The sequence below is a fragment of the Diadema setosum genome, chromosome 10, assembly GCF_964275005.1.
Source record: "Diadema setosum chromosome 10, eeDiaSeto1, whole genome shotgun sequence".
Lineage (NCBI taxonomy): Eukaryota > Metazoa > Echinodermata > Echinoidea > Diadematoida > Diadematidae > Diadema > Diadema setosum.
The window spans coordinates 9170747-9229789 of NC_092694.1; the positions used below are offsets into that span (position 1 = coordinate 9170747).

At 38.2% G+C, this 59043-nt stretch overlaps 2 protein-coding genes across 2 annotated transcripts; one reads left to right on the plus strand and one right to left on the minus strand.

Moving 5' to 3' along the window:
* Positions 1-475: 475 nt before the first annotated feature.
* Positions 476-12131, plus strand: LOC140233604 (p21-activated protein kinase-interacting protein 1-like). Its single transcript, XM_072313703.1, has 9 exons — positions 476-562; positions 2736-2907; positions 3387-3507; positions 4278-4405; positions 4942-5087; positions 7869-7978; positions 9306-9423; positions 10047-10191; positions 11098-12131. Exons 1-9 carry the CDS (start codon positions 476-478, stop codon positions 11139-11141), a joined length of 1071 nt encoding a protein of 356 aa, XP_072169804.1. The 3' UTR covers positions 11142-12131.
* Positions 12132-15182: 3051 nt separating this feature from the next.
* LOC140233724 (ATP-dependent RNA helicase DDX24-like) lies at positions 15183-56301 on the minus strand. The gene is made up of 15 exons (XM_072313825.1): positions 56017-56301; positions 46262-46625; positions 41770-41948; positions 33556-34053; positions 32656-32766; positions 31245-31363; positions 30170-30288; positions 27121-27239; positions 26385-26554; positions 25543-25654; positions 23843-23960; positions 23051-23225; positions 16852-16916; positions 16210-16308; positions 15183-15325 (listed from the first exon to the last, which is right to left on the minus strand). Exons 1-15 carry the CDS (start codon positions 56290-56292, stop codon positions 15183-15185), a joined length of 2667 nt encoding a protein of 888 aa, XP_072169926.1. The 5' UTR covers positions 56293-56301.
* Between the last annotated feature and the right edge of the window lie 2742 nt (positions 56302-59043).

Consider the following 59043-nt stretch of genomic DNA (forward strand, 5'->3'; position numbering starts at 1 on the left):
AATAACGCGCGCTTCCTACTTCCGGTGAATGGGAGATAGTTTCTATTCAGTCGTGTAGATCTATTTGCGAAACCAATAATATCATTAAAGATCTAGATGCTCAGTATAGTCGTATCCATGTTGGAATTTGCATACGTAGTGATGTATAAATTATAATTTGACAAATTTAAGACTCATATTAATCAAAATAGAACTCGACAGCAAAGGTTAAAAGTTAAAATCGTTTTATTTTGTATAGAAGTTATCTGGTTATAGACTATAAACATCGTCATTCTTGACAGACTAAAAAAATCAAATAATATCATTTTCCCACGTATTTGTAAAAAGTAAGCCTAATGATCCTAGCGTTTCTTTCAAACAATAATTTGATTCAATTCATATAATCTTTTGAACAAAAGTTTAACTGATTTTTATAATATTCTTTTATCCACCAATATGATTTTTCATACTACTGGACGAGACAATTTATTTCAACATGGCGGCGCACATGTGTTGTCAAGTTTTCTCGGGCTGCTACGAGCGTACAGTCTTTGGCTATGATTTGCTGGAAAAAGAAGGAGAAGTGAGTAAGAATTTGTGAACGAAAGCATGTATGTAGATGCAATTTACGTATTGTTTTCTTGAATTTTTATTTTTCATTCGCATTTTCGGAATAATACAACTGCAGTGCAGTCCAACATGCAACATGGAACATACACGTAAAGATCTACACCATTCATGAACACTGACGTTCTGACTGGCAGACACGTAGCCCGACCAGACCCCGTGCCGTGCTCAGCAAATGCTCAGCATGCACGGCATATTGTACGTAGACGGGCAGCGACAGCTCGACAGGGCACTGCCACTGCACTGGAAGGTGCAAGGTGCTAGGCCTAGGCTGTGCTGCACCACCGACCACTGCCATCATCAGCCTCTTGCTAGTCGCGCGCTGCACAGTGGATTTTTTTTTTTTTTTTTTTTCCGTTCTGGAAATTAATTTTTTGAGTGTGAATCCTGGCCGTGTATTTTTGGTGTTAAATTTATAAAATTAAAGTTGACTCCGGACTGTAGCCACGGTAGCTGTGTAAAGTCAAGATAAAGCACCAGGAACACTGATAAAGGTGTAAACTGAACACATGACATGGTAAATTTAAAGACTAAAGGCAACACTGAAGCGCCTATCACTGTGTCAGCAGTCTAACTTTGTTACTGTAATATTAAAAAATAAAATAAGCATCAACCATCATCATCAACAACAACGAATGTCAACAGCAAGTTGCCACACCCAGCCTACGCTGTCTGGTTTGGTGATCGAGGCCAGCAAGGTGTCCATGTGGATGTGTGTGTGACTGTCGGTGACCCAGTGAGTTTATTCCTACCAAGTCAGATAGACACTACTAGTATGGTAGGGGTCCAACCCACCGACCGGGTCCATAACGACCGACCGCGCATTATAATGGCATTGCGCGTACAGAAAGAAAATGTACGCATGGGACTACGCGCAACGGTGTTTGATTCTTCACTGGGCTACGCTACCGAGTAAAATGTGGCGAAAACAACTAAGTATTCCCTCTAAATTACCGAAATTTAGCAAAATCGAATAAGGTCTATCGTGTAACTACATATAACTAGGCCTACCTTTGCTGACTCGTTGTTAGATGTAGAGTATCCTTCCGTAATAAATTTGACGATTTTGACCGCAAAATTGTCACCGCCGCTTGTACGATCGTGCACACACGTTACACATACACATGACATAAACATTTTGTCACCCGCTAGCGCACTACGACCGTACGAGTTGATGCAGAAACGAGAAATGAATGTGAAAAAACAAACCGACTCATCTAATTTATTTCAATTACGATGAAAAGTTTCCTAATGAAAATCAAGTCAAATTCATCAAACAGTCCTTCAAAAGTAATATCGAAGGATTCAAAATATATTCAAATATTATTGGGGAAAAAAATTACGACTAGAAAAAAACAGCAGCTTGTCGAAAAAAACGCGTTTAAGTACGCTTTATATGTATTGTCAATAGAGGGCGGGGTGGTCGGTCGATATGAGCCCGGCAACTGAGTGCGGAAAAAATGACACCCCACGCGTTCGAAGCCGCCATCTAGAGCGCGTACCTCAGATCGCATTTTCAGTGCGCGCTTGTGAATCCGGAGTATTTTCTCCACACGTGAGTAAAATTTCAGGCAAATTGTGAGATTTTTCACGTTTCTATTGATAGAAAACCGTCAGGTGTCTGATATTATGGACACCCAACCATACTAGGATCTATACTATTCTAGCTGTCCAGGCCAAATGCTAAAGCAGGCAATAAATTACATTCATAATGATAGCACAAGCACAAAGGGTTGTTGTGGGGGGGGGGGGGGTGTAAGCTAGTAATAGCAGGAGAAAACAAAAAGGAACACATCCATGCTTAGTCTCCACTCTAATTGAAAGATTTTTAGTTCTAACTTTACACCAAGTTCAAGTTTACTTTAATTAATGTGAAATGGGGACAATTGAAGGTGGGTTTCAATTCAAGTTTATGGAGTGATCTATCTTTTTTTTTAAACAATACCAATTGAAATCTGTCAACAGAAGAGAAGAAAATGAAACAGTTTCTCTTCACAGGGTAAAGTCCTATTTTATCTCTCTGATAACAGATTAGGTGTTGACCAAAAAATACTTTCAGTTCACCTCGCTAGTAATAATGTTCTCTCATCTTTTTGACAATTTTTTGTCCTTGAACAATATTGTTATAGAATGGTGGTGAATTAGTCTTCCGGGGACAGTTCACAAACAATGCTCACATCGGATGTGTCGAATCCATTGCAGCTAGCAGCAAATTTCTGGCCTCGGGCAGCACAGATGAGCTTATCTACCTCTTTGATGTTGAAGAGAAAGTGGAACTTGGCTCTTTAATGCAACACGATGGTGAGAAATGTGTCATTTCAAATGTACTGTTGATTTCAAAAATTTAGGAAAGATTAATTTTTTTTTTCTTTGTACATGTCAGGCATAGTGCATATATTGTACATTGTATTGCACATAACATTATTTTTTACCATTGTAATAATTGCACTTTTTGGCCAGAGGAAGATCCTTGATATTGGGGTGCGATCAATTTGTATGTATAGCAACAGATCCCCCTATTTATACACATTATAGTAGTAGTGGTAAAAGGTAGATTCTTTTAAGAGCATATTAGCTTTACAGAACAATTGTATGTCTCTGAGAATAACCCAAAGAATTATGACTGTTTTAGAATAAAAAGATATGCATTTATTCACATTTGCAGACCATATTACTGACCTGTCCAAACACACTGGGCCTGCTGAAGTCAATATTATTTTATACTTGTCTAGCTGCCTCATATTGCGGTATAATTTGTTATATTTGGTTTCCATGTGTAGGCTCTATATCATCCCTAGCTTTTCACGAGGACAGTCACATGATCAGCGGCAGTGAGGATGGGAAGATTTGTGTGTGGAGCACACAATCCTGGGAATGCATGAAGGTCATGAAAGGTCACAAGTGAGTGGTGTGTTTTGTTTATAAGATCTTGTATAGGTGCCATTTACACACAGTTTTAGGCCATCCCCATCATACTGGTGCCCATAGCTAGCAATATGAAAAGATTTCCACAAAATTTCTGTATTTTTTTTTTCTCGGACTGCTTGCTGCATCTTCCAGTGAGGTATGGTTTCTATGTTCTTCAAATGGGACTGACATAATCCCTTCATGAAAAGCGGTTCCTCATTATAAGCGAATTGGATTTCATTGTATTTTGTTTCATTATCAACAATTCAACAATACATCACAAAAAAATAACAGGAAATCTGTTCTTATCTGTGTCCTCTTGGTTGGTCAAATCTGTAAACTGTATTTCACTGTGTTACAACTGTTTTAAAGACTTTTTCTTTAGATAGGTGTGCATGTGTGTGTGTGTGTGTGTGTGTGTCTGTGTGTGTGGTTGTGTGTGTGGGTGGGGGGGGGGGGGCAAATATTTAGACTAGTGTTAAATGACAAGAGTTTGCAGGACATTGTGACACCTCTGTCAAATTCTCCAAAGACCGCAAGTGCCATTTCAGTTGACTGGTCCAACAGTGAGTTTTGCATTAGCAAGTGACAATGATACATTATCTGTCTAGCTGAACAGTAAGTCTTGTTTTGCCCAAGGCAAGCAGGCATGGTGGTTTCTAATTCAATCTGTTTAGGCGTTGCACCTCTCCTTCTATATCTCATGCTTGAAGACCATTTCTCTTGAACTTTCTAACTTTCATTTTTTTTCTTTTTGATTGCAGAGATGCTGTAAATTCTGTCGCCGTTCATCCATCCGGCAAGCTAGCTCTCTCTGTTGGCAAGGATAAGACGCTACGAACATGGAACCTGCTCAAGGGAAGGGCTGCATACACCACTAACATCAAAGCAGGTATGTGGGACACCAGAATGATTTGTTCTGTTATACCTTGTTCTCTCAAAACTTGTAAAAGCACAAACTGACATCCAGTTTACATACTTCAGGAGTTTGATGTCTAGGACAATACTTGTCACAGTCTTACCATGGAAAAAGACACAAAGTTACATATTATGTAACCAAATTCTTTTGCCTTCCACATGCTATCTGTAATGTTAAACTGTAACTGATCTGTTTTATCTCCCGTACTGAATAAAGGTTGATGGAAAAAGAAATATATAGCCTACAAGTGCATCATTTCAAGATTACATTTGATTACTCATCAAATCCTTGATAATTTTACTTAAGAAATTTTGTTTTCTTGTCATCAAATTGCAGACCATAGAGAATCCTTACCTAGATGCAATTTCTATCATATGCATCACTGACTTGGTAACAGCTTCCATAGATTTCATATTTTCATATTGATTGTGGTAATATGTGATTTACAAGACGGCTGTATCAGCAAAATGTATCCAAAAGGAGTGTACTTCTCGTGATATTTCTCCCAGTGTCTGAAATAGTCCTTTGGTCACCCGACGGTCAGCTGTACGTGGTGGTCATCGATGACAGAATAGATGTCTATGACATCACCACAGCGACAATCGTTTGCTCATGCAAGTGCAGCTCAAGAATTCTTACGGCTTGTTTCATCACAGTGAGTATCATCAACCTTGAGCTCAGGGGCCCGTTTCATAAAACGTGTTATCAGTGACAACTGCCACATTTCTACAACAAATTTGCTCTTTGCCAATCATGTGCAAGGATTTCAGTGGCTTATAGCAACTATGACAACTTGTCACTGATCATGAGTTTTATGAAATGGGCCCCAGGCTGGTCCTAAAAACGTGTCCAACTGTTTAACTCTCCACAACAGGAATATCTGTAGGGAATATTAATAGAAACAAGATGGGTTTCACTTGAAGGGCATGCTACTAATGCAGACAGTTCTTAGATGAACTCTTCAGAGGGTCTTTTCAAAACAAGTTATGTACAGTATTAAGAAAAACATTGACTGCTCAGAATCAAGGTCATAGTTTATAGAGTCAGTGTTTCTGTCATTAATACCACAGGAGGTTCCCATTTCACTTATGACAAAATATATGTTGTAGTGAAGTATCAAAACTGTAATTGTTTTTTTTTTTAGGTAAAAGTTTTGAATGGATATTAGTTCTTCAGAGGGCAAAGTTTGTCCTTTGTATTATATATCAGAGAACATACCTCACTGCTCATGCTTTTATGAGCATTGGAAATGTGATGGAAGATCTTGTTTGTCAAGGGCTACATGATCAGAGAAGGGGAGAGTTGGATGATGTCACATTACATTGAGTTGCCAATTTGGCGCTGTTTTGATTGCTACTGGTCTTTGTCAAACTAGACTGAGGACAGCATGGCACCAAGTGGTGGTAATTCATACCCGTCTGTCACAGCCGTTGAGTCCCTCAAGAATAGCTCAAGTATCCTTGATTGGTGTGTCGAACCACTGTACCCTGTTGATGTGCATAGGCACGTACCAGGTAAAGCCATATCTGGCCAGGATTTTTCATTGGCATTCAGTTAATTCCTTCTAACTTGACCTAATTGGCCGTTAGTTTCCTGACACCTGTGCCAGTCATGGTGAAGAAAGCACTCTGGCAGCAGTGTCATTTGGTAAATATAGATCAGTAAGGCTTAAAGGGACTGTACAGTACTAGTTGAGGTGAGGGATTCATGTTTTGAAAATTCCAAAGTGAGATAATGAGAAACCTCTTATAAAATATGAAAGAGCATGTGATTTTAAGAATGAATGAACATTCATTTAATGACAATTGGTTTTCAAATGGCTGAGATATCCAAAAAGATGATAATAATAAAAGGCGACAGGCCACAACTTTATTAGGATCTCTTTGTTTCACCTTGTTTTTGGATATCTCTGCCATTTCAGAACTGATTTTCATCAAATAAACTTTTGATACCCCTTAGAATTGCATGCTCTTTGACATCACATAGAGTGGTTTCTGAATATCTCGCAAAAACGTTAAAAGCTAAATCCTCACCTCGACCAGAACTGTACACACCCTTTAACCCATTGAGGATGAGCTGATTTCGCTATGATCTTTATCATGTAAAGGTAGAGCCATGTTCTTGTTTTTGTTCATGTTGTTGTTGTTGTTGTTTTTTTTTTGAGAGTGATAATTTGTGGACATTGATCAGCAGCATTGTGAAGAGGCTGCTGTCGAGACTTGGCCAAGTTCAGGCTTTGCATACTGTAGGTTCCACCTGACAGGCATGCAGTTGTCTTGAATATCAATGCTATCATCTCTGTTCAGGTGGCTGTTGTGTACAATGTAGCTGGCTTTGTACATATGACAAGTGTACCAATGCTGCTTCTCCCGGAAGAGGAGGAACAAAAGTTTATTGTACCTCTCAGCAATTCATTATGATGTGGAACACATGTCACCTTCCTTGAGCAATCCAAGACATGATGATTTACATAAAAATGCAGGTAGATTGAAAAAGGGGACTTGAAAATCTTCTGTTAGGCTGCTTTCACATAGAAGTATTCGGTATTCGCTATTCGCTATTCGCTATTCGAGCACCGAATACACCATCACCCGCACCGTCAACTCACCATCCCATGTAGTGAGGATTTCTTCCTCCTACATCGCAGCAAATCTTATTAACAATTTCTAAACTGCATCAGAATGTCGGTCTACATGCTTATATTTGCTAACGGGCAAATCCAGACCAAAAGTGTCATTATTTCATAAACGAGAGACGGTATACGCTGCAAGAAAATCGAACAAGCTCGATTCCCACTTTGCTATACTTTTCGCAGGTATTCAGTACTTTCGAATAGTGCCCTCTTATGTGAACCGGTGTGAGGAAATCCTATCGTTCGATTCAAGCTATTCGTGTGCCCTCGAAAAACGAGCCCGAATACCCGAATAGTATACTTCTATGTGAAAGCAGCCTTAGACAAGAAGCTCGTTTGTACATCGTAATGAAAAAGGGCCTGCAGTTTGATACTACCAGAGCCTGAATTCAGGCTTTTATCTGAAATCTGGTACACCTGTTTACATGATGGTTGCATGTTTAAAAAAGAATGATAATCATGTAAGAAATACGATTAACACTTTTTTAAATAATAGAACTTATTGTTGTGCATTCAGAACTTGGAATGATTGTTTGGAAATATAGTTTATATAACAAAGTCCTTGGGACAAGCAGTTTTCTTTTGTTATTTCGAAATTTGTCATAGTTGAACAAATACATTTGTACAGTATGTAAAATTTAATGTAATGTAGATAGTAACAAATGGTAACAAAGTGCTGTCATATAATCCGTGCTTTTTATGATGGGAATGCACTTGTTATAATCATGGGAATACACTGTGTAGCATTGTCTGTTCCTTATCGTTTGAAGATGCTCTGCATGTTTTGCGTTTATTTTTCCTCAGGACCGGATCATTACTGTGGCAGGGGAGGGAGAAACAATCCAGATATTGAGAGTGGATGCGAAGGAGAGGAGAATAAAGACATTGGTAGAATTCAAAGCACATGAAAACAGGTATGTACAAGACATAGAACTTACTATTTCCTTAATGAATACCATTACCAACCATATGAATCTTATGCTGTTTGATGTAATCCTTGCATTTTTTTGTTGTTGTTTCACTTTGTTGTTGCTGTTGTTGTATGTTGATCTTACTGTATAAATTCATAATGTTTGTGTTGCTTATATTAGTGTTGTTAATACAATATTAGTGTTGCTTTGATGGACATGTCAATTATCTGATCAATAAACAGTTTCAAGAGAGAGAGAAAAAAAACCAAACAAAACAGGTATGTACGGAATCAAACAGGTCCTAAAAGAAGATAACATTTAGTGACACTATCACCATAATGCCTATGTGGTATTGATGAGCTGTTGCCTTGGCAACGCACTTTATTTTATCCTCATTTCCTAGCCCTTCTAAATGGGTACTTAAGTGTACCAGTGCCTGGAAAATCAAATTTGTGTACAGCTAGAATACACAAAAACACGTTACCATAATTTACCTGTGATAACCCCCAAAGTATACATAAATTATTTCAAACAATCAGATGATATCTGTATACACGCTTCACTTTATCGTCATTTCCTATCCCTTCTATTAAAAGGGATACTAAAAGTGTACCAATACCCAGAAAACCAAATTTGTGTACAGCTAGAATACACAAAAACAGCCATAATTCACCTGTGATAGCCCCTGAAAGTAGATCATAATATCTCTATAACGATTTGGCATGGCGTTGTGGTTGCACACGTTGTCCAAAAGCCATGGCACAGAAAGGGTTAAAGTCACTCAGTAAAGTTGGTACTTCCAAACAGTAAAGAGAATAACAACAAAAAACTACTGTATATATATTTGGCGAGTCTAAATTTCCGCGAATCTGGAATTCCCGACGATTTCACGAGTGGTTAAATTCGCGATCGTGGAGTCCTGCAATGAACGGAGAAGTGTACACGTGTATGTCACATTCACATCGGGATCAGAGTCAATATTTTCGCGTGTCTTTAATTTCGCGAATAGCACCCGACTCGCGAAATTCACGAAAATAAAAACCTCGCGAAATATTCGGCGTATACAGTATTGCTGCTGCTTAATGGAACATGAGAATGTGGAGCTTAATATTTCTGATTCAAGGACAGGAAGTTTCCCTACAAGAAGCTCACTCAAGTGGCTGGTTACTGTTGTAAGGTTTCTCTAATACATCTTACCCCCACCACCAATTCTTTGCTGGTTTCTCTAATACATCTTACCCCACCACTAATTCTTGCTGCAGCAAATTCAAAGGATCTGCAGCGTCTTTTAAACAAGAATATGCTCTATTTTTGTACATTTGCCTTGCAGGATAAAGGCTTTGAAGTGTACAAGGGCATACGGCAGCCAGTCCAGATCCTGTGAACGATGGCTGTTTTCTGCATCAAGTGATGGCTACATCAAACTCTGGTGTGTCGACACAGAGAAGGTGTGTGCATAGTTTAGCTCCTCCATTCTTCCCCTCCCTTTCTCTGTCAATGCCTCTTTCCCTATTCTAACCTTCATGGATACTGTATGTAGTCTAAGAGTCTTGGAGAGAGTCTGAGAAATGGATCCACTTTTTTTTTCTTTTTTTTTTTAATCAGCGAGAAACATTAGAAACATTATATTCCTCCTCCCAGCGCTCTGGAGGGGAGTTCACGCAATTGCAGGGCTGGACATTACCAGTGGCCCAGCGGCATGGGGCCACTAAAAATTGATATTGGGAAACCAGTTGTCCAAAAAGGAAATATATATATATATATATATATATATATTTTTTTTTTTTTGTTTTGTTTTGTTTTTTGTTTGGTAGCTTAATCAGGCAACTATTAAAGATCAGACATCTATTGCATGACAATCCACTAAGTGGATTGTTATGTATCCTTTTATTTAGGGGCCAATACATTTCATTTTTGAGCCACCAAAATTTCAAATTTAAAGTTTTTAGTGGCCCAAATGGGCCACCAGAGAAAAGTAATACATTGTAGTTAGTGTTGAGCCCTGCACTAGTCATGCATTTAAGAAACTATCAGTGAACAGACTTGCAACTGCATCACTCTTTTTCTGCAGGTCAGTGATGCTCCGGCACTCTTATCCAAAGTCAACACGAAGGCCAGATTAACCTGTCTGGCAGTAAGAGAAGTGTCAAAACCGCAGGAAAGCCAGAAGGGCTCCTCACAGCAAGCAGCGAAGAGGCCCCAGGATCAGGATGGTGGTGAGATACCCGATCTCTAATTTCCTTCTGTAGCAACCATGAAAGTTTGCATCTCAGTACAATGAAGAAAAAATAAAAACAAACAAATGAACAAACAAAAAACTTCCTAAAGACCTGTAATATCCACTCATCCTAATACCCCCTTCCACAGAGTGTTTTGCTTTGTATTGGTTACTAGTCAGAAGCAAAGTTTTCTTTTTATCTTCTTCTTCAGATAAACCATTGAAGTGTGCGGTCAAAATTCAGATCAGTGTCAGACATGTTGGGCGTGATCTAATGAGGCAATATCTATTATCTGACATCATGCAGTTCTGTCTGTTCTCAATTCATCATGCCCGCCTGTGTTTTCGTCATTTTTTTCCTCTTCTCTTTTATGGAAAAAAAAAAAAATCATGGACATCATATTGACACACCCTTCGTTCTATGAAGTGTACACATTACTAGCAGAGTATGTGGGCTATAATTAGATGATTGATTGCTCTGTCCATGTTGTGTAATCTTTGATTCTCCCTCTATTCTTTTCTGCCTCTCTTTCTAAATCTGTGTCTCTGTCTATCTCAATCTATCTGTCCTTGTCTCTCTTTCTCTGTATCTCAATCTCTTCTCTCTCTATCTCAATTTCTATTGCTTTCTATCTCCATTTCTGTTTCTGTGTATCTCAATTTCTATCTCTTTCTACATATATCTCAATTTCTATCTCTCTCTCTCCCTCTCTCCCTCTCTATCTCAATCTCTATCTCCATTTCTCTTTCGTAATTTCTATCTCTTTCTATCTTAATCCCTCTCTCTCTATCTCAATGTGTATTTCAATTTCTATCTCTATCTCAATCTCTATCTCTATCTCTCTCTATCTCAATCTCAATCTCTCTCAATCTCTATCTATCTGTCTGTCTGTCTTTCTTTCAGGAGACTCTGTGGCAAAGAAGAAGAAAAAGAAAGGGAAACCATGAAGTGATGTGAATTGCTGCGGAAGAGGATGACATCAACGGGTCAAGTGAACAGAACATCCTGTTTCATGCAGCGTAAAACATTTTGAATAGTTGCAAGAGAGTATTTACTGAAGGAACTGGAGAGAGCCTGAGGAATGGAAACATCATGCGTGTGTGTCAGACAGACTTCCCCCCACTGTGGCTGACATGGACAGGTGCTGGCACAGCTCCAAGGAACAGATTTGACCAGGGAAAATTGATTATCCATCAAAATATTTTGGACTTGACAGGATGTGTGGTACCTTGTCTAAAGTAATAGTAGAACAGAGAGTTGTAACATGCTGCAACTGAGCATTCTATAGCTTTCATTCTTACAACATTCTTTGTTCCCGATTATGAAATTCTGCCCTGTTCTATTGTCAAATTTTGTCTTATTTCTGAGTTTCAAACTTTTGTGTTCAGACTTCCCCCCACTGTGGCTGACATGGACAGGTGCTGGCACAGCTCCAAGGAACAGATTTGACCAGGGAAAATTGATTATCCATCAAAATATTTTGGACTTGACAGGATGTGTGGTACCTTGTCTAAAGTAATAGTAGAACAGAGAGTTGTAACATGCTGCAACTGAGCATTCTATAGCTTTCATTCTTACAACATTCTTTGTTCCCGATTATGAAATTCTGCCCTGTTCTATTGTCAAATTTTGTCTTATTTCTGAGTTTCAAACTTTTGTGTTCTGTTCACCCTGTAATTTCTCTTATTCTTATTTTACTGAACACAGACACACACTCACACACACACACACAAACCAAGACAAACCCTGCATATCTAAAGAAGTACACTTTGTAGGCAGATCAAAGAGTTTTGGAATAAAAGCTTGATAAGCACTTTCTACATGTTTATTCTCGCAGATATGCCAATACATCTGTATGCACAACTGGAGAATTTTTTCAAGTACATGTCATTTTATAAGATTTCATTAAAAATGTGCAGATGCACAGAGATAAGAAACAGTACCTGAAGTTGAGTGTTGATTTCTCTTGGTAACTTGTGCCTTTTAGCAACACATGTGCTAGTTTCCACATCAAGCACAGTTCATGTACACATTGGTCACCACAAGAGTAACTGCTCAATTTTGCAATCACATTGATTTCTGATGTGTCTAATCACATCGGAGATTAACCTTGTTACCAAGAGACTTGGACCCAAGAATGCACGAGGGGTGTAAAAAAGGTATCACCTATCTTTTAATGCAAATAGAGTGGACTCTCACCCAACATTAATATAACAAATTCCCATCATAACAAAGTATTTTTTCTCACCCCGTAATTCAGAGTTTCTTAGCATTGTTTTGTTTTTAAAACCCTGATATACATACTTTAAAAAGCAGAAACTCTTGCACTCGGCCAGTAAAATGAATTTTGCCTGTTTTCAATTCTGTGGAATCAAAGATACAGTGCTGTATAATCATTTCAATTATATGGAATCAAAGATAAAAACTGTTAGCACATACGACAAGCAAAAATATCTTGTGCTAGCTTCATTGTCGCCCGAAATGCACAATTTCCACATTGAAAAAACTTTCCACTTTCACAGTAACACAATCTAAAAATACTGTTAAAGTGGATATTTTCGTGCTTGACCCGGTAAAAGAGTTTTGTGCGTTTTTAATTCCGCGAAATCAAGACAATGGTTACGGGAACATATGGCAAGCAAAAATATTTGCATGCTTTTATGTGCACTAGTTTCTGGTTGCCTGAAATGCGCTTAAATTGCAATCTCGCAAAAATTTCCACTTTTACAGTACACAGCAATGATAAAGGTGATGTCAGTGGTCCCAAGGAGTCTCATTATGGTGAGATTCAACTGAACCTGTGCTAGAGTGCATGCATGTGGTATGAAGAACACTGAAAATGTACTGTATATGCTGAAATTTTCGTGGCGGTTTTATTTTCATGAATTTCGTAAAATAGGCTCTCGCTTGCAAGAATCTCCTGCAGAAGCATTGGCAAAAATGAAAACAAAAATTTGTCGTGCCTGCAATGTCCCAGGCCAGGACACGGACTAGCTTTGCAGTATTTAAATCACTACTACGTTGTAGTATAGAGTCCTGATGCCATGCAATCAGGGGCCATTGCTCAAATCCTTGGAACACAAGACAATACTACAATAATTACAGTATTTGTTAATGAGAGTGGATCTCATTTCAAGCAACATTCTAATTAAAAATAAACGTACCGTTTGAGAAGTCACACCTATTTAATGAATACTTTCCCTTTATTTTTAGTTTAACAATTATGATGATAATGAGAAGACCAGAAAGCACAAAATTAATCAATCAACTGCCATTCGAGAAATATTGGTGCAGGAAAACTTTGGCACATACAGCACATTATCGTTATTACTATCACTTGCAGCCCTTTTTAGAGAATGAATGTTTTATGACTGTGGTGATATATTCTTGTATCTTCCCATGTGTTTAACCCTAAAAGGGCACTATAATTCTGTAACGCAAGAAGGCCTTGTCGCTAGGCTTCTTGACTTTCTGTGTTCAAGTCTCACGAAACTTTTGAGACAAAATTTGCAACGTCTGTGCATATTTTTCGAAGCAACGCTCATTTTTGTAACAGCATGTCACCCCAAAACAGGCACAATTTTGTGATTTTGTGTACATTTCCTATGGAAAACAGTGCTCTGTCATGAAAGTCATCAAAACCTGATTATTTTTACAATTAACCACTTTCGTTGATTAATTTCATGATAATTATGGTAAAAAAGTGGTCAGTGACAATTTCCAATAAAAAAAAGAAAAAAACAAAAGTTGAAAAACAGAGAAATACATCAGAAATTCTGAAAACAGTAAAATAGATAAGAATTGAAATGACTTTTGGAAGTTTTTATGATGTACAATTGTTGAATATGCTAAAACAGATACACAAACTAAAAAGTAAACTCATAATTAGGCTTAACCCTAAAAAGACTGGGGGGGGGGGGGGCCTAAAAGCCCCCCCTCGACATTTCGTGCGATTACTCTGCAACACGCAATGCTCTCGCCGCGATGCTCTATGACTTTTTTCTTTCGAGTTTCCCGCACATTTTGACACCAGATTTGTGACGCCCGGGGGTACGGTTCTGAAGTTACATAACTTTTTGTACATGCACGTGAGGCCGAAAATGGCTCAAAATTGTGATTTTGTGTACAAAGTCAATGCAAATTGAGTTTTTTCAAATGGTTCATATAAATATGCTTATTTTTACTCTCAAAGGCTAAAATTAATTTGTTTTAGGAGTATTATGCTTCAGACACTTAAAAAAACAAAAAAATCAAAATGTCGAAAAAACAAAGAAATACACAAGAAATTCATAAAACAATAAAATAAATAAGAAATTAATTTTGATACCGAATTTTTTTTCAAGTACATTTGCTAAGAATGCCACAAAGAATAATTAGACCAAAAATGAGCACTTTTGGAGCTTTATTTACTGATTTAGATCAAAGAGTCTGATTTCTCGTATAAATTAGCATAATTAATCAAAATTAAAAAAAAGAAGACTATCTTGTAAAATTTAAATATACGATCTTGTAGATTACATCGCACACTACCATTGTGCAAATTTCCGCGGCGATCGCGCGATCCACGGCCGAGATCTTAAGGGGGGGGGGGGGCCTAAAGGGCCCCCCCCCCCCTTAAGATCTCGGCCTTTCTTTCGAGCTACCAAAATAGCCCAGTCTTTTTAGGGTTAAAAGTAAACTCTCATAATTAGGCTGAAATATGATCTTGGGCTTAATTAGAAACTGACTTTTCAAAAAAATCTTCTGACAGAATCTTGTAGATTATGACGTGGGTGTCACGCATGCCAAATTTCGTCACGATCGCACCACTGATGGCCGAGATCTCATGGGGCAGCGGAATCCGCCCCCTCCGGTCTAAATAGCACAGCCCAAAGATCAGCCTGATTAGGGTTAAACCTCTTCCTCGGGGGAAAATATCAGCGTACAGCGTATCGATGTACAGCACATTTCCGTTATTACTACTGCAGCCCTTTTGGGGAATGGATGTATCATGACTGTGGTGCTTTATTCTTGTATCTTCCCATCCGTTTGAACTTCTTCCTCTTCTTTTCCTTCTGTCTGCTGTCATCCTGTTTGTCTGTACTAATCCGTGCCTTCAGCTTGGAGGCGGCCTCGTGAGCACCAATAGTGGCTGGAAAGATTAAAATACCGAAGGTATTTTTTTTGTAAAAGTGTCATAAATTTAGTTAAATGTACAGCAGGAAGAATACTGCTGTGAAAATATAATTCGGCTTAACTTCAGAATACCCCGTCATGGGTTAAAATCTGTGTATGTATGTGCAAATCCGTGTGTGCAAATCTGTGCATTAGCAAGCAAGGGTAGGGTAGTGTAAAGTGATTTGGTATTACACACACCCTCAACGTTATGATGGGGTATTCTGCAGTTGTTCCCCTGATTTTAACAAAATCATTACCATTATGGTCAGCGGAATTATTCTGCAGCTAACACAGTTTGAGCAGAATTTTGAGACTTAAGGATACTCAGACATACAAAATATGTTCCAAAACAAACAAAAAAATGAAGATTACAAACTGAATAATACTGTGGAATTTTGTGAGTGTTTGGGACTTGTGCAGTTGTTTTGAAAGTGAATACAGACGAAGCCCCCTATAGTGAGATAATCTGGAATTTTCCAGTTAAATAATGAAATCTTGTTGCAATCGACAGAGTAAGAATTTAAAAGAGAAATATTGCCAGTTTTACCAGGAAAAAACCCCCTCTCATTCTATTAAAAAAAAAAGTATGTATTCATGTTTGTCATTATGGGTTCACCTGTATTCCTGATATTAAAAGTACATTATGTGATGTGACCCATGCTTCCATTAAACGCATATCCAGACAAAAAGACACTACTACACGTAACATTTGATTTGCATAAATTGTGGGTTTCCTGTGAATTTAATAAAAACTGACTCCACTCCCCTGTCTATTCCCGAGTACATTTTGTGCAATATCATAATTTAGCATACACTCCAATCAATATTTAGCCACATTTATTATTTATGTAAACGTACCTTGTGTGAAAGGTGACAGTAGCTTGCCATTTGACGTCAGATACAGCTGGGAGGCACCAGAGGGAAAGATCTTCTTCTTCAGCAAACTGTTCAAGTGACCTGTATGTGTCAGAACCACAAACACTGTGAGAATCAAATTCAATAAGACAAACGAGGACACATACAAACAAACAGACAGACATACATATGAAGTGGAGATGTGCTATTGAACACATTAATATACACATCAACTTTATGAGAGCTTACAATGCCTGAACCTGAATTCGAAAAAAGCCTGCCTTCTCAAACTTACATTGTACCAAGACTCTATACCCAAAAGTCACAAAAATATATGGTTTGTGTCAAACTAGGTACAGTATTTGCCATATCTTATAGTTTGTGGTAGTTTTATTTTTGTGAATATATCAAGTAATACTACGCAAATAAACGCACCAGAATAATATTAATAAAAAAACAAACAAATGACTCTGCATCAAGCATTTTAAACATAACTGATAACAGTTTATTCTCTTCTGATACAAAGTCAACAAATATGGCAAAAGGTGACTAGATTTGGTCATTGACAATGCAGACACTCCATAAAACCTCAACTGAAGCGTGTATGTAAATCCAAGCTTGCTAAAAAAATGAGGAATTCCTTGCCTTTCATCATGCGCATTTTCTTGTTGAACTGCTTCTGCTCCGAAGAGTCGCCCAGATCATGCAAACTGTTACAAAGTAGTAGTATTAAGGAATACTTCCAGTAGATCAAGAGTGAGCAAACCAACAGATAAAATGTATGCTGCGCAAGTGTGCAAAGTAACAAGAAATTAACAAAACAGCAGCAAAATACCAAAAGCAACCCAACACCCTAGAGCTTTCATGCTACTACGTAGTTATACAGCAAAGTCATGGTGCCTATATTTTTGCGTCATTACTTCACAAACATGAACTGGGTCAGTAAGATATCAACTCCTGGTACCAAAGTGATTGCCAAGACCCCTTTCAAATATGAAAATCGCAAAAATGATGGTTATAAAAACCCTAACAAAAAAGTCCTGTGGTACTCCCTGTGGTACTTGTCGGTACCACACAATGTACCACACACTTGTAATGTTACCACAGGAACTGTGTGGTACTGTACCACAGGCTTGTAGGGTACTCCCTGTAGTACTTGTCAGTACCACACAATGTACCACATAAATAAATGTTACCATAGGAACTGTGTGGTACTGTTTTACAGGCTCATGTGGTACTCCTTGTGGTACTGGTTGGTACCACACAATGTACCACACAAATATATGTTAACACAGGAACTGTGTGGTACTGTGTCACAGGCTCGTGTGGTACTCTGGGATGTACCACAGGGCAGTACCACAGGACATTACCACAGGAAAGTTCCACTAGGACAGTACCACAAGACAGTATACACACAAATTGTCCTGTGGTATTTTGGGACGTATACCACACAACAGTACCACAGGACAGTAGCACATGAATTGTCCTGTGGTATTTTGGGACGTACCACAGGAGAGTAGAACAGGAAAGTACCACAGGATAGTACCACAGGACAGTACCACACGACTTGTTCTGTGGTATTTTAGGACGTACCACAGGACAGTACCACAGGGCAGTTCCACAGGATAGTACCACAGGACAGTACCACAGGAATTGTCCTGTGGTATTTTGGGACGTACCACAGGATAGTACCACAGGACACGACTTGTCCTGTGGTATTTTGGGACGTACCACAGGACAGTACCACAGGGCAGTACCACAGGACAGTACCACAGGATAGTACCACAGGACAGTACCACACGACTTGTCCTGTGGTATTTTGGGACGTACCACAGGACAGTACCACAGGACATTACCACAGGATAATACCACAGGACAGTACCACACGACATGTCCTGTGGTATTTTGGGACGTACCACAGGGCAGTACCACAGGAAAGTACCACAGGGTAGTACCACAGGAAAGTACCACAGGACAGTACCACACGACTTGTCCTGTGGTATTTTGGGACGTACCACAGGACAGTACCACAGGATATTACCACAGGACAGTACCTCACGACTTGTCCTGTGGTATTTTGGGACGTACCACAGGACGGTACCACAGGGCAGTACCACAGGACAATACCACAGGGTAGTACCACAGGACAGTACCACAGGAAAGTACCACAGGATAGTACCACAGGACAGTACCACACGACTTGTCCTGTGGTATTTTGGGACGTACCACAGGGCAGTACCACAGGACAGTACCACAGGATAGTACCACAGGACAGTACCACACGACTTGTCCTGTGGTATTTTGGGACATACCATAGGACAGTACCACAGGAATTGTCCTGTGGTATTTTGGGACGTACCACAGGACAGTACCACACGACTTGTCCTGTGGTATTCTGGGACGTACCACAGGACAGTACCACAGGGCAGTACCACAGGGCAGTACCACAGGACAGTACCACAGGAAAGTACCACAGGATAGTACCACAGGACAGTACCACATGACTTGTCCTGTGGTATTTTGGGACGTACCACAGGACAGTACCACCCGAATTGTCCTGTGGAATTTTGGGACTTACCATAGGACAGTACGACAGGAATTCCTGTGGTAATTTTCGATGTATACCACAGGAGAGTACCACAGGAACTGTCCAAAATCCCACAGGAAAATCATAATATGGTGCTATTCCTCACAGAAGTACCACACAGCAAATTAAATTCGTAAGTACCACAGAAAAATGCTACAGGATATTCTTTTTTTTTTTCTAACATTTTATACCAGAGGACTATCACATCAGGAGAATATCAAACAGCAGTACCACACAGGAGTACCACACAGGAAAATTGTAAAGCAGAATCAACTGAAACTTATAACAAAAATACAAACAAACAAGGAAAAGTAGAAATTACGCGGTGCGTAATATATGTCCCCGCCGGAAGTAGCATTTTGTAGCAAAATGTGCAATATAGGTAAAAAATCAAGGTCAAAGGTCAAAGAAGTCAAAGGTCAAAATTCTGTGTAAAAGTTTTGAAGCCCTCACCTAGTGCCATCACATAAAGTAAACGGAATCGAAATCGGGTTAGAAATGGCAAAGGAGTAGCATTTTATAGCCAATGTACAATACAGGTCAAAAATCAAGGTCAAAGGTCAAAGAAGGCAAAGGTCAAAATTCTGTGTAACGTTTTGAAGCCCTCACCTAGTGCCATCACATAAAGCAAACGGAATCGAAATCAGGTTAGAAATGGCGAAGGAGTAGCATTTTGTAGCCAATGTACAATACAGGTCAAAAATCAAGGTCAAAGGTCAAAGAAGGCAAAGGTCAAAATTCTGTGTAGAAGTTTTGAAGCCCTCACCTAGTGCCATCACATAAAGCAAACGGAATCGAAATCGGGTTAGAAATGGCGAAGGAGTAGCATTTTGTAGCAAAATGTAGGTCAAAAATCAAGGTCAAAGGTCAAAGAAGGCAAAGGTCAAAATTCTGTGTAACGTTTTGAAGCCCTCACCTAGTGCCATCACATAAAGCAAACGGAATCGAAATCGGGTTAGAAATGGCGAAGGAGTAGCATTTTGCAGCAAAATGTACAATATAGGTCAAAAATCAAGGTCAAAGGTCAAAGAAGTCAAAGGTCAAAATTCTATGTAGAAGGTTTGAAGCCCTCACCTAGTGCCACCACGTAAAGCAAACGGAATCGAAATCGGGTTAGAAATGGCAAAGGAGTAGCATATTGTAGCAAAATGTACAATATAGGTCAAAAATCAAGGTCAAAGGTCAAAGAAGGCAAAGGTCAAAATTCTGTGTAGAAGTTTTGAAGCCCTCACCTAGTGCCATCACATAAAGCAAACGGAATCGAAATCGGGTTAGAAATGGCGAAGGAGTAGCATTTTGTAGCAAAATGTACAATATAGGTCAAAAATCAAGGTCAAAGGTCAAAGAAGTCAAAGGTCAAAATTCTGTGTAGAAGTTTTGAAGCCCTCACCTAGTGCCATCATATAAAGCAAACGGAATCGAAATCGGGTTAGAAATGGCGAAGGAGTAGCATTTTGTAGCAAAATGTACAATATAGGTCAAAGGTCAAGGTCAAAGGTCACGACTGAAATTCTGTGTAGAAGTTTCAAAGCTCCCATGTAGTGCTATCATATAAAGCAAACAGAATCAAAATTGGCTCATAAATGACAGAGAAGTAGCAAATTGAAGATTTTGATCACACACGGACGCACACACGGACACACGGACGCACGGACGGACGCACGGACGGACGCACGGACGGACGGACGGACACACACACGCACGGAGCCCGTTTCATAGTCCCCTGCTCGAACTCGTTCGGCGGGGACAAAAAGCACATATTGATATTCTTCAATTAATTGATAGATGAGTTATGCTGTGAATTATAACAATTGATTTGCCATTACTTATCCTGTCCTATACTCCTACAGTATTACCTATTTAGTGAAAGTGCTGATTGAAAAATTTCATAAGGATTTCTGTGGTACTCCTGTGGTACTCCTGTGATACTCCTGTGGTAAAAATTTTTACATAGCTCATGAATATTCATAAAAAGCACTCTAGATTTTAGAAAATACATAAATGATTTAAAAAGTCAAAGTATTAATGATGGAACTTACTTTGAACTTTATGAAAGATTGTCTAATTATGTTATGCTATTCCCAATATCATAGATATTGTTATGAAAGTGTAATTTCATATCTTTATAATAAAGTATAATCGAGTTAGTAACCATGCCTTAACCCTAACTAGGCCGGGCTATTTAAGAAGATCATAGAGCCGGAGGGGGGCCTCCTAGGCCCCCCCCCCCTCCAGATCTCGGCCGTCGACCGCGCGATCGCGACGAAAATTGGCACACACATTGCCTATGATGTAATCTAAAGTACCATGAAGTTAAATTTAGAAAAAAATCATCATTTATGCTAAATTATGCTAATTTATGCGTGATGATGCATGAAATCAGACGATTTGGTATAAATCACTAAATAAAGCTCAAAATGGGCACTTTTTTTGTGTAAATATTTTTTTTAGTGTCCTGAGCAAATGTAAGAGAAAAAAATTGTGCCATCAGAAAAAATTTCTTAAGTATTTTATTGTTTTTTGAATTTCTTATGTATTTCTTTGTTTTTTCGACTTTATGTTTTTCATTGTTTTTTCGATGAAACTTGTTTGCGACATTGTTCCGAACAAGAAAATGTATTAATAATTGATTTTAATCAATAAAACCCCCAAATAATCATGCTTTTGTGAAATTTGCCTGTAAGCACAGTTTGCATTGAAATTGTACACAAATTCACGTTTTTGAGCAATTTTTGGTCTGACATGCACATACATATTTATGCGCAACTTCGAAATCACGCGCCAGGGCATCGCAAATTTGGTGTCAAAAGATGCGGGAGACTTGAAAGAAAAAAGTCATGAAACGTTGCGGCGATAGCTTTTCGCGTTAGCGATACATCGCGCGGAACGTCGAGGGGGGGCCTCGGAGGCCCCCCCCCCCGGCCTAGTTAGGGTTAATGCTTTACGGATAGACGGCCATATATATATGTACTGATAGGGTCGATGGCTACCTAGGAATAGAATATGACTATATAGATCTATTATAGGACTAGATTGGCACTTGGCCATTAGACTCTCGTTTGAGGTTATATGTTAGGAGTAGGACAGGTTATTAAGTAGGGCCATGTTTGTCCTGAAATCCATCACTCACCTATCAGGAATATTCCTTGATATGTGGCTAAAATTCTCCCAGATTTTTTTTTTCGATCTATCCTGTGTGGTACTCTCCTGTGGTACCATGGAAATGCTGTGTGGTACTGCCCTGTGGTAATGCTGTGTGGTACTGCCCTGTGGTACCATGGAAATGCTGTGTGGTACTGCCCTGTGGTAATGCTGTGTGGTACTGCCCTGTGGTACCATGGAAATGCTGTGTGGTACTGCCCTGTGGTAATGCTGTGTGGTACTGCCCTGTGGTAATGCTGTGTGGTAATGATCGACCTGTGGTACTGTCCTGTGGTACTGTCCCAAAATACCACAGGACAGTTCCTGTGGTACTGTTCTGTGGTACTAGTCCTGTGGTACTGCCCTGTGGTACGTCCCAAAATACCACAGGAATTCCTGTGGTACTGCCCTGTGGTACGTCCCAAAATACCACAGGAATTCCTGTGGTACTGTCCTGTGGTACTGTTCTGTACCGGTCCTGTGGTACTTTCCTGTGGTACTGCCCTGTGGTAAGTCCCAAAATACCACAGGAATTCCTGTGGTACTGTCCTGTGGTATGTCCCAAAATACCACAGGACAATTCCTGTGGTACTGTCCTGTGGTACTTTCCTGTGGTACTGTCCTGTGGTACTGTCCTGTGGTACCGTCCTGTGGTAATTACCACAGGAGTACCACAGGACTTTTTCGTAAGGGAATCACTCTGGTTTAAATAAAGGATCAATACAGAACAACTACATGTATGTCCTGCAACTACACCCGAGGGCTATCTTTAAGATGTACTGCACCACCAGACTGTGTGTGGCTTAGAACAAAAACCTCGCTGAAATTCACCTCACACAGGTAAAAAAACTGGCTAAATCAAAGGAAAATTTTACCACAGATGGATATAAACATGAAAATTCATATAAATCAAAGGATTTCTCTGCTCTTTTTTTTTTTTTTAAGGCGTGGTTGACAGTATATAATTAAATGCACCTTGGTGTGCTGTACCAATAGTTTTTTTCCCCACACATTAAGAGTGCCCATTTGATATCAGATGTAATCCCACATTATAAATGGCTATCCTTATCCCATCATTGGTGTGAATGGGACAAAGCTTGACGCATCCCAGGATACTTCATGTCCGCATCTACATCCACATCCAGCTCCTTTGCAGCCCTCAAGAACCAGTCGTTCTGGTGCTTCTTCTTACTGATCAGGTGCTCCAGCTTGTCGATGTCCCGGGCAAGGTCCACCCTCTCCCGGACGGCTTGGTAGTACCTGTGCTCCACGGGGAACGATGGGATCTCCTCTGTGTGTGTGCAAGTGTGGATGTGAACGTGTGTGTGTGTGTGTGCGAGTGTGAACGTTCCACAGAGATTGATACAAAAACATAGTACCATGAGACCACTCAATTTGGCATACTTGTGATAACTGCTTGGAACTCTGAAGAGTAAACTGGCACAAAGAATTAATTCAAATTACTTGCCATGTCATACACGTACATGAGTGCATACAATAAGGTTTGATGTTTGGGCACTTCCCTGCGCCTTCCCCCTTTTCATCTCATCTCTCTGGTGTGCTTAATACATTATGGACGAAAAGTAACTTCCAAAGTCGATTATAAATACTAATAGGCACATGATTTAGTAGAGATCATTATAAACTTGAAGGTTTCAGTGTATGTATGTCAGCAAGACATAATACACAACCTACGAAATGAGCCTCCTATTCAAGTCATTTGTATATCAATTGAAAAAAAAAAGAAAAAAGATATATGGCTAGAAAGAAACATATGAGTAGATATTCCATGTATTTTATGGCATGTTCAAAAAATTATACCCAAATTTTTTTTGATGCATTCCTCAAAAATCCAACATGCATTGTGCAGCTTACCCAAATTGATGCAAATACCAGACAAGTACTAACCTCTGTTCAGAGTCTTGCAGAGCCGTCGGTAGAAGTTGAGCTCGCTGGGAGACACGAATGTTACGCTCAGTCCTACCTTGGCCTGTCTAGCTGTCCGCCCACTGCGGTGAACATAGGACTGTACCCAAAACACAATAAAATTTATAATATTATAAAGTTCTATAAACCTTATTCCATTAAAGATAAATGAGAAAGTTGAGTTCCTTTCCCTCCATGGTTATGAACATATATCAAGACTCACAAGACAGAAGTAATAGTTAAAGGGATGGTACAGTATTTGTGGAGATGAAATTTGGGATTTTAACTTTTTGCGAGATACCAAGAAAACACTTATGATGTAGTACAGAACATACCATTTTAAGAGGAATTCAAAGTTTATTTGATGAAAATCGGGTTTGGAATGACTGAAACATCCAAAAACAAAGTAAAACAAAGCGATCGTAATAAAGTGTGGGTCCCACACTTTATTAGAATCGCTTTTTTTTGGATATCTCAGTCATTTCAAAACCAATTTTCATCAAATAAACGTTGAATTCCTCATAAAATTGCATGCTCTTTCATATTTCATAAGAGGTTTCTCATTATCTCACCAAAAAATGTTTGAAACCTGAAATTAGGTCTCAACCATAACTATACGATCCCTCTAAAGTTCTTCTTTTAATTCGGGAAAGGGGAGGAGTAAGGGGAGGGTCAATCTGCTCTGTAAGTTGACATAGTGCCTGACTGCAAAAGACAATTAAGAAATACAAATTGACTACTTCGGGAAGGAAACAAAAAATGTTCTTTAAGATTTTTTTTTTTTCTTTTTCCACAAAGTGTCCTGAACACTCACCTACAATGTACAGTACTTTCAATATGTCATACATTTTTGACGTGATTTTATTTTATTCTTGCATTTCACGAGTCAACTGCTACTAAAAAATGACGACATGATTAGAGTGTCATCTGCCATGACACAAATGCAATGCACAAGTCTTTCCACTGTTATGGGAAATCACCAGCTCTGCTTCCTGAAAAAGGTTATTATTTACTTATCATTTTGTTGCTGTGGTTTATAATCACAAAATCCACCAATCATGAAATCATTTAACATAAGACCTGACTTGTGAAATATCATGCTCACAATAGAAATGGCATGTACAGTATTATCTCATTACGGCACAACCAATCGTACACAACAATAATCGATATCAGCTTGTAGAAACCAGACAGCCTTGCAAAAGGCAATGACTTTGAAAAATATCTAACCCCCTCCCCCAAAAAAAATTGACCGCCATTAACACTACCACCACCATCATTACTACCATCCTTACCACCACATCCACCACCACCATATTTACCACCACCACTGCCATATCCACCAAAAACACCACCACTACCATCATATCCACCACCACCACTACCACCATATCGACCACCACCACCGCCGTATCCACCATCACCACCACTACCCCCATCATATCCACCACCACCACTGCCATATCCACCATCACCACCACTACCACCATCATATCCACCACCACCACCACCATATCCATCACCACCATTGCCATATTCACCACCACCACCGCCATATCCACCATCACCACCACCACCATCACCACCACCACCACCACCATCACCACCACTACTACCACTACTACCGCATCAACCACCTGCTTCCACACCTCCACTCCGATGTCTCCCTCCAAAGCCCATACCTCTGAGGTCCTTGGTACTTGGTAGTGAATCACATGCTCAATGTCCGGTATATCCAGGCCTCTGGCGGCAACGTCGGTGGCCAGGAGTAGCCCCCGAGGATTGGCTGTGAATCTGGAGAGAGAGAAAGATACAGCCAGACTCAAAATAATCTGTCAAAGAGGGTCTTTCTATGCAATCTTGGGTCTGCAATTGTTGCAAGTTGCAATTGCTCCAGTTACCTATTAAGTAACACCTGAAAAAAACAAATGTAGCTGACTGGATGTTGATTAGCTGGACCCCTGATGTAATGGAGTGGACGCATGCAAATCTATTTTTATGTCAACCATAGAGAAAATTAAAGGTGATTATTACATTATGTGCTTTTTAAATGTGAAATATCATTATCATTACTATGATAATAATAATCATACCAATAATTACAATTTATATTGCGCCATTTCCATTAACCTGTTGAGGACAAGTCCTGAGTATACTCGGGGAGGTGTCCATTGGAAATGCGTGTTGTAGCAAAATCAAACCATTCTCAAATGGGTTAATGAAATGCTCAAGGTGCACTCATAGATAAAAACATATAAAGATAAGATAAAGAAATTGTAAAAGTTCAAATTTCATGAAAAAAATAAGTCTTCAACTTATTCTTAAATAACTCCTCAGATGATGATGATCATTATCATCATTATCATCATCATCATCATCATCATCATCATCATCATCATCATCATCATCATCATCATTATCTACATCTACATCTACATCACGCAGAAATAGAAATAGTCTCGGGTAGTCACTAACATGATAGAAAGAGAGAAAAAATGGTGGAGACTGGTAGGCTGATCCTCACCTCTCTAGATTCTTGAGCCGCTGTTTCTGGTGCATGGATGAGTGCAATGGGAGGGGCCTGCACTGGAGCAGAGAGAGGATCGACGCCAGTCTCCGGATGCAATCGATGCTGTTGGTGAAGACCAGGGTGCGGCCGGGGTACTGGCGCAGGAAGTAAAACAGGTAGACATCCTGCAGAAACAGAGGGGTGTGAGATGAGAGAGTGGATGTTGATTAGAGGGGGAGGGGGAGGAGGGGGGAGGAGGAGGGAGGAGGGGGGAGGAGGGGGGAGGAGGGGAGGTTTATAAAGAGATTAGTGCAACTGGCTCCTCACTGCTTTATCACACATTACAGCTGAGTTACATCTTTTGGTTTAAGAGCAGGGACTTAATCAGTGCAAGTGGTAAAAATGTGATGTAAATTCCCCTATAACTGTTTGTTAACCAAACCATCAGCCTATCTACAAAAAGAAAAAAAAAATGATGACCCCCCACCAAAAAAAAAAAAAAGAAATACAAATCTAACATCCATAAATGAACCGATTAGAATTCATATTGCCCACCCTTTAAAATCTGTTGAGGGAAACCTGGCAGCTCTTTGGTAACTTCAGATGAAATAAAAAAAAAAAAAAAAAATGGGAACAAAAAAACAGACAAAACAAAAACAAAAACAAAAACAAAAACTAACACACATCAGGAAATGCACCAAAAATTGTTGTAGAAACATTTTATCCTGAGAACAAGTTTGGTGCTGATTACCTTTTCCTCCACTTCACATACTATCTTGCTCTCCAAGAGGGTGGAGGCCGTTCCCTCCTTCTTGGTCAGGTCAACAACGAGGGCGTTCTCCTTGATCCCAACCTTGGCCATTACAGACTCTGACGTCGCAGGAATCAAAGAAAAAAAGAAATGTGAATTGTCAGGACAGAATTCCTTCATTACACAGTTTCAAGTGATAATAAGTCACATCACACAGTTAAAATAATTCAACGGGATGGTATAGTATTGGTGGAGATGAGAATAGGACTTTTAACTTTTTGTGAAATACCAAGAAACCACTTAACTCTTCATGTGCCATGGTGGAAACCCCCCTGTGTGCCACGTTATTCTGAGACACGGAGGTAGTCATGCTTTGAGAAAGAATTCTGTTTTTCCGATTTGTATAACTTCTACAAAATTCTGTTAAGCTGGACATGATAGTGAGCAAAGTCAAGGAGGAATGACAAACTTTGCTTCGATATAAATTGTATGACAAATCTATTTTCAATTTTTCTTTTGAATGGCCAGCTGCTACATTACTGTAAGGGTATGACTTTTGCACATAAAACCATGACAGAAACTTAGAACGTACAGGCAAATCTAGCTGGGAACACTGCTTGATAATCAATCACCACATTGAATGCAAGCCGTATGTGAGAGGAACAAAAGCGCGAGAAACGCTGTCATTGTATCACGGGATTAGCGATTTATCGATCGGTTTTGGCGGCTTTGTGTGTTGAGCAGAATATGCGAAGTTGGCATGCCGTCGACTGAGTCGGACGTGCCAACGTGGCACATAAAGACTTAATTATGAAATAGTACAGAGCATACCATTCTAGAGGAATTCAAAGTTTATTCAATGAAATTCTGTTTTGGAATGGCTGAGACATCCACAAGCAAAGTATAACAAGTGGCTGTTATAAAAAGGCGAGTCCTACCTTTTATTACCATCGCTCTGTTTTGGATATCTCAACCATTTCAAAACCAATTTTCATCAAATGAACATTGAATTCCTCATAGAATTACATATGGGTTCTTTCATTTTCTCATAAGAAGTTTTTCATTATCTCAACAACAACAACAACAACAAAATGTTAGAAAAGAGAAGTTGGGTCCAAACCCAAACTATACTATCCCTTAAAGGAGAGAATAATTCTGTCATCAGGATTTGAAGCAAGATTGGCATTTTGAATATTAAAATTACATGATATTCATAGTGTTTTCAAGGTTATTTCTGCCAATAAAATAAAAGAATGATATAAGTTATATGTTGTAAAAAGTTAAAGAAATTTTGTTATTATATGTACAAGTGCAGTAGGCCACTGTTTGTCGATAACCAAATTATTATTCTGTTTTGTATTCAAAAAATTATTTGTAAATGTGACTTTCTGAATATGTGTATGAATAAAACACCCTGTGGAAGGACAAAAAAAAAAGAAAGAAAAAAAAGATTGGCATTAGCCATTTCTTTATCATCAAGTGTCACAGATTGCTCAGCTGACCATCAATGAGTGAACTGTCTTGTCACTTCGATTTGTACTATTCAGATTTGAGTTACTCATTCCTTAGCTGTGAGTGTTGCTTACATAAACCAATCCAAAACTTTATGTAACTGGTGAATTTCAATGTTCTGACCTTTGATGTGAGTCACTCTTATGATACTGAAAAGAACATCAGAAAGTATATCAATATGTACAGTGATGCCTTTGCCTATAAAGTATTTCAGCTAGTAATTATGACTCTTCTCTTTTGACTTAATAATACAAAAAAGAGAAATTGACTTTTATTTCTAAAATGAGGGAGAAAGGGACTCTTAAGACTTCAAAATGACCATATTTACAATTTGATAAGTGCTCTGGCATAATTCCTGTGTTTCCTTAAAAATTGAAGAAACTCCTTTTAATGGTATTTGGATTACTGCAATGAGTGTTGAAACTTTTCAAACTCGATCTTGACCCCACCTTTTTAAACACCAAACACACCATCAAGTCAATAGATAGTTAATCATGAAGCATCCCTGTGACAAATCATGAGATTGGATAGTGATGATTTTGGCAAATTGTCAAGAGAGGCTTTGAATGCCATTACTATGGCTTTTGCAAATCAGCATCCTGAACCAAAAACTAAAGAAGCAAATGTTTATGTGGTCAAACAAACATCAGGGAAGGTTTTAGAGAACAATTACAGAGACACTTGTGTCTTAAATGGAACTCAAAAGGTCAAAATCTAACTTGGAAGGGTTTTACATTCTCTTGTCAGGGAAGGGAGAGATGTGTTCATATTTTAAGTAAGCGCAGTTAGGGCCGGCGCAGTGGTTCAGTCTGTAGCCGCCTTTCAATTGAATGGCTTGAGTTTGGGAGCGAGTTTGAATCTATTAACCCGTTGAGGACGAGTCCCGAGTATACTCGGGCAAGTGTCTGTGAGAAATGCACGTTGTAGCAAAATCAGCCCATCCTCAACGGGTTAAGTGAGTCTTACTGAACAATGTTGCGTGTTATTATGCTGTTCCCTCTACAGTAGTAGAGGCAAAACACTCTGACCTTTGGACAGGACATAAAATAAAGGTCCTGTGAAAGGTACTGCTTCATTTAATCATCACACGGAGCGTAGCCAGGTGAAGTGATTCCCCTCCCCTCCAAGTACATATAACTGGATCCTCATGGAAGACAAGTTAGTACGCTGTATAGTGCACCCGAATATGGGTTATCCAGCCATTTTATCAGCTGGAAAATGAAAACAAACAAACAAACAAACAAACAAGGGAGCATCCAGAAATGGTGACATGACATTTAATCCTGCAACAATTGCTCTGGTCTTATTTTCATCAAGGATTTAGGGTTAGGGTTGGGGTTGTGATGGGGTTTAGGTTTAATTTGATGTAAGGATTAGGATTAGGGTTACGGTTATGTTAGTGGATAGAATTAATGTTTGGCTTAGCATGCAGATTATTCATGGGAGCAACTGTCGCAGAAGCAAATGTCATGGAACCCCCAGAAGTACAGCACTTTGGGACCTTTGACCTCTGGAAAGGCCAAGGTTCAATACCAACCCAACTTCTCCTTCTTGTCCGTCTTGTACGGGGTCTTGATGGAGCGCCGGAGCGGGCCGAGGTGGATGAGACTCAGCGTGGCGGAGAAGACGAAGCTCTGTCTCTGCGTCTGCTCAGAACTGAAGGAGTATTATGGAAATTGGGTTATCTTTTGAAATGCGCCATCTTGGGGAAAATTTTGCTGCAAGAAATTATCACCATGCTATCACCTGAGAATTTCACTGCAAAACTTACAATATATTTGCAGAATAATCATATAAAATGTTTCATCACAAAATGGGCTTGGCACCATTTTTCATAGTGGCAGAATCATGAGAAGCACAAGAATAAGCTTATCGAAAATGATCCCTAAACAAATATCATGATGTAAATTTGTGTAATCATGTATAATAATTTGTAATTGGATTGAAACAAACATGAATACAAACAAAATATACAATAAAATTGACAACTTGAAATCAAGTCAAAGAACGATTTTATATATCTTATCAAATCTGAGTCCATCGTCAGATGGCACAAAATAGAACCTTTCCAGTGATACCTCATTCGCAATACAGCAAAGCAATATTGTTGAGTTATGATTGAAAATATCCCATATTTTATTTTGTTTGTTTGTTTTTTGCAACCTTCACGGCAAATATCTACACTTGGCAAGAATGGAGTCAATTTGTTTTGTGATCAATATCTTCAAATGGAACTGACTACAGTAAATTAATTTAGGACCTATAACTGCACAATTTTTAAAAGAATTTTACATAAGTTTGCCAATTTGACAGAGAAACTGGAAATTCAGTCTTCCAAAGTATGTTGCCAATTTAAGAATCAATTGAAGATCCAGCAATCTCGGGGCTTTAGAAAAATTCTGAAGCTCAAATGAACAATTACATATCTATGAACAACAAGAGACCCAAATCTAGAAAAGAGAAATAAAGAATTCTACAGAAAGAAACTGTAACAATGATTAGCCCAAATGATGACTATAATAAAACACAGTACCAAAAACAGAAAAATGTACTATTCAAGACATTATATAGTGAGCTGCGATGTGGTACAGAATGCTAATAGCAGCCTTTACCTGTTTAAGAGGTCCAGTATCTCTGATAGTTCTGCATAGTGTCCCTTCTCGACCATTCTGTCAGCCTCATCGATGACCAGGCAACGGATGTCCGGCAGAGTGGACAAATGTAGTTCACCCTGAATAGACATGGGAGATGATAACATTGTTTAAGAGCTTAACAGGGTTTACACTCCAGGGTGTGGGAAAGGGGGGGGGGGGCTCTTTAAAAAAAAAAAAAAAAAATCTGGTAGCAAATGATGTTGCTTCTAAGACATAGATTATCTATCACTGCAAGCAAAGACTAATGAGAATGGATGGATATGAAAATCATAAGAATGGGGAAACTAAATACTAAAACAAAACATCACACAAAACAACAGGATGATGAAGAAGAGTTATTAGACTTTGTCTACTGCAACTCTGCAACCCCTGCCCCATCTGCATTTGATTCCTACTCCCTCCCCAGTATAGATAAATAAGATAAATACATACATATATGAGTGAACAAATAAATCAATAAATGAACAAATAAATGAAAAAAAATAAGTAAACACACAAATGAATAAATTAGGGATCGCAGCATCTAGGAATGGATGCTTACTCTGAAAAAAAAGAAAAGAAAAGAATTACGACTTCTTTGCAAATTGGTTCAATCTCATTAAAGTCACCATAATATGGACACATTCTGTTTACTAAATTGCCAGTTCTCACGTCATTGCCTTTCTGGGATGCATCTTTCTTGGTGGCAAAAGTTCCCTTTATATACAGAGTCATGATGAATACACCTCAAAAATAGGAGTATAATGAGAATTTTATGTTAACAATGTAATCAGGTTTTGATTCCCCCCCCCCCCCAAAAAAAAAAAAAAAAAACGCAAAAAACGCAAAAAAAAAAAATTACTTTGTGAAATGATGAATGGGAGTACATAATTTACATCTTTTATTTGAATGTTTCTCTTGGCTAAAAAAAAAAGGGGAAAACAGAGCAGAGAAAGTGAAGTTCACGTCAAAATGAATTGTGCTATTGAAAAAAAGGCTCAAACCTGAAAATGTACTTCTAGACAAGAAAGAAAATAAAAGGGCATGTGTGCAATGCCTCTTGTTATCTGATATGCATATGTAACAACAGGATATGTAACACAGGGTCCTGGTTCATTGAGTAAGAGTTATGATTGATCTTGTCATCAGTTACATGTATAAAACTCTGTCCCACTGAAGTTTTGATCAATCAAAAGTCTTCATTTTTGGAAGAGACTTATGATTGATTCTTATTAAGTTATGATTGATCAATGGACTTACAACTGGTTTGCATAGATTAATAATACATTTCTGGGGAATAAGATGTGATAAAAAAAGGGCCAGGATGTGCTTTTATGTATGGAACACAAGAAGATGTTGTACATATATTATGAATCCTACAGCGTCTCACCAATTTGTACAGCTCCCAAAGTCTGCCAGGCGTAGCAACAATAATGTCCGGTCTTTTCCTCAGTACTCTCTTTTGCTTCTCAGCTGACATCCCGCCGACAACCACGGCAACCTGGTTCCATAGAAGCGTAGTCATGACAACACAAACTGCAATTATCACATCAATGATGTTGCCTCTATGAGTACTTCACTGCATTCACAAGTATGACATTAATTATCCAAAAGCAGCCCAATCAAACAACCACTGAATTCTTTGCACTGATACACCTCAAGTTTCCATTTTAAGTCCATATTCTACCTCAGCTAGGTGCTTTAGTGAAATAACTAAGCTCTGTACAAGAATGATGCTAAACTAATCCTATTCAATATGTATGCGTGATCCTAACTTCATCCATGGATGAATACATTGAAAGTACAATGCTAATCTCTGATCCGAGGGACTTTCTTGAATAGAGTACAAACAAAGAGAAACAACCGCCGCGGCAGAAGTCTTTAATATCAAATCATACGAATCAGACATAACTGTCTCGTGTGTATGATTTGTAAAGACTTTGGAAGCTACTACAGTAATATCACTGTTTACTGATACCATGTGCAGATGTTATGACTTATTACTTTTGATTTTCTGTGGGATTTAACAACTCATACAATTTTGGAGATGCAATCATTGCATTCTTTCTCATCCAGGGCTGCTAATATTCTCCCACCACAATCGGGGAGAAACTTGAGATGGTTTGATTGGAAGAACTGTAAATCAAATTCTGCCATTCATCAGAATTACTGTCATCAGATTTGTGTAATATGAATGTACTGTAAATATCTATAAAACTATACCTGACTTTATGTGTGTTTGAACATTTGAATGCATTTCCATATCACACTAGAGTGAGAGACCTCTCACCTTGATGTCGGTCTTCATCGCCGCGGCAACGAGATGATTCTTGACCTGCACAGCCAGTTCTCTTGTTGGGGTGAGGACCAGTCCAAAGAGCTTTCCCCCTTGGCCACTCCCGCTCGGTTGGGGCTCAGCCAACGGAAGGCCAGCCCTCTTCCAGGCGTCATCGTCGATGTTGTCGATCACATTCACACAGCCGGTGCCCAGCGGGTGACTTTCATCTTCCTCCTCATCCTCCTCCTCCTCTTCTTCATCATCATCATCATCATCGTCACCACCATCATCACTGTCTTTAGAAACATCTCTTCCTGAATCACTTGGCCTTCCTGTCCTGACACCAGACTCATCATCCACTGATGTCTGCGAGGTATCTTTGTTCTCTCCCATCCGCTCTCCTTTCTCCTCCTGTGAACCGAGTTCATTCTCGTTGCCCGACGACTCAGCCCGATGCTTCAGAATGTGATATATGAGTGGTATACCAAAGGCAAGGGTCTTCCCACTGCCCTGTTGGAAATAGAATGACAGAAAGATGGGACGGATGAAAATGATATAAAAAGAGCAATGACAAGTTCAATTTGTTTTGCAAAAGTCGCCATGATATATACTAAATCAATCATTTTGTTCATACAATTCGAGAATTCAGTAGTCTGTGGTAGCATGTACACAAAATATTTACTCATGGTGACTCTTACCACAGCAGCAGCCCCAACAACAGCAACAAAATATGACCACACACACAGATATCCCTATTTGTTTTTCACTTGTAATGAACTTGTTTTGTTTGGGATAAGTTTGCTTTCCACCTATATCAAACCTGTTGGAGACTAGTCCTGCATATATTTGGGCAGATGTCTATGTTTGGGAAATGCATGTTGTAGCAAAATCAGCCCGTCCTCAACAGGTTAATTTGACAAAGGAGTTCACAGTGTTATTCTACAAGTTCAAACCACCTCTGATAAACAGGATTTAGTGGAAAAAAAGAAAAATTAAACAAACAGAATGATTTCACCAATATTATATCAGAATTTCAAAGTTTCATATGTTCCCAAGAAAGAAAGATATTAGTACCAACCACACATTTAAGCAAACTGTACATGGCAAATTGGACATGTCATGACCTCACGAGTTTCATAGTGACGTACCTGGTACACAGAGATTGTCACTTAATTGCTGTTTCAACATGAAAATCATAATGGGAAATGTTGGCTTCCCCAAATGAAATTGCTGTAATAGACTTGATGAAAATATGATGTAAAAACTTTCCAGTAATTACCTTTTCATTTTTTTTTTTCGGGGGGGGGGGGGGAAGTGATAGGTGGATTAAGTTGCTAATTTGTTTTCTTTTACTAAAACATGATTTTTATGATATCTCTGTGCACAAGAAGGCAGTGGGAGAGTTGTGAGTTCCGACCAATTTGGATAAAACATGCCAAAATTTAAAATGCAATAGCTTTTCTATTTCACAGTTGATTTTGACGAAACTTCTATGGGTCATTCTGCCCTTTATTCCCCTGACTTCTCGATCTATCAAAGTTAATTTGCACATAGTGTGGAATAACATTTTAACTTACATGTATTAAGTCTCAGAAATCCCATTTCCGTGGTTTGGTCTAGTATATATTTTTGTCATAATATTTTTGCTATTCCTTGCTGTTTCAGAGGGATCTACCAAATATGTTCATTCATTGAGCCCCTCATTGTTCATATGTCTAACTATACAACTGTAATTCTTGTTTCAGTTGCAACTACTAGACTTACAACTGATTCAATGGCAAACACATGGTGAATGATTGAACTTCCTGTTTCTCTTTCTTGATTTGACAAACTTCAGTGAATATCTTTCTGTTTTGTGCATATTTAATGAATTTAAAGCAAATTCAATTTTGTCTTTCTCCAGTAAGTTATGCAGTGATGATCAGAGGTGTTCATCTAATGCCAAGATGATAATATCTCTTTATAGCTGAATTTAATAAGGATTTGAAGGGTACATGCTGACTACCATTGAATATACTTCCGGGGAGAGAAGTGTACCCTATTCAGTGATGTTGTGAAATACTCATGCACATCCCTGATAGTGTGCAAGCTTGTATCATAACATCTAAAGCACAACCTGAAAGTGTGCAGAAACATTTACCAACCAGCTTCTGGTTTTCATTTCCTTTCCAACCAGAGAGATATTAGTCAATATCATTCTTTGAGAGGTCATTTAAAACCATTTCTCATAAAAAAAATGTGGACATGAATATATGAGGTCAAGACTTCTGTCCACCTTAATGTAAACCCTCCACTTGACATCTAAAAACCAAAACCCACTCGACTGCTACTTGTCTACTACTCGTCTACCAGGACTTGGCTTCAACACTTCTATATTGCAAGACCCAAACGGATGTGGGGAAATATGATCTATTTTGATTACAAGCATTCACATGTGAAAAACAGGCAACAACAACAACAACAACAAAAGAAGTTATTTATATAAAAACAGCAGCGGACTGAAAATTACATCATTTGCTAAAACTTTGGTTCTGACACGCAAACAGAAACAACCGGTGAGTAACTGGAGCGGACCTGGACCTGGCCTTTGCAATAACTTCCCCGAAACCTGCTGAGTACAATGGGTGAATGCATGGGGGGGGGGGGGGGGGGAGGATAAAGAGGACAAAGATTTGTTGAGGCAAGCAGTTCTACACTTAACAATTTCGCTACAATCCCTGTGGGTGGGATTAATAGTGGAGCACAATGCACCTGAAACTCGCTGCTCTCTTCTCTCACTTTATGCATGGTCATGCATATCTGCAGCAAGTTATCACTGCAACCATTCTCGGGACGCTGAGTTGATCAAGCGTGCAATCAGCTACAATTGAGGAATTAATTATGACACTGCTGGTAATTTTTTTTTTTGGGGGGGGGGTGGGTCAGACGAGGGAGAGGAAATGAACACGAGGTCACAATGCTGTAGTTTTCATCAAAACTGAGAGTCTACGAATAAATTTATATATAGTATGTGAACAGAAAAAAAAACAAACATTAAATGCTCATAAAATCAGTTCATCGGGTTTGCCTTGTCTAATAATACATTATGGTACACTGTGTGAACTCAAAAGGTTTCAGTACAGCTTTGATTTAATCACATTAAGGTATAGTGTAGCCCATATCCGCATGTTGATCGTGTTTTTGAATATGATGTACCTTTTAGTCCCCCTACTTGCCGATTCTCAAAACTCGCATAATGGTACTCCTTGTGGGCTACTGGTTTTGCTTTCCTCGAGACAAACATGCATATCATAAAAACAGTTGGCAGCACGTCATCCCTTTCTTTCTTTGATTTCTTTTTGTATGTGTGTGACTTGATGTCCTTCTAGCTCAAAAGTGAAAAATCTACTACCAAATCACCAGCATCAAATCAAAGATACTTCCTTGTATGAGACATCCTACTGAATATATTTATTTGAAAGGCACACAGTCACACAAAAGTGATAAAAAATGATATCATTTCACCTTCATGCAAGTATTGCATCAATGATGACTTGGTCCAAGGCATGGTCTGTTTATCTCTGTTACAATTTATAGTTGGTAATGGTACGGCATGGTCATGGTGTTTCATCCATGATTGTGATAACTGTTAAAATCCCTTTTACTTATTCTTCAGTCTTTCATCCCAAATTTCCAAGTTGGTTAGATCTCTTAGTCTTGCTATGGAGTATGGCGTTTTATCCATTCATCGTAACTGTCGACATAATTTTCCTTTATTCTCCAATCTTTCATCTCAGTTTTCCACGTCAGTTATGCTAAAATTGATACGCCAATCAGCCATTCCATGTAACTAGACACCAGGACCTTAAAATTTCAAGTTCAAGCAATTAAGAAAGAGCATTCATATTTGGGTAGGTATATGATCAAAGGGTGTAAATCTAATTTTTTACTGCTTTTCACTTCCTAACAGCCGAGTTACACCTCCCAGAACAAAGATCACATTTGCTAAAAAAATGATGCCTCTTTGGTACTTTTGTTGATTTCACTATTTAAGGCATGTTCTATTATTTATAGATTCATAATTTTTTGATGCAAGGTCTTATCGTATACCCATTTTACCATATCAAGTTGTTTTTTTCATTTATATGTAATGGGTTTGGCAATATTTTCGATTGAAAACACCCTCGAAATGTGTCACGCGAGTCACAAAAATAAGTCTAAATTTTAGATTGCTTAAAAAGTAGTAGACTATATGAATTCTAGCTGATGAATAATGAGGATCTAAGAGTCCTCAGTCATACCAGAAAATAAGGTTTCCATTCGTAAACCCCTTCATTGTAAAAAACACCAGAACATTTGTGTCACGCGAGTCACGCAAGGATTTCTTAGGGTTGTCACGCGAGTCACAGTTTACAAGTTTGAGAAAATTAAAGACCAGAATGATTGAGATTTTAAACAATAAATTCTGCCTTGAAACTAAATCATGTAATATGTTTAATTTTCCCAGTAAAAGTAAATTTTTTATGTTAATTGGTAAATAAGTAGTGTTATAATAAGTAATGAATAGCTAATTGGATTGTCAGCTTACGTCTGGTTGGTCAGTAGAAAAACTGGTAGGAGGTGGGTGGCCTCCTCATCAACAAAAAAGTAAAATGCATCAGGAACTCTTCATGAAAATTACATCTACTTGTACTGTATGTCAGCTCCACTTCTGTGAAGTTCTTAAAACATTGCTTCATAAAATGGCAACAATCAGCAAGTTACATTGTATGAAGATGACAAGAAAATTGCTTCAAATCTTCCCTCAGATTTTACTGTACTCCAAATTGGCTTCGCTGAGAATCATTCATGCTCCAGTTAAGATAAAGTCCAATCTGCCATTTGGAATCAGGAGCAAATAGCTCTCTACATATACATCAATCATGTGACCCCAGGAGAAAATTATTACAAGTCATCATCAATGATGAGGCCGACAATGTACATTAATAGACCATGACAAAACAGTATTATGTTGTAGACTGTAGATTTTTTGGATGAACTTCTTTAAGTGGTCAGCAGTGAAGTGCATTAGTCAAAATGTGGTTATATGGTCCTGCAAGCCAATTCAAAATAGATTTGTTATCAGTGCCCTACTGTATGCTGAATGGAGAAACACAACATTGACCTACAATGTAGTGTGGAATTTCAGCACTACAAGTCAAGGGAAAGATCCAGTTGAGTGGAGCAAGCCTGAAGCGACAGAGCTGCGGCTATGTGAAAAATCAAATCTTGTGCTCTATCTCCACTGCTGAGGAATTTTGTCTTGCTGTAATTCTTTAAACTCTTCCTACAACTTTCATCACAATCAAAGGGAAGTTGAAGATTGTTCTGAGGGTTTGTACCTGCCTGTTATTATCTTTGGAATATAGCTGCACCACATAACTTAATCATCCCTTCGATATACATTTGTATCACCTTCAAAAAGTGAATATCTTGTCGCAAAAAGGTTTACTTCTCAGAGAAGCAGTGGTGATCTATCCAATAATGGCCATAATGATGGAGGAAATGAGGATACCATTGGGCCTGCAATTGGCTGATGGTGGCAGCTGCCTTCAGCAGAAAGCATCCCGTTGCATCTCTGGCACAAGCCTCCTAAGTGGTCAGAAGTGACAATTACTTTAAGTCACCTAGAGAAAAGGGGAATATATTCCACTGGCTGGATAAAAGAGCCATGGCAGCCTGAATCTGACATCTAATGCAAATTACAGCAGCCATATCTTGTCAACAATAGGAGACTTTAAATGAATGAAAAGATTGAGTCTTAAAAATAAAAATAAAATGGCCCCAACAAACTAGGCATGAAAACTGTCTCCACGAAGCAGTGACAAACTTTCTCAAACTACAGAAGACACTTTGGCAAAGAAAACTTAATATAGTATATACTGTATCATGTAGTTTGCTATGATTAAATAAGCAAAACATGGTGATCATTCTTAACATCAGACTCAGTAATGGTACATGTAGATAAAGAAAAAGAGTATCAGTATGTGTGAACATTATCTATTATAAGAAGTGAGGATTCTTTGTGCATCAAAATAACTTTGTTTCAAAAGGAGCTTAAATGGATTCATATAAATCCATAAGCAAATATGCAAGCTAACCTAAAGAAAGTTTAAATTTGATTCATTTTGAATAGAAGACTAGTTGATACAATTACAGTAAATAAGAGAGAAAAAGAAAATTCATTGAAAAAAAATGATTTCCCAGAACTCTTGATTTGACAAGGAAAAAAAGAGGTTCAAGTTAATTTTTTGTTGGATGTTTTATGCATTAAATGTGCTATGAGCTCCCATGATTCCATCAGAGATTGGAGTTAGATGATTTCTTTGTTTTAAAGATATGTGTGATGAAACTAACCATAAATAACATGTTAGGTTAAACATTTGGCTCATTTTACTCAATAAAACTATTATATTAGGCTCAACTTTTGGTCCTGAATGATACTCGTCACGCGAGTCACACCCATGTGTCACGCGAGTCACATTTTTTATATGCCAACTGAGTTCAAAGGAAAAGTCAAGGCCTGATAAAATGTTTACTATTTATCGCTTAATGTCTCAAAATTGAATGCAGAAAAGTCTGTGTACATAGGACAAGTACTTTCTTACGAAAATTCATTTACGTACAGTAAGGTCAGAAATCTTCAATAGTGTCGCGTCACGCGAGTCACAACAAAAAAAGTCAAGTATCTCTTACTAGAATGACTTGACATCAAAAATTTCTATGAACCAATGTGAAGGGTCCATACCTTGATTGAAATACATAAACTAAACAGGTCTGCAAAATAAATTTTTCAAGTATTCAACCATAACAAGTCAAAATTTTGTATAAATGTCACGCGAGTCACAATGGAATGGCTGACATGCACAAGGAAATTAACATGATCATTTGTCATGGCAATCAACATATACATTATATTGCATTTGGGGATGCATGTCATGAAGACATGATTTTCTTCTTTTTTGTTCAGATGAAATCAAGTTACTAATCATATCTTCGTAACCAAATGTCAGCTTTTACTTCATATTTAGAAGTCATAAACTTCAGGTTTATGCATCTTGCATTTAACAGCCTGAGAGCTCATCCTTTTACAGCTGTAAGTGTGTGTACACTCACATCAAAATGCTGAAATGCTCAAAATTACTTTTTTTGAACAATTATGAGTACATTTCAGACATCTCTAAACATTTTGAAAATATTCGTTCATGTGCATCCAATTGTGCATTTTGGTTGTGCAGCAGGTATGCTCAAGAGGAATGCTTTTTTTTTTTTTTTGCTTTGTTTTGTTTTGTTTTGGGTTTTTTTGCCCACGTTGGATTCCTCATACGAATAGTAGCAATACATCCATTGATTTTTTGTCATATTAGACCAATAAAAAGGTAATTTGTGTTCGTCAAACTAGAAATACTGGGAGCGCCCCATATAAAGAGTTTGATAGTGAAATGAATTAAGTGTCATTTTAAAACATTTTAGAGTAAGTCAAACATCAGATGGTGCAAAATAAGACTCAGAGCTTTGGGCTTTGTGATGATGTAGCCAAACACTACACTTAGAAATTTTTTCTTGAAGGAGTGCCTTCTCAATTGACTTTGATTAGTCCCCTGTCATACATGAATGGGTGATTACTTTTATTCTAGAAAATATACAGATGGTTCTAACCTTATGGTGTGAAATAGGATGAAATACTATTTAGGGAAGGTTAAAGTCTTTTCATAGTATTTCAAATCATTTACCTTATCGTTGCTGAGATGACAAGACCTTGTATCTCAAATTCAGGCAAAGGACACTTCTTTTTTTTCTTTATTAATGGCCAGATAATCAGTTTAGTGATGTCCTGTCCAAATCCTAGCTGTCTTACCCCCAAAATGAAGCCACCATGGCATATCAAAGGAAAGACTATCCCATTTGATATAATGCTTCGGCTGACATGTTTTTTGGGTTTTTTTGTTTTGCTCACCCTAACATGTAACATTTTGCAGATAAGAGGTCTTGTCGCCCCAGGGACGTTATACATTGTACATCATTCTCTCAGTTCCCTCCCTCCTCTACTAGTCATTACCTCATACAGGGCTCAATACCATTTAACATTTTTCTTTGTTAGGATAGCATGTTTAAAATGTTATTGTGAAGCTTTTGAGAGCAACAGGTGCATGAATTGATTAACGAGCGATGAATGTTCATGACGTGCAGTTGGTCCATAAATCTTACCGTCTCTGCCGCACCAACAACATCCCTTCCCTCCTCGATGGCGGGATTGATGCATGCGGCTTGAATTGGGGTGGGGCCCACGAACCCCATGGTCTGGAGGGCCTGGTGGACTGGGGTGGGGACAGTGAGGGCGCCCCATTCAGACATGGCGACATCTCTTCGATCATCAATCGTGCCATCTATGATCAAAGACACCCAGCATACGTCATGTCACTACAATGCACCATGAACAACTGCATTACACTCCTTTATGCTCTAAACTTCACTGAAAGTAAACCAAAGTAAAAAAAAAAAAGTAAACATAAAGTCGCACACACTGATTTTGCGTGAGGACTGAAAATACATGTAAGTGAAATGGGTCAACCTAGCCGAACTTGACTTTTTCATATTTTCTGAAAGAGCAGGTCTTCTTTTACATTATGCTAAAAGTTGGTATCATAAAACGGGCAGGAAAGTGTGTTTTGTTAGCAGTTTATTTCTAATGAATTTGGCTTGGTAAAGATGAAGCGCTTGAATAGACACTGTACTTCAGAGCCTCTTTTCTCAGTTCACACTTTTCCTGAGTTTGTGCTTTCTATCCAATATTTAGATAGGTTAGGAGAGTCCATTTGATTTGAGTTATGCATCATTTTAAAGCTTAAAGTCTGCTCTTTCAGAATATGGTCTAAACTAAAAATTCATGTCTGGCGACTTTTTGTTTGTTTTGAGGTGCAGGGTCACAAATACAAAGATGTCTGTCAAACTATCCGAGACTGGACAGAAAATTCATTTTATGCATGGAGGTCAGTGATGCTCTAGAGCTCTGAATTATTCTTGTCAATGTCATACAATTTCAAACTGGGGAAATCTGTGCACATGAAATTATCACCAGCCACGAAAGACTCAGGGTGCTACATGACTTTTTTTTTTTTACCACTTGCCCGGTCAGGCAAGCAGATTTTTAACTTGCTGCAGAACACTTGTCTGAACATGGATTTTACTTGCCCGAGAAAGAAAGTCCAAAGATAAAGAAAATGATATAGAAAATCACTTGTAAAGTCAAGAGCTTGATTAACACAATAATCAAATTTATAAACAGCACATGAATATGTACGTGTGGATGAGTAACAAACTTGATTCGATCGAGTGTTGGTGTTGGATTGCATTGGGACTTCTTCACATATTGTAAGTGCTGCCAAGTAAAGGTGGCTTCAAAACATTTTGCTTGGACATTTCAGGCTTATTGAGCATTTTATTTTTATCGTTCCAAAACACTTGCCAAACTTTGATCTTTACTTGTCCCAGGCAATCGGGTAAGTGCTTACACCGATGTACTGTAGCACCCTGAGACTACTAATTTTTCATACACTGACAGATAGGCAGACAAGGGGATAATAGTTAAACCCTGAAATGTATGCACTACTCCCTTTACAGTATGTGGCCAGGGACTTGGTTTAAAGGACAAGTTCAACTTCTAACACTGTTTCAAGTGTATTAAGAGAACACATCACTGAAAGTTTGACGAAAATCAGACAATCTGTTCAAAAATTAAGAGTTTTTGAAATTTCAACGCTGCCATTGCTTGATGAGAATTAGACTATAAACTACACTTGTACAGCTTGTGATGTCCCATGTGTAGAATGATAAAATCTAACACATTTTAAACCTTCTTACATGATAAAGGAACACCCAATTTGCCTCTTTCAGAAGGCAGGGTGGATAATATCACCCTCAACATACAGCTGTAAATCAGTGACAAGTCAAGGGAGTTACTACAGTTGAACCTCTATTATCCGGCCTCCCTTTATCCGGATCTCTCTATTATACGGACGCAATCTCGCCGTGATTTTTTTTTTTTAATATATAATTACGAGAGGAAGGGGGATTCCCAACTCCATGAGAACTCCTTCACAAACACACATGAATTACATATACTTGATACATTTCTTAATAATTATTTAGGTAAATCATCCCAAGAATTTATAAAAGAAAACGATTTCATTCTTGCAAACACAAACCTCTATTTTGGGGTCTGTTACTGAGTGTAACAATGAAAAGGTTGCAGTATACACATTACTATATGTGGTACTACAATCAATGGACTACATCAGTACATGTGTATATGTATATGTACATGTATAAAGCATTGAGTCTCCCGTATCCGGCCAAATCCCTTATCCGGATGAGCCCCGGTCCCGACTTGTCCGGATACGAGAGGTTCAACTGTACTTATTCACAAATTAAATTTCGTGAAAATGTCTCAGATATTTTCTTTTTATCATTCTATGCATGTGACATCATGAACTGCAGTAGATTTCTCATCCAGCAGTGACTGCGCAGAAGATTTCAGACCCCTCCCGATTCAACAGTGACCACTGCATTCTTGGTAAAAGCCTTCTGTGGGTTGCTATAAAGCAAGAAGTACATGTATCTGCTGCCTTAAATTTTTGTGAATGGCCTCACAGCTTATTGAATAGGTCTCCCTCATTCTAATAAAAACGATTACAAGTATGCTATTCATGTTGGACGATGTTACATCATACATATAATTTATCCTTATTCTGCTTGGATTAAAACACTCATCATCATTGCAAGTGCATTTCTGCTTTTGAATATAATGTGCACTTTCACTGACATGGCTTCTTTTGGGATTAGCTCACACATCCTGAAATGGACTACAAATAGATAGGCATTATGTAATCTTATAATCCATGTTGCAATGTGATGGCCTCAACATGGGAATGTACCATTCATTATCCCTGGCTGCGGGGCAATTGCTTCACCCATACCCAAGACCATGGTTTAAGGGGGGAAAAGTGAATGAAAGGATAATAGGCTGTTTAAGGTTCCGCTTCCCACTTGGCGGGGGAACCTCAATAACTTATTGAATGCTTAAGACCTAAATACCACGCCAATTAAATGTAAATAACGGTGTATTAACTGCATTGATGCATTAAAACCACCCCCCCTTCTTTCGGCCATCGGGAGGAAAAAATCAATGACGGTCCCCGACAAGCGTGGATACTGCCACGCAACAAGGGAAGATACTAACGACATGTTGGTTGAATTGAGTGAAATGTTGGTGGAGAAAATGAGTTGATTTTTGTGCCATAGAAAAAGAGGAATCGTGGAGTAGAGTGCCTAATGAAAGGAAATCATTTTGAACATCGAACATTGTCTGCACACTTCATGCAGACATTCAGTAGGTATTGACTGTAATGGAGTATAAACTGCACCCTTGATTTTGACCTATCAAAAGTGCAGTACATATATCATTATTTTAGCTTGCTACAATGTATATCAGATTTGTCACTTTATTTGGGTTCAAAAATGCAATTATGCAATAAGTTGACACCTGCATAATCACATTGTTACAGAGTTGTTTTTTTTTTGTTGCTGTTGTTGTTTTTCCTTTATTCTTTATAGTCCAATCTGACCTCTTTATAACAAGGTTTTACTGTACATATCGGTGTATGTAAGACTGACAAAGTTTATAATTTACAATGTATCCTAGTATCCTCATACTGTACAACACTCATCTTTGGGAACCAAATCATAAGTTGGAAATGCTGCAGGATGGACACAAATAATTCTCTTAAACTAAACTACATGTAAAACTAAAACTTACAGAAGTCATCAATGAAGCAAATGCAATTGAGTGCTGTTCAAAACCAGACTAATCGAAAGCAACATTATTGATGCTGTCTACGAGTATGAATGACTGCTATGATAAGCTTCTGAATGATAAAGTGCACACTTTCCTGTCACAGACACGTCTAGGTTTCATTCATTCAATCTTGCTCCTTTCGCATCGTGAAAGTAGGATGACTGGCTATCAGTCCAAAACACCTGGCTGCCACAGCCTCAGCCATACCTGTACATGTACACCGTATACTCTTCCTACAAGGCAGTCTCCCATTTCCCTGTTCATGTACTTTTGGCACTTAAACAAAACAAAACAAAACAAAACAGGGAAAATCAGAAAAATGATGAAAAAGGAACAACAAAATTCATGGTTCGGTTTGGCCTGCACTTCTTATTTGTAGGAGGACAACATTGACCCTTGATCCTTATCAAATACCAGTCTGCTTCACGCAATGCAATAACTGTGCAACACCAACCCCTTCAGTAGCCCCAGCTGTATAATTACATGAAAGGGGGTGAGTTACAGTGTACAATGTACTGTAAAGGCCATATATTTCGCACGTCTAAATTTTCGCGAATCGAGAATTCCCGACGGTTTTGCGAGTGGTTAAATTAACAATCATGGAGTCTAGTACGGAGAAGTGTACATGCGTACATCACATCCATATTGGGATCAGAGTCAATAAATATTTCCTTGTGTCTTTAATTACGCGAAAAGAGCACCTGACTCGCGAAATTCGCGAAAATAAAAACCTCGCGAAATATTCGGCGTATACAGTATGACAGTGGATAATACCAGGGAGGTGAGTTTCCTCTCACCTCCCTGATAATACTGTACGATACTCTGATCTACTTGGAAGAAAAGTACCTTCAACTGCATCTGTTTGAGTCAGCTCAGCATTTGTCCCATCTCTCTCTCCACTCCTTTCGCGTCTCCTCTTCCTTCTGAGCTCCCGGAGATGTTCGACGCCAGACCTTCTCTTCCTATTCCGTCCGTCCCTCACCCCACGAACGTCTTGAGGAGTCTTTGAGGGAGTCGCTTCATCTTCTCCCCCTTCCCCTACCTCTGTCGTTTGCTCTCTAGCTGCTGGACTTTGCGGTGGTTGGTCACCTCTGCTCCCTTGCTGGGCATCAACTGCAGTTTGGCTAGCTCTCTTCATGGCCTTGCCACCTCCTACATTGCCTGCTTTACTTTTGATGCTCCCCTGTTTCATCTTCTCTGTTTTGCTGATCTGTCGAAGAGCAGAGTATGGCAAAAATATTTTTTGAATATATCATGTTTGATAGACAGATAGTTAGATACAAAGGATAGATAGATAGATAGATGAATAGATAGTTACATTATAGATAAACAAATAAACTAATAAATAAATACATAGCTAACTATCTAACTAAATAAATGAACAATTAAATAAATACAGAAAGAAAAAAATGAAGATCAAACAAAGAAACCCAGGCATCAGAATAAATAAAACAAAATGTGTATGAAATGAAATGAGTTGACATAGTTAATGTATTACCAGTGCCTCAGTTTTTTTTTTTCAGATCAGCTGAAACAATTCTTTCAATTTCAATATTTGAATACAATTCAATTCAATTGAAAACATTCAATTCAACTGAAAATGATTTTATTTCCATATAAAGAAATACAAATATAATATAAATTAATACAAAAGTAATTACTCCAAAGTTTGAACACATAAATGTAACTCTAGTACTAAATGAGAATGTCATTTATAATGGCTAATTTAATTTGTACAATTTGATAAAAAAAATAAGATACTGAACCTGCGAGGAGATTACAAAAATAATTCTCTCTGCACCTGCCTGCATGGACATCTCTTGAAAGCTCTATTTTAAAGGGGAAATCCAGTCCAAATACAAGTTAGTCTGATAAAAAAGAGTAAAGTCTTACAAGTTCAACAGTAAAAAATTGACTGAAATTGGATGAAAAATAAGGAAGTTATGACATTTTGAAGTTTTACTAATTTCTTCAAAACAGTTCTTGTACAGCGGATATGAATATTATGCAAATGAGTGAGGTAACTGTCATACCCTCACAATTTTCCAATTGATTGTGTACACAAAAAAAAAAAATGATGAAAATTCAATGTTTCTGTCATTGAAGTGTGAAACATGATGTTATTCCTGGTTGAATAACTTTAGAATAGTAATCAGTTTTTAGATACAGGGATTTGAGCCTCATGCATAATTGTGCTTGAATGAAAAACTAGAAATTACAAAATTTTATGCACAAACTATATTATGGTAAGTTGTGAGGGGATGACATGCTCCCTTTGCCATTTACATATTTATATTGACTGTTCAAGAACTGTTTCCCCCAAAAATAGCAATACTTCAAAATGTTCTTAATTTTTCATTAAGTTATAATCATAATTGTACCAATGAACTCGTAATATTTTACTCTTTCTTATCAGACTAACTTACAATGTATTTTGGACTGGATTTCCCCTTTAAGAGACCTCACCTCGACAACGTCAGGACAACATCAGGACAATGTCCAGAAAATACAATTCTTTGCCTCAGGCAATAGATAACAGGAGAGAGCAAGGAGTGGTACCATTTTTAAACAGACACAGACCTAAAACCTTCTCTGGGTAGGCTTCCTCTTAATACATCCTACCTGTTCATGGGCAAAGGGGGTATGTACAATCCATGCACATGATCGGCGAGCCATATGCCATCCTGTTTGGACTACTGCGCATGCATGTTGAGTGTATCAAAGGAATATTACCGCAAGAGCGTTTTAACAGAAGGGATGTCACAGTAATGTTGGGGTAATTACAAATGTACCTTACAATGTAGCTGGCTAAGGTGGAATTTGTCAAAAGCTACCACAACGTCCGAATAACATTCAGTGGGGACCATTTTAACAGACAGAGTAAAAAAAAAAAAAAAAAAAGATTGCTCGGACGTTGTCACGGTAACTCTGGTTTAATAAGCTCTGTTAAAAAAAAAAGGCTCTAGTAAAGGACCATTGATGATAAGTACATCAAGTATGGGCAAGTACACATTATGCCAAGGCAACCATGGCAAAAGACCATTTAAAGGGATTGTATAGTTTTGGTTGAGACCTAATTTAAGGTTTCTTACATTTTTCGGTGGGATAATGAGAAACCTCTTATTATTTGTGAAAGAGCATGTAATTCCATGAGGAATTTAACGTTTATTTGATGAAAATTGGTTTTGAAATGGCTGAGATATCCAAAACAGAGTGATTCTAATAAGTGTGGGACCCACACTTTATTACAATCGCTTTGTTTTACTTTGTTTTTGGATGGTTCAGTCATTCCAAACCCGATTTTCATCAAATAAACTTTGAATTCCTCTTAAAGGGAAGGTAAACCCAAAAAGCAATGTGGATTGAGTGAAAGCAGCAACATTAGTAGAACACATCGGTGAAAGTTTGAGGAAAATCGGACAATCGATGCAAAAGTTATGAATTTTTAAAGTTTTGGTGTTGAAACCGCTGGATGAGGAGACTACTAGAGGATTATGACGTATGAGTGGACAACAATACAGAGAAAATATAAAGGAAATTCAACAAAAATTCACTTTTCTAGAATTATGAAAGAGCAATGGACCAACCTCTTTCAGAAAGCAGGGGGAATAATTGCTACCCCTAACATATGTCAATATCAAGTTGATAGAATTTGTAATTTTCATGAAGAATGGATTTTTGTAGAATTTTCTTTACATTTTCTTGGTATTGTTGTCCACTCATACGTCATAACCTCTAGTAGTCTCCTCGTCCAGCGGTTCCAACACCAAAACTTTAAAAATTCATAACTTTTGCATCGATTGTCCGATTTTCTTCAAACTTTCACTGATGTGTTCTACTAATGTTGCTGCTTTCACTCAATCCACATTGCTCTTGGGGTTTATCTTCCCTTTAAAATGGTATGCTCTGTACTGTTTCATAAGTGTTTTCTTAGTATCTCGCAAAAAGTTAAAAGCCCAATTCTCATCTCCACCAATACTGTACCATCCCTTTAAGGCAATACCTGGTACAGTGTGTATACTGTAAAACCAAGAACATTTGTGTCATGAAACTTTCATGAATTGGGGGAGATGGTCTTTTTTGTGGCATGATATTTCTGTGAATTCCCATCAATGCACTGTGTGTATATACACTGTATCTATAAAAAAACCAAACAATGTATGTATGCATTTCACATGGCAAAATCTTGCCTCCTCACAAAAATCACAAAGTTTCATGCATGTGACCCATGCAATACAGGAACCTTGTATATATATCAGGTTCCTGCGGTGTCATAATGTACACTGTAACCTGGTAGTGGTATGGTATAACAGGTTCCAAAAATGTAGACAAGAGTGTCTGCATTCACAGTGTAAATTAATCTTGTTTTCATCGGCGTTTGTTTGTTGGTTTATCTGTGTGCAAAATAACTCAAAAAGTTGTACCGGTATACGGATTTGGATGAAACTTACATGAAAGGTTGAAAATGACACAAAGATGATTAAATTTTGGTAGTGATCCGGAAATTTTTGTAGATTTTATGAAGGATTTTCTATATTTTGGCAGGTAGGGTCAATGAACTTGGGAGTCCAAGCTGCGCATTTTGAGATTTTCATATAATGCGCACTAAAATGCGCGCTCTAGTTTCTGCTATTAAGGCGAGGCTGGAAGTTGATGAGGTAACAGAAGGCTTCTATATTGGGAAATCCGGCGACTTTCAGCATGGAAACGTATGGGTGGAAATCACTGATCTGTAAGATCTCTACAGATGGAAGAACAAGATCAGTGGTGGAAATGAGCTGCTTGTCGGAGGTCTGCGCTCTCAGAGTGCTTCAATCAGTAATTTGTGTAAATGCAGACCTGAAAAATGACTTTGATCAAAAGATTACATTTTTTTTCTCCAATTTTCTTTCTGTGTATCAAAAATGTGTCTATTATTTTCTAACTTACAATGTGTACCTTTTCCAATATAGTAATGTGTTTGTTTTGCTGTACAACTCATAAGATGGACACGTACACAGCAGTCAAGGCTGAGCTTCCTTCAATTTGACTTTCACTAACCCAATTCGGATACCCTTGTATTTTATGTACATTTACAAAAGAGTTTGCAAGCCCAGCACATGCTCTATTCATACTCATGTTCAATCAATAGTTTACATCATTTGATGGCAAATACACTTGAAATGGAAAGAGGATACAAATTGTTCATGCAACACTGGGTTCTCACAAGTGGATATCCAACCTGTCTGTTTGTTTGTTTGTTTGTTTGTTTTTTTTGTTTTGTTTTTGGGTCGATATATGCATTGATAACAATTCTTGTTTGGGTCCACTGTTAAGGTTCTCATTGACTCAAAGAATTGCGTAAGGAAAAGATTAACAAATCCTGTTATTACAATTACAAGTTAAAAGCTGGTATTAGTTACCGAGTGTTCAAAATTGAATGAGCTGGCATACTTTAATTCAAGGCAGTTCAGCAGGAGTCAAGAATCTAGTGGGTAATGCTTAGACTTTATTTTTCAAGATTCCTTAATTATGTACATGTATATATTATATATATATATTTTTTTTTTGGGGGGGGGGGGGCGGCCCCCCCCCCCCCCCCCCTGGGGGCCCAGGTGGGACATGGTGCCCATTTGGGCAATTCCACGGTAACTGACGTTACGCGTAAGGATTTTCATGAAATTGTTTATGTTGTAGTTTTGTGAATGAAAGCACCCGGGGCTTGTAATTCGCATTGATGAATGAGTTCATGAGAATGAAGAAATAGGTGGAAAGTTTTTCACTCAAACTGCATTCCTTATCACATAGCAAGTGAAAATGTGTCGGTAACTGACGTTACGGAAAAAGGACATGGGAAATTATGGTGTAGATTTAAATGGAAATATCTCATGTCCCTGACTTTTAAACTCTATGTGTTTTATATGGCAATATACCTAGGTTCTTAGGAACAGTTGTGCAAAATAATGTGCACTTTAGATATTTCCTTTTAGCACCATGCCAATTTCAGTGAAGGCATGACAGTAACTGACGTTACGTAACTGACGTTACGCTTACATTTGCCATAGGGTTTACACATGGAAAATCATGATTAGGAATAGTTTTGTGATATTTTATAATTCTGACCTTTCAGAGTGATTTGTTTGATATGGAATCATACCTTGGTTCATCAATTACAAATACCCAAATGAAATGAAACATTAGTCTATTTTCTTTGTGTTTAATGAAAACTTAAGGGAAACATGTCAGTAACTGACGTTACGTAACTGACGTTACACATACTTTTGCTATGGGGTTTACAAAGAACTAATCTACTGTATACGCCGTTATTTTCGCGAGGGTTTAATTTTCGCGAATTTCGCGAATTGCAGTTGGATCGCGAATTTAACAACACGCGAAATTGTCTCCTTGCGCTTTGTTGATGGAGTATTAACGTAAGCGTCGGCGTCAATTCGCGAAAACAACACCTCGCGAAAATGTCTATGACCTCGTCATTCGTGAAAATATCTGTACGCGAAAATAACGGCGTATACAGTATTTAACAGGTTATACTGCTGAAGTATACCAGTACCAATCCCAGGCATTTACTTAGCAACAAATTAAAACAAAATCTAAAGACACAAATGGGATGGGGTCCTTAGGGGGCAAGCTCCCCCCCCCCCCCCATGCCATAGCACAGTTGAGCAAAAATAATGTAAATGCACCAGAGGATATTTCTTGACATTTGTCTTAAGATTGAATGCTTATTCAACAGTTATGATTACACAGAGCCATTTAGATTCAGCAGTTCCAAGTATGAATATTGACGTAACTAAGGGTTTGTTGTTGTTGTTGTTGTTGTTTTTTTTTTTAATGAACAGGAAAGTTTCTATCTAGAGTACCCCACTCATAATGCCCTGCAGTACTACACAAAACACAGATATTTTTGTGTGTGAAAAAAAAATATCTTTCAGGTCATGGGGAAAAAACACATACAAATAAAAATATTCATAGGGCCTATATATGTATGAAATCTACTGTGATATATTCTTTCTTCTTTTCTTTATTTTACTCCTTCTCCCTCAAGGCATTGTTAGGGCCACAAAAAAAAAATCATCTCCATTATCAATAATGATTTAAATGAATAGTGTTATTCTTTTAATATTTTTTTCTGTGAAGAAGAATCATGCTATTTTGGTCAAAAGGGCATTATTTGTTTATTCCTTGCTTGAAGGAATGTAATTGTTTTTCTTTTCCTTTTCACTGGTATATCAAGGCTTGCAAATACATCCCAGATACCAAGAAATAGAACTTTGCAACGAAAGAATTCTAAGATCAATATAAACTAATCCTCCTGTTCATAATCATCATGTATTACAAAAATGTCCATGCATGAATGAAATAAAGTAATCAACAAATATGAACAGTTTTTTATTTTACCCTAGAATCACCTCTCACTTTGAGCAACATCAGTGTTAGTTTCAAACAGTAATGACAGTACATGCCTTATGTCAGGCCTGCTTATGTACCATTTCAAGATGTGCCATATTAACTAAACCACACATTTAAGTGCAAGCGAAGAAATATATCTGTTCCTGCATTTGCCTTTAGGTAGAAACTTCACTAAGCTTCCAGAAAAAAAGAAAAATGCTAGCAAAAGTAGTCATTAGTAAACATTATAAAACTGTTGGTATACAGCTGTACACAAGCTTTTTAATAGAAAAAGATGGTTACCATGCAACAACATCATTGATTAGGCCTACAAATTTGGTAGCTTTATCATCCCATAGGACTGTGAATGTACTGTATAGTAATTTGAGTGCATTATATATTGCATGTGGTAAACCTAAACTTCCAGATGATTTAACCTTAAACTTGTGTTGAACAGAAAATCAAAACCTCAACCCCCCCCCCCCCACCAAAAAAAAAAGAAAAAGAAAAATAAATAGATAAGATAAAATGAACAAAAAAAATGTATCCATGGACATACAGTGTACCATGGTGATGACATCATTCCCTATCAAAGTTCCCAGATGTATTGAAATGGCCAAAAGTAAAAACATTTGCCTAAGTTATAATTACTGACATGGTAACTGACGTTACATACTGGTATATGACGTTTCGGTAACTGACGTTACACATTTTGATGTGTTCATTTGACTCTCCAGTATGCCAAGTATCCTTATTTTCTGGTATTGAAAGGAAGGCATATGGGCATACATTAGAAATCATAAGTTACATCATACAGCTCACTTTCTTTGATGAATAAAGTTAAAAATTCCTTGTTTTTGGTAACTGACGTTACATCCATCATTGTCAAACTAATTAAAAGTTTTTATAAAATTCTTTAAAGCAACCAGCTTTTTCTTTCTATTATGTGGTAAAAGACTCGTCTGGTAACTGCATACATATAAAAGATTGTTGTTTAGAGTACTAGTAAAGTGGATATACAGAGGGTAAATTATGTGACAATACACTCTTTCTTACCATTGAGTTATAGGCATATTTTGGCAGCCATTTTGAAAATCAAAATGGCCGCTTTTATTGAAAAACATAATGATTCTTAAAACATCAACTCAAGTATTGTCTGAAAATGTATGGTGTTTGAAACAAATATCATTTTGAATTTTCGGCATCTGTGTCCTACATACCGTGGAATTGCCCATTTGAATGAATTAAGGTCCTATCCCCTTAGGGATGCTACCTGCCAAGTTTGGTGAACATTCATCATGGGGCCTTTAAGAAGAAGATGAAAATGTACAATTCAGGCCCCCATTTGGACCCCTCCCATCCCCCTCCCCTGGGTGCCAAGGGGGACACCCCTGATTCCACCATGAACAAACTTGAGACTACAGCTACAACTGTACGGTCATCAATGTACTAACTCACTTACTAACTTACATGTAGCTCTATATATCCCTTCTGGTTTTAGAGAAGTTCTAAGATTTTTAAAGATTCCTTAATTTTGTGGAGTTTTACAGCGACTGGGCTGTATAAGTTAGGTAGGATTAAATTCTTCTCAACGTAACTCCAATTTAATCCCCATGATCCCCTACACACCTGCTGTAGGCCTACACTGTACTGTACGAGCTGAAATTTTCGCGGTGGTTTTATTTTCGCGAATTTCGCGAATCGCCTTTGAACCACGAAAATAACAACACGCGAATATAACAACGCACAAATAGTTACGTTCATTTAGACCGTCGCAACCGCGAAATTAACAACACACGCAAATGTCCTCCCAGCAGCAATTCGCGAAAATATCTGTACGCGAAAATTTCAGCTCGTACAGTATTAAGTTTACTGTAGTGTAGCCCGACCAGATGCTGTGCTTCAAGCGTCAGACAGACGGGGCCTCGCTATCAAAGTGGGGGAACCACAACACGTTCTACAAAACTTATAAATTATACACACTTCTGTAACAATTTATACATTTCTTACAGACATTTGTATGTTACTGACGTAAAGAGCATGCTTATATTACAGAAGGTACATACGGCTTAAGTCCACAGAGAGAGCCCTCATGACAAGTCCATTGAACAACAAAAAAATGGCACTTTCTAGCGCAATCCCCGACCGTCGGGGTTCATCGTTGCAGAATTCAAAATGGCGCATGATCGACCATCGACCACTCTGCAAATACAAATTATGCGTGCGTGTGTGTGGCTGGAAGTGCAGCGATCTACTGCGTGTGTGCACTCTTTGGTAGCAGCACGGTCGACAGCCTGACTTTTAAAAGTGCTTTCCCGATCGCATGAACTCCCGATTATCAGATGTACCGTTCGCACATGCTGCATATTATATTATAATCTTCATTTCCAGTACTGTACGAGCTGAAATTTTCGCGTACAGATATTTTCGCGAATTGCTACTTGGAGGACATTTGCGCGTGTTGTTAATTTCGCGGTTGCGACGGTCTAACTGAACGTAACTATTTGCGCGTTGTTATTTTCGCGTGTTGTTATTTTCGCGGTTCAAAGGCGATTCGCGAAATTTGCGAAAATAAAACCACCGCGAAAATTTCAGCTCGTACAGTAAGTTGTGAAATGTGTATTTAAATCAATATCGATAACATAGATATGAAGTGTCATAAATGAAGATTACATTTGATTTAATCATTAACGTTAATGAGTACGAGGTGACAAAAAATGATGTCAAGTATCAGTATCAAAACCCAAAGCTCTCTTTGTGTTGTGGGCCGTTCCGGTACAGCCCTGTCGCTATCTATAGTAAATTTAAATTATACAGCGACTGGGCTGTGTGTAGTTAACTGTAGTCAGGTAGTCATGTAGTGTAGTGCAGATATTATCTAATTCAATTTGGCCCTACCATCAATATCATGATCATGGGCATGGATGCAGATGGTGCCAGTGGCAGTGCAGTGCAGTGGTGGATTCCGGAATGACGTGTGTGATGACTCAGTGTAAATTAAATTTAAACTTTATAAATTTAAATTTACACCACTGTAAAAATTTACTGCTACTGCCTACTGGACTGCACTGCATTGCACGGCATAACATTATGTTAAATGGTAGTTCTATACTGTAATACGTTCTGCTCAATCAACACTTTGATCGTTCTTGCCAATCTTGTGATGATGCTTGGTACATGAATTTGCCTGAAATCTGAGTTACATTAGTTCCTACCTGCATCTCCCTAACGTTACTGCTTCTCTTAGTCCCACTCGTTAGTGTAGTCGTTGTTTTCTTCAACATTCTTGGGTCGTAATCAGTGAGCACTTCCATTCCTACAAATCCACCCATCTCATCGTCAGCAAATGCTGAAAAGTCCATTTCATAGGGCTTCCAATTATTATCCGAAATAAGATTGTATTCTTGTCGGCTGTCTCTTTTTATCTTCGTTGCTTTTTTGGAAATCCCTTTGCGCCTTCTACGCACATGATGCCTCATGGAAGTCGCCATGTTGAGCACCTAACCTCATTTCCAGTGACATTTCACACAGGTAAACCGTGGTCTTTCTACGGTCCAAACCTTGGTACGCGCGATGAGTTATAGCAACCTTACACCCAGGACACTGTACTGTACCAGGTTGTTGCTGGGAACCATGGCTCGGCCCCCACTTTTTTTTTTTTTTTCTTTTTCTGCGGAAGACATGGAATACATTGGGTGTATCCACTTTGCCCCAGTACCCCCCCCCCCCCCGACACACACACACACTTTTTTTCCTTTTTTTAACCCCAGAAGTGTCACCATTAAAAAAAAAAAAAAATGGCAATTGCAAGTTGTACCAGAGCAATTCTTTTTCTTCTTCTTCTTCAGATTTTCGTTTCGTTTTGTTTTGTTTTTGTTTTTGTTTGTTTGTTTGTTTTTTTTTGCTGGTCAATAAAACCTTGAAGTGTGAGCGCAGCTAAGGCCTTTGTTGTTGTTGTTTGTTTTTTATTTATTTATCTAATTAATTAATTAATTAATTAATTATTTTTTTTTTTTTTTGGGGGGGGGGGTGTTTTTATTTGTTAGCAGATGAAACCCGGAAGTGGCGCCAGAAATACAAGCTGCCCTCCTCCCCCCACCAAAACGTGGCGCCGGCCGAGTGAAGGAAAAATATGAAGGAAGCGATAAAGAAAAGAGGAAGAGGAGGAGGAGGAGAAGGAGGAGGAGGAGGAGGAAGAAGAAGAAGAATCCCTTGGCAGGATATAGGCCTATGGATCATCACCATCATCATCATTACCATGTGTTATTTCATTCTCCTCTTCTTTGATTGCCTGCTTTAATTGTCACTATAAGTTGCCGACATCCTATTTAGCTTTATTTAATTGACATGATTTGCTTCAATGTAATTTTCTGCATAGTCTATGATGGTAAGTGACAGGATCACGTTTTGTCATGTATTATGCATAGGCCCTATTTCATTTCATTGTTATATTTGTACGATGAAGATGGGTGTCCATCGATAAAGTGTGTGCAAAACAACTGAATAAACGAATGTGATTATAAATGATGGTCAATTTAGATCGTTATCATGAGGAAAATCACCAAAGCGGGGGGGGGGGGGGGGGCGGCAGGGGGAAGTGTTTAATAAAAACTTGTTATCAATAACAACAGCCCCATTTCTATGACAAATTTGGTCTCAGCCGGTGTATGAGATGCAAGAATTTCAGTAGTTTCTGACAACTATCGTAACATGTTATTGATAACAAGTTATATGAAAAGGGGCCCGGGTGTTGGAGACTAGGCACACCATTATACAACATGCATATACATTCAAGCTCTGTGCTGTCTTATTGAGGGATTCCTCAGAGTCGAAGGCAGCACTAACAGCGACAATATGTAGACTGCGGCTGAGAGGACCATGTGCTCATAATATTATTGTTTCTCTTCAAACACCAATTTAGATGACATCGTATAATGACATAATTATTTCGAAAATATCTTCAATAAAAGAAACAAGAATAAAAAAAAACAAAAAAAACCACACACACACTTTTCAGGTAATAAATCATCATGCCGTTTATTGGTTTGTTGAAATCTCTACAAAGCAAGTATAGATAAAAGAACAATTTAAAACGCTTACAACTTGGAAGATCATTTTTCATGACTACTTAGTATACGGGGGTACCAGAATAGACACTCTAAATGCAATTAGCTGGTACCATGGACCTAATGTAGGTCTATGCTGGTACTTAGAGGCATTAACATCAGACAGCAATAATATAAGATTCACCAAGATTCTATACGAAAGTTCAGTAGCTATATGACGCAAACACGACAAATTGTTTTGTCTATATTTAAAAAAAAAAAAGATCAGAACTCCGGAGATTTTCTTCTACAAAGGTTCGTGCAGACAGACTTAGAGGAAATCAGCAGAACATAAAAATTATTGTGAATCAATAAACAGACTAAGCTAAACATCATACTGCAGAAAGGGAAAATACCATGTAAATGGAATACGGATGAGAACTTGAATACCATGTTTGATTTTATGAAGTAGTCTCTGAAAGAAACGCATATCTCTGTGTTGTTGTGTTTTTTTCTTCATACATCCACTGTGCATAATACAGCGTTTCAAAATGTCAAAGTATAAAATACAGATACAAATGGAGCTCACATAGTGAGTACACTATAATGCACATGGGCATTACATGCATATAAAACATCAACATTGATAACTTATACTTTTCATCGTTTCATCAAAAAATTCCGTTGCCATGCTGGTCAAAAGTCTACACCTATATATCAGCATGTATATTCTCACACTATGAATGCCCGTGAATGGGAAATACTGCATCTTTAATAATCAACTCCTGATAATCATAGAATGATTTTATCGTCGACAGGCTGATCGAGTTATCTCATCGATCCGATCGCCACCTCCAGCATAGTCCACTGCCTCCAGCACCAACCCACCGTCAATCAAGGCATCACGGCAAGCGTGAATGCACTCATTGCAAGTATACGTCCATACGATTGCATCACCATGAATAATGCAGAACATTCGCCACTCTCATGACCACACGGTTACATAAAAACACATTTGAGGTATGTTTTGAGTCTTTCGAAAAATGAAAGTTACTTAATATTGTGACACTTACTTGGCCTCTCAATTGAGAAACCGGTCATGTGCGTGGTTGATATCAGTTTTTCCTTCGTATCAAGGAAGCATGCATTTTACAGAATACGATTTCATTAACTTTGTTACACTCTCCAATAGATAAC

Coding starts and splice junctions, on each gene's coding strand:
- LOC140233604 (XM_072313703.1), top strand. CDS start 476: ATGGCGGCGCACATGTGTTGTCAAGTTTTCTCGGGCTGCTACGAGCGT. Junction 3,508..4,277: donor AAGGTCATGAAAGGTCACAA/GTGAGTGGTGTG, acceptor TTTTGATTGCAG/AGATGCTGTAAATTCTGTCG. Junction 5,088..7,868: donor TTACGGCTTGTTTCATCACA/GTGAGTATCATC, acceptor ATTTTTCCTCAG/GACCGGATCATTACTGTGGC.
- LOC140233724 (XM_072313825.1), bottom strand. CDS start 56,292: ATGGCGACTTCCATGAGGCATCATGTGCGTAGAAGGCGCAAAGGGATT. Junction 26,555..27,120: donor TATGTGAAGTGGAGGAAAAG/GTAATCAGCACC, acceptor CTGTTTCTGCAG/GATGTCTACCTGTTTTACTT. Junction 25,655..26,384: donor CGGCTCAAGAATCTAGAGAG/GTGAGGATCAGC, acceptor CTCTCTCTCCAG/ATTCACAGCCAATCCTCGGG.